Source organism: Rhopalosiphum padi, chromosome 3 (genome assembly GCF_020882245.1).
Source record: "Rhopalosiphum padi isolate XX-2018 chromosome 3, ASM2088224v1, whole genome shotgun sequence".
Taxonomy (NCBI): Eukaryota; Metazoa; Arthropoda; class Insecta; order Hemiptera; family Aphididae; genus Rhopalosiphum; species Rhopalosiphum padi.
In genome coordinates, this window is record NC_083599.1 from 55,033,002 (window position 1) to 55,104,091 (window position 71,090).

Sequence of the window (71,090 nt, forward strand, 5' to 3'; positions counted from 1 at the left end):
AATATAGATTAATTTGTAATGAATTTATCGACTGACAAGGATACATTCTCTCGAATACTATACGATATTCTCCCTATAATAATAGTCAATAAAGATATAAAGATATAAAGATTATATAAGTTATATAAAGATTTTATTTGAAGATTCATTTAAAAAATTGATAATCATTTGTAGTCTTAGAAAATATAAGTAATTTGTTAAAAAAAAATGTAACTGAATATTATTTTACCAATGGCAAGTTATGCATATAAACGTTTTTTGATTTAACTAAAGAAAAGTATCCAATAAGAACGAATATTTTAATTATTATCATTTTTGTTGATATCGTATTTGAACAAAGAACGAGTATTTTATACGTTTTGCATACTATTAATTATTAACAGTTAGAAATCATAAAATACATTGATAAATTTAGATCAGTCGACATGCTTGAGCTGTAGCCTCTGAATGTTTTCGGACAAATAAAAGTAATTTAGTACTATTAAATCTAGATAAATGATAAGGTTTGTCCGGAAATTATATTTTTATACTTCACATAATACAAATTACAATCCGTACTCCGTTTGTTTCAAATAAAATTCTGAATTTTTATTTTAATGTTATTTGTATAGAGATAATTTCTATTGTATTTTATTTTTATTATGGATAATTTTTTTTACATATATTTTACTATTGTATTTTCATAAATATTTATTTCAGATAAGTATTTTATGATCGTTCTTTCTATGTCCTTCTGTAAAATACACATCCTTATGATTATTTTACATTAAAACGAAATATTATACTTGCTTTGGATTAGAGTCTAATCTTAGTGGTCGGCAACCTTTTGAGATAGCAGACCTGAAAGTTACAATTCACATAATTTCAGTAAGAGCCACAAAATATTTTTGTTTCAATATTTTAGTTTTGGCTTATATAAAATTGATTTTCGATTGAAAATAAACGAATTTATACACAAAATAATATTTATTCATGTGAAAACTGTAACGGAACACCTTTATTCTCCATATGGCGGGTTATCGATCTACGATCTCGATTTTTTTTTTTTTTTTGGGACGTTGATCGCCGCGTTCGTATTTATTACCACCATTAGAACGCGTTAATGGTGACTATGTTATTAAAACCACCCTGGTCAGTCTGTGTTTAAGTGTTTTAATTATAAAAAAAGTGTTAATTATGCATCCAGACAACAGAGGACACGATCAGAAGGAACAAAAACACCACCAATTTACATATTATTAGCGGATTAATTTATAAAATCGACTAAAACATATCATTATCGAATGGAGTTCTACTGCGTTGCCATAATCCCGAATATCTGTAAATACGACCCGGTCGCAGCCAGATCTTCGAGTTTCAAACCGACGAGCCAAAGACGACGGGACGAGAATTTTCATCCATACAGTCGGTGTACGAGTTTAGTCGTACACACGCCAATGATTTAGTTTTTATCTTTCCTTATGGTGAATGACTTTATCGCATTACGCCACCAGCAACAGGAGCCGGTCGAGCCAGCAGCAGCTTACCCTTCGACATTTGCATGGTAGGAGTATGGTTTGCCAGTGCTAACACTGCTTCGCCGCTGTGTGGGCGTCGGCCTATACACTCCGGAGGTAAAACCGTGAGTTAAAGTACACACACAGTTATTATTAGTTGTTTTTTTTTTGTGAGCTCATAGAAGCTATATAAAACAGTATATGCCAAGAAAATATTGTGAAATTGATTGTTATTTATATGAAAATAAATGTATGAATTTGTAACCTACAAACATAAACTTAATTGTACATTCCATTACAAAACATATAAATATTTTCAGCAAAAAATATATTCCAGTATTTCAGCTATATAATAACAAATAATACAGTTATTGAATAATACATAGTTATGATTACATCCAGCTGATTTGTCATAATTTTTATACTAGCATTTTTTTTATATATTTATCAGTGAATGTGCCGAACTGAAAACTTATTATACTATATACATTTTTATTTGTTGGGCCAAAAAGGCCGTAAATTATTTATAATCTTATTATACCGTATTTATTATTACAATTTCACCATAAAATATACACACATACACACACCACCCACATACTAGCACTCACAGGATTTGCTCGGCGACCCTTTATATTTACATATATATGTTACGAGCAAAGTGGGATAATCGGGCATTGTGCACAGTGTCCATCAATTTCGGGCAAATTAATCAGTAAGTAATAATTGTTTACTATGACCGGTCATTCGATAACAATGTCTGGACAATTTGGATTGCCCGACATTATTTTGGTCAATGTAAAAATGTACTGTATAATGTATGTAGAATTGTTAATACTCATGATTACTCAAAGATGAAATACACACAACACCTGTTATACAGCTGTATGATATAGACCAGTAGACTGGCAGTGGTCTTCAACTAGAAGTAGTTGACCTTAGTGGGTCGAGATAGTTGAAATTGGGATTAAAACGATTTTTAAGGATTTTGGAATATTACCGACATTTACTCAAAAAATACTATAAATTCCTGAAAAACAGTGTAAAATAGATAATAGAAATAAAAATCCCTTGAATATAATGGTCAATAAGCTTAGTATTCTCGAAATTCCTTTAGAATTCTTTAACTTCCTTGAAATTCATAGTATAAAAACATTAAAATTACGATGTTCCTTCAAAATGTTAATATACGATATTATATTAATTGAAGAATCCCACAAAAAACATATAATCCTTGAATACTTGGTGTCGGAGCGATTAAAACTTGTTTATCATGGTGTAATGGACAATAATCCTTGAAAATCTCGGACTATGCAGCTTATAAATCCATAAAGCATTGAATAACTTGATGTTGATCATTAAATTCCATAAAAAGCCACAAAATGTACTTGAATGTCGTGGTAAAAAACCTAAATATTCCAAAATTAATCAAAATATCCTTAAAATTCTTTGAAAAGCATGGTCCAATAACTAAAAAAACCCAAATTTACCTCAATTTTCTATGTATTCATTGAAATCCATAGTCTAATAGATATAAAATCCCAAAAATCATTGAAAATAGTGGTCCAAAAACCTGAAAATCCAAGATTTACGCATAAAATCCTATAAACTTATGAAACAAAATAGTAAAATAAACAATAGAACCATAAATCCCTTGAAGATAATAGTGATTAGGCTTAGTAATCTCAAAATTCCTTTAAAATTCATTAAAATTTTCGAAATTCAAGGTATCAAAACATTAAAATTACTATGTTCCTTCAAAATATTGGTACGGAAGACTTTATAATTTAAAGAACCCCACAAAAAACATATAACCCTTGAATATCTTGGCGTAGGAGCGATTAATAAAGGTTTATCTTGGTGTCAGGGACAATAATCATTGATAATAGAGGACTATGTAGCTAATAAATCCATAAAGCATTGAATAAATTGGTGTTGATCAATAAATTCCTTAATAAGTCATAAAAAGTACTAGAATGTCGTGGTCAAAAAGCTTAATATATCAAAATTAATCAAAAAATCCTTAAAATTCTTTGAAAAGCATGGTCCACAAACTTAAAAATCCTAGATTTACCCATAACATCCTATAAACTACTGGAAAAAACTTGTTAAATTGATAATAGAATCAAAAATCCCATGAATATAATGGTCAATTAGCTTAGTATTATCAAAATTCCTTTAAAATTCATTAAAATTTTCGAAATTCATGATATCAAAACATTAAAATTACTATGTTCCTTCAAAATATAAGAATGATGGAAAGATTGGAACAAGGATTTTTGGGATTTTATATCTATTAGAATATGGTTTTCAATGAATACAAAGAAAATTCAGGTAAATTTGGGTTTTTTAAGTTATTGGACCATGCTTTTCAACAATTTTTAAGGATTTTTTGATTAATTTTGGTAAATTAAGCTTTTTGACCACGACATTCAAGTACTTTTTATGACTTTTTAAGGAATTTATTGATCAACATCAATTTATTCAATGCTTTATGGAGTTATTAGCTGCATAGTCCAGGATTTTCAAGGATTATTGTCTCTGACACCAAGATAAACAAGTATTAATCGCTCCGACTCCAAGTTATTCAAGGATTATATGTTTTTTGTGGGATTCTTCAATTATTATAATATCCCATTCCAATAATTTGAAGGAACATAGTAATTTTAATGTTTTGATACCATGAATTTCGAAAATTTTAATGAATTTTAAAGGAATTTTGAGAATACTAAGCTAATTGACCATTATATTCATGGGATTTTCGATTCTATTATCAATTTAACAACTATTTTCCTGGAATTTATAGGATTGTATGAGTAAATCTAGGATTTTTAGTTTTTGGACCATGCTTTTCAACAATTTTTAAGGATTTTTTGATTTATTTTAGTATATTAAGCTTTTTGACCACGACATTCAAGTACTTTTTATGGCTTTTCATGGAATTCAATAATCAACTTCAATATATTCAATGCTTTATGGAGTTATTAGCTGCATAGTCCAGGATTTTCAAGGATTATTGTCTCTGACACCAAGATAAACAAGTATTAATCGCTCCGACTCCAAGTTATTCAAGGATTATATGTTTTTTGTGGGAATCTTCAATTATTATAATATCCCATTCCAATAATTTGAAGGAACATAGTAATTTTAATGTTTTGATACCATGAATTTCGAAAATTTTAATGAATTTTAAAGGAATTTTGAGAATACTAAGCTAATTGACTATTATATTCATAGGATTTTTGATTCTATTATCTATTTTACTATGTTTTTCCAGGAATTTATAGGATTTCATAAGTAAATATAGGATTTATAGTTTTTTGACCATTATTTTCAAGGATTTTTGGGATTTTATACATATTAGATTATGGTTTTCAAGGAATACAAAGAAAATTCAAGTACATTTTGTGGCTTTTCATGGAATTTAATGATCAACTTCAATATATTCAATGCTCTATGGAGTTATTAGCTGCATAGTCCAGGATTTTCAAGGATTATTGTCTCTGACACCAAGTTATTTCATTATTAATCGCTCTTACACCAAGTAATTCAAGGAATATATATTTTTTGTGGGATTCTTCAAATTATAAAGTCACTTGTGCTCAAATTTTGAGGTAACATACTAATTTTAATGTTATGATACCATGAATTTTGAAAATTTTAATGAATTTTAAAGGAATTTTGAGAATACTAAGCTTATTGACCATTATATTCATAGGATTTTTGATTCTATTATCTATTTACTATGTTTTTCTAGGAATTTATAGGATATTTTGTGTAAATCTAGGATTTATAGTTTTTTGACCATTCTTTTCAAGGATTTTTGGGATTTTATACCTATTAGATTATGGTTTTCAAGGAATACAAAGAAAATTCAAGTACATTTTGTGGCTTTTCATGGAATTTAATGATCAACTTCAATATATTCAATGCTCTATGGAGTTATTAGCTGCATAGTCCAGGATTTTCAAGGATTATTGTCTCTGACACCAAGATAAACAAGTATTAATCGCTCCGACTCCAAGTTATTCAAGGATTATATGTTTTTTGTGGGAATCTTCAATTATTATAATATCCCATTCCAATAATTTGAAGGAACATAGTAATTTTAATGTTTTGATTCCATGAATTTCGAAAATTTTAATGAATTTTAAAGGAATTTTGAGAATACTAAGCTAATTGACCATTATATTCATGGGATTTTTGATTCTATAATCAATTTAACAACTATTTTCCTGGAATTTATAGGATTTTATGAGTAAATCTAGGATTTTTAGTTTTTGGACCATGCTTTTCAACAATTTTTAAGGATTTTTTGATTTATTTTGGTATATTAAGCTTTTTGACCACGACATTCAAGTACTTTTTATGGCTTTTCATGGAATTCAATGATCAACTTCAATATATTCAATGCTTTATGGAGTTATTAGCTGCATAGTCCAGGATTTTCAAGGATTATTGTCTCTGACACCAAGATAAACAAGTATTAATCGCTCCGACTCCAAGTTATTCAAGGATTATATTTTTTTTGTGGGAATCTTCAATTATTATAATATCCCATTCCAATAATTTGAAGGAACATAGTAATTTTAATGTTATGATACCATGAATTTTGAAAATTTTAATGAATTTTAAAGGAATTTTGAGAATACTAAGCTTATTGACCATTATATTCATAGGATTTTTGATTCTATTATCTATTTTACTATGTTTTTCCAGGAATTTATAGGATATTATGTGTAAATCTAGGATTTATAGTTTTTTGACCATTCTTTTCAAGGATTTTTGGGACTTTATACCTATTAGATTATGGTGTTCAAGGAATACAAAGAAAATTCAAGTACATTTTGTGGCTTTTCATGGAATTTAATGATCAACTTCAATATATTCAATGCTCTATGGAGTTATTAGCTGCATAGTCCAGGATTTTCAAGGATTATTGTCTCTGACACCAAGTTATTTCATTATTAATCGCCCTTACACCAAGTTATTCAAGGAATATATATTTTTTGTGGGATTCTTCAAATTATAAAGTCACTTGTGCTCAAATTTTGAGGTAACATACTAATTTTAATGTTATGATACCATGAATTTTGAAAATTTTAATGAATTTTAAAGGAATTTTGAGAATACTAAGCTTATTGACCATTATATTCATAGGATTTTTGATTCTATTATCTATTTTACTATGTTTTTCCAGGAATTTATAGGATATTATGTGTAAATCTAGGATTTATAGTTTTTTGACCATTCTTTTCAAGGGTTTTTGGGATTTTATACCTATTAGATTATGGTTTTCAAGGAATACAAAGAAAATTCAAGTACATTTTGTGGCTTTTCATGGAATTTAATGATCAACTTCAATATATTCAATGCTCTATGGAGTTATTAGCTGCATAGTCCAGGATTTTCAAGGATTATTGTCTCTGACACCAAGATAAACAAGTATTAATCGATCCGACTCCAAGTTATTCAAGGATTATATGTTTTTTGTGGGAATCTTCAATTATTATAATATCCCATTCCAATAATTTGAAGGAACATAGTAATTTTAATGTTATGATACCATGAATTTTGAAAATTTTAATGAATTTTAAAGGAATTTTGAGAATACTAAGCTTATTGACCATTATATTCATAGGATTTTTGATTCTATTATCTATTTTACTATGTTTTTCCAGGAATTTATAGGATATTATGTGTAAATCTAGGATTTATAGTTTTTTGACCATTCTTTTCAAGGATTTTTGGGACTTTATACCTATTAGATTATGGTGTTCAAGGAATACAAAGAAAATTCAAGTACATTTTGTGGCTTTTCATGGAATTTAATGATCAACTTCAATATATTCAATGCTCTATGGAGTTATTAGCTGCATAGTCCAGGATTTTCAAGGATTATTGTCTCTGACACCAAGTTATTTCATTATTAATCGCCCTTACACCAAGTTATTCAAGGAATATATATTTTTTGTGGGATTCTTCAAATTATAAAGTCACTTGTGCTCAAATTTTGAGGTAACATACTAATTTTAATGTTATGATACCATGAATTTTGAAAATTTTAATGAATTTTAAAGGAATTTTGAGAATACTAAGCTTATTGACCATTATATTCATAGGATTTTTGATTCTATTATCTATTAACTATGTTTTTCCAGGAATTTATAGGATATTTTGTGTAAATCTAGGATTTATAGTTTTTTGACCATTTTTTTCAAGGATTTTTGAGATTTTATAACTATTAGACTTTGGTTTTCAATGAATACAAAGAAAATTTAAGTACTTTTTATGGCTTTTCATGGAATTCAATGATCAAATTCAATATATTCATTGCTTTATGGAGTTATTACCTGCATAGTCCAGGATTTTCAAGGAATATTGTCTCTGACACCAAGATAAACAAGTATTAATCGCTCCGACTCCAAGTTATTCAAGGATTATATGTTTTTTGTGGGATTCTTCAATTAATATAATATCCCATTCCAATATTTTGAAGGAACATAGTAATTTTAATGTTTTTATACCATGAATTTCGAAAATTTTAATGAATTTAAAAGGAATTTTGTGAATACTAAGCTTATTGACCATTATATTCATAGGATTTTTGTTTCTATTATCTATTTTACTATGTTTTTTCCAGGAATTTATAGGATTTCATAAGTAAATATAGGATTTATAGTTTTTTGACCATTCTTTTCAAGGATTTTTGGGATTTTATATCTATTAGATTATGGTTTTCAAGGAATACAAAGAAAATTCAAGTAAATTTGAGTTTTTTAAGTTATTGGACCATGCTTTTCAAAGAATGTTAAGGATTATTTGATTAAATTTGGAATATTTAGCTTTTTTACCACGACATGCAAGTACTTTTTATGGCTTTTCATGGAATTCAATGATCAACTTCAATATATTCAATGCTTTATGGAGTTATTAGCTGCATAGTCCAGGATTTTCAAGGATTATTGTCTCTGACACCAAGATAAACAAGTATTAATCGCTCTGACTCCAAGTTATTCAAGGATTGTATGTTTTTTGTTGGATTCTTCAATTAATATAATATCCCATTCCAATAATTTGAAGGAACATAGTTATTTTAATGTTTTGATACCATGAATTTCGAAAATTTTAATAAATATTAAATGAATTTTGAGAATACTAAGGTAATTGATCATTAAATTCAAGGGATTTTTGATTCTATTATCTATTTTACTATGTTGAATCCCACAAAAAACATATAATCTTTGAATATCTTGGAGTCGGAGCGATTAATACTTGTTTATCTTGGTGTAATGGACAATAATCCTTGAAAATCGTGGACTATGCAGCTAATAACTCCATAAAGCATTTAATTTATTGAAGTTGATCATTAAATTCCATGAAAATCACTAAAATATACTAAAATTAATCAAAAAATCCTTAAAAATCCTTGAAAAGAGTGGTCAAAAAACTATAAATCCTAGATTTATACAAAATATCCTATAAATTCCTGGAAAAACATAGTAAAATAGATAATAGAATCAAAAATCCTATGAATATAATGGTCAATAAGCTTAGTATTCTCAAAATTCCTTTAAAATTCATTAAAATTTTCAAAATTCATGGTATCAAAACATTAAAATTAGTATGTTACCTCAAAATATTAGCACAAGTGACTTTATAATTTGAAGAATCCCACAAAAAATATATATTCCTTGAATAACTTGGTGTAAGAGCGATTAATAATGGAATAACTTGGTGTCAGAGACAATTATCATTGAAAATCGAGGACTATGTAGCTTATAAATCCATAAAGCATTGAATATATTGGTGTTGATCATTAAATTCCATGTAAAGCCACAAATTGTACTTGAATGTCTTGGTAAAAATGTTAAATACTCCAAAAAAAATCAAAAAATTCTTAAAAATCGTTAAAAGCATAGTTCAAAAACGTGAAAAACCCAAATTTACTTAAATTTTTTTTCTATTCCTTGAAAACCACATTTTAATAGATATAAAATCCCAAAAATCCTTGAAAATAGTGGTCCAAAAACTTAAAAATCCAGGTTTTACTCATAACATCCTATAAACTTATTGAAAAACATTGTAAAATAAACAATAGAACTATAAATCCCTTGAATATAATAGTTATTAAACTTAGTATTCTCAAAATTCCTTTAAAATTTCATGGTAAAAAAACATTAAAATTACTATGTTCCTTCAAAATATTGGTACGGAAGACTTTATAATTTGAAGACCCCCACAAAAATCCTATACTCCTTGAATATCTTGGCTTAGGAGCGATTAATAATGGTTTATCTTCGTGTCAGGGACAATAATCATTGAAAATCGAGGACTATGTAGCATCCACAATGGAGTTTCAACATAGTTAGTTTAAGTTTATAGTAGCCATTCATTGTACTTTTCACTGATAAAATCGGGAAGCCAAAAGGATGTTGAAACATTGGATTTGACTGCCGATTAAAAAATTAAAGACCGAAATTTAATATCTACTCTCTAGGTATGTTATCTGCACTCATAAATCCATCAATTAATAATTATAATTTGTTAGACTTAATTTATTTTATATAAATTATAATATTTAATTACTTCTGCTGTAGTGAATAAGAAAACAAAAATATTTATTGCATAAGACAATCAATTTTCGATAATAAATTAAAATACTTAAGTAAAAACATTATAACTATTAAAATATATTTTAATATTATGTAGAATTAATTAAAAATGGTTTTTCTCATGGCCGTATAAGAGTCAACTCCATTATGCTGCAAAAAATTACTTATTTTCTTCATTTCTTATCTTTAATGCCATTTTATATTTTCCATAAAAGTACATCTTGGGAAAATTATGTTTTTCTAATTTTTTCAAATCTAAACCTGATGTTATATATGAACCCAGAAAAATTAAAGATTAATTAATATTAATATATAATTATTTATGTTAAAAGGCATACACAGGTGTAAAATTTACTACTTTGATAACCATTGCATTCCAATAAAAAGAGTTAGTACTATAATTTAGTGCATTTTGAAGAACAAATGTTTCAAAAATAAAATTAAACAAAATACAAATTACCTACAATTTGTAGATGCCCTTTGTAAGGGCCCGTTATATTACAAAATAAAACTAATAAAAACAAGTAGTACGCCTTCACTATCTGAGCATAATTCTTTATAAAATTCAGGCAATTACACAGATATTATACTATAAATCGTTAAAAACATAAACATAAAAAATGGATAGGTAATATCAGTATTACTATGCTTTCAATCGTATAAATATATATAATAGCATACGATATTAAACAATCATTTAAGTAACTTTATCACAAATAATTGTACAGTGACAGTTTTATTGATGTGGTTCTCTCCAGGCCTACCATATTATACAGAAGGTTAGATATGCCTTTAATGAAATGGTTTTTTTTTTTAATTGTGTATAATAAGTTTTATAAGGATGATTTAAATTTTTAATACATTACCGAAGGAATTGGACAACTAGTTCTAGGAATGTTAAAAGCCTTTATTACTGAATACCACGCATTTCCTGCGAACATTTTCAAACTACTACAAGCTTTTTTTGATACATAAACAATCGAAATTGGTTTCCAACCACCAGTTAAACTCCAAGATGCAGCGTTTATATCAAACTTTAAGAAAAATAGTATATTAATTATTAAGTTTATACTAAAGATTAAAATTAATAATCAAGTTGGAATTATTATTTTTTTACACCTCAGTTATTAAATCAAATAATATTAATGACTACAACTATTTAATCATCGTGATAATTTAGTCAACTGTAATACTTAATATGTATTTTGCGGTAAAAGTAAATATCGTTTTACATTGTATTGTGTTGATGTTTTGCTGTAGTCGATTATTTTATGATTAATTACCATCAACGGTCAATTATATTAGATAAATAAAATATTTTAATAATTAGATAAATAATTGTTAAAATTATTTATACATATAATTACTTACTGTAAAACTATCGTCAAAAGGTATCGGTACTGAGAAATTTCCATATTTTTTTTTTTATTATTATAAAGTGTTCCTGACATAGTCATCCAACTTATTGATAATTATTAATTAACAAATTAGCTGTTTTATAATTGATAAAGCATAATTATTTACAAATTATTTACATCATGAGTATATAATATTTATATAATAAAAAAAAAATTGGATTGAGACATAACTATAAGAATAAAATAAATTATATAAGTAAAATTACTAGTGTTGAGATAGGGCATCATGAGGACGTCCACGCTTAAGTCGTCGAAGAGGGTAGGCTTATCACTGAGTTTAAAATATTTCGCGCTTTTTGAATTTTTAAGTTGACTAAAGAAGTTGATCATGAGATTTTGTATGTAGTCTTTAATTGTTGGGAGTCTGAAGTCAGTGTGGAGTGCTTCATTTCTGACAAACCAAGGTGCGTTGGATATTGTGCGTAATATTTTAGATTGGAATACTTGAATTTTATTTATGTGGTTTTTGGCACAGCTTCCCCAGGTAAGGGCAGCATATAGTACTAATGGTCTTAGAATTTGTTTGTAAAGAAGCAGAGAAAAGTTCCAACTTAAGGCGGTTTGACGGTTTATTAAGGGATAAAGAATTTTAAGTCGTTGGTAACCTTGTTGTAATTTCGAAGAAATGTGCGGGTTCCAAGTTAATTTTTTATCTATGGTAACGCCTAGATATTTTATTGTTGTAGACCAGGATATGTTGTCACCATTAAGTTCTAGAGTGGTTAGGGTTTTGGGGAAACAAAGTGCGAATAATACTGCTGTACTTTTTAAGGGGTTCAAGATAATTTTCCATTTTTTCGTCCATCACTTTATTTTGTTTAAGTAGATCTGTATATTTTCAGTAACAATGTTGACGTCACTGGAGCTTGAATAGAGAACACTATCGTCAGCGTAGAAATTTCCTTTTACTTCAGTTATATTTCTTTTATTAAAATAAACATTAAATTGAATTAAATTTGACGATTGACATGAATATACTTTCTCAAATACCGTACGGTATTCTCCCTGTAATAATAAGAATAAATTACAAAACATTTTTATTAGAAAATCATAAATAAACATTAATAATCATTATTGTAGTATTAAAAAATATAAGTTACCTAAATGTTAAAATTGTAATATGATTGTAATAGGATATTATTTTACCAAAGGCAAGTTATGCATATAAATGATTTTTGATTTAACCAAACTAGAAAATCCAATAAGAATGAATATTTTTACTATTATCATTTTTATTAATATTTTATTTTAACAATTTAGGCGAGTAATATATAAGATTACTACAATATGAATGATCGATAGCTTTGAATTATAAAATACATAGCAGCTTACATGCTAGAGCAGTAGAGCTGTAGTAGCCTCTAAAAGTTTCCGGATATATTAATATAATATAATAATTCAATTTTATCTAAAAAATGTGACAACATTTTTCCGGAAATTATATTTTATACTTCAAATAATACAATCCATACAACGATCATTCCGAATAAAATATCATATATTTTTCAACATTATTTTTAGGTATAGAAATAATTTCTATTATATTTTTTTTATTTAGGATAAATGGTTTTATATACATTTTTTAACTACTGTATGAAGTATATACATAAATTAATATTTAATTATAGATAAATGTTCATACTTTCAATTGTCCTTCTGTAAAATTCAAATTAAGTTTTTATGGAGATTTATTGTCACTAAATACACAATACTATAATATCATAATTACACAAACATCATCTATAATTCTATTTTCAGTATCTTATTAACTATATAATTCAGTTTGATGCTTTAAGTTTTGTATTTAACCAACTTGATATCATTTTGTGCTGTATTTAAATAATTTGAAATTTTTAAATGATTTGAATGGACTATAGACACTTAAGTACTTATAAAAATATAAAAACTATCATGACAATTTAACTTAACATAGGCATGGGCGTATTTGCATGTTTCCCGCGTGTAGGTCTGTGGAAAATTGCCGCCTTAAATAAATAAAATATTAAATAATAATATAATAGTAATATACTATATTATACTGCACTAACTGAATTATCATATTTTAATTAGCTATATAAATTAGGTAATTATGCATAGCAAATTTCATTTAAATACTAAAATATAATTTCTTAACAGTTAATCCATTTTATTAGTAATAAAAGACAAAATACATTCTTCAAGCTTTTAAATAATAATTAATGAATTTAAATAAAACAAAATAAAATATATTGGTTTAAGTCCATATTTGGTTGCAGAAAATGTGTCCATTAAATCTTCGCAATTAAATATTATTTTAACATGTCATTCTCTATCGAAAGTAATGCAAAATTGTTTAATTTTTCATCAGTTTGAGTGGACCTTAGATCATTTTTTACGCGCTTTACACATATAAACAATCACTGTAATACAATTAAACATTGGTATTATACTCGAAAATATTAAGATTTTTTCTCAAATACTTGCATAGTGCGATTGGAGTTAAATTATCTATGTTAATATCACTATTTAATAAATATGACTGAAAATGTACAAATGCTGACGAAAGGGTGTTTGCTAGATCATTTAAGTACACTTTTTGCAATATCAAAGCCAACTCAACTATTTGAAAGAAATTAAATATGTGATTTGGGTATTAAATTTATAAAATTTAGAAATTATGTATAAGTATAACCTTAAAAAATTTGCTACAGTAGGAACGTGCCTATAGTACAGTGCAACATAAATAAATACGCCACTAAGCATAGGTTTATTTATCGAGTTCACTGCACTCCAGTTCACTGGCATTTATTACGGCTTAACAATATAATATTACAATGTTTTAATTACATGGTGTATTGAAAATATTCTATATTTCTCTATGATATTGTATCTTGTTTAAACATTGTTGAATGTAGTTTGACAATATATTATATGTCCAACATACAAAACAATATGTCGAATATACAATCCTCGTGGGTATTTAAATTCAAAAGAAATTATATTTGTTCAAACTATTAAATTATATTATTTTAAAAAGGTAACATTTTGGTATCTCACTTTTTTTTCACACAATCATGATATTGTATTAAAATTGTTTTTCATTAGTTTATCTATAAACGAAACGTTTTCACTATAAAAAGTATCGATCACAATTTAATAAAATTTTGATTTTACAACGATAATGGTCCTTCCTATACATGAGCCTACGGATGTATCAATCTTATTTGGCCTGTCAAATAAATAATAATGTACCAACTTTTGAGTCATAGCATAACCCTTTTGGGAAAATTGGACGATAGATAGGATAACAATATTTATTTTAAAATCTATTCATAGTTAGGAAACATTATTTAATCAGATGCATTAACATATTATTAACTTTAAACTGTATAGAATTATATTTTGAAGTTTCGAAATTAAAAAAATAAATATATACATATTATACATAAATGATTTGAGAAATTGTATTATAAATGAACTGAATAATTTAAAGGTCATATTATTATGTATAAATAAATGAATTATCATAGCAAGTAAATGCTATTTGTAAGTTAGAAATTAGTTTAGGTAAGGAACACGGAAAAATAAATATTACTCGCATGATAGTGTCCCGTCAACTAAGCCCCTATTACATTACCTTCGAACCAATTTCCATTATTGTTTTCATTTTTTACTTTAAGTGTATGGGGAGTGACGCTATTAACGAGATTCTGATTTAACAGCTCTAGACGAAAATATAGGAACAGCGATTTCCAGTCGAAGTAATTTTTCTTCTACAACATTTTTTCCTATAGTATTTTGTTTAATTTATTTAGTTTCTGGTTTCAATTATTATAGAATTGAACGTAAATAAGCGAAATACTGATGGACATAACTACTAGTACTATAGTTATTGCTGATAAGTTATCAGTTTTAACTAATTGCATTGACTTATTTGATTGTCATTGTGTAGATGTGTAGTGTAACGTAACAATATCAAATAAAGATCGTTATCGCAATATATTTTGTTTTATCTATTGAATATAATATGTGTGCAACAATATAAAGAATTATTATAACTTTGATACGCTTATATATAACTATCTATTTATTTCATTACTTTTTTTTGTAACAGACAGAGGCTCAAAAATATGTATTAATAATGATTGAAACGGTCGTGTAAGAGTGACGGCACTGCTCGTCGCGTCTTACAAGGACCCTAACGATATCGGCCCGGGAATAGACTGGATGACTACTTTAATGGAGGACGAGCTTAAAATATATTGATATTTTAAAAATAGAGGTAGTAGAACGAGACAGAATTATTAGTAACGTTAGTAATGTAATTTTGAATGTGAAAACAACTATAGGTATTTAGATAATATTATAGTCCTACCTGGGTTAGGTCCTAATATTACTGTCCTACCTTCCTATTTTTTGATTCTTTCTTTCACACCGAATTTCAGCGTATGGTAATTTATTATTGTTATTTTATTTTTATACTTACATGGTTCTAATCAAATATATATTTTTTATTTTTATGTTTGCTTGATCACAATCTAAAACTTATATTATTATATTATTTATAATGTCTACTCTCTAAGCGTTATATGAGCTACATTGTATCGCATAATCATAAATTAGGTATTTAAACTGAAAACGGAATGCAATTTAAATAAAAATCCCTTTTTAAATTTTGAAAAACTAAATTAAAAATAGGTGATGAGAGGGTGGACTTTAAAAATGATCACCGGTCTCAAACATGTTCAAATACCCGCGGAATGGTGATTTTAATTATAAGTTATGATTACTGTTTTAACAAACACTTCCTACAAGGCTGCAATACATACAAAAATGCATGAAATAGTATCTGTATAGTAACTATAAACCTATATTTATAGTAAAAACTAAATTAAATTATCATGTACCTATGTACAATACATAAGTTTACTATATTATTAAAAAAGTGATATTAAAATTATACCGATACAGTATATGAGGTAAAAATAAGTTAGATAATATAGTAAGTACCATAAATGTTTGTAAAATTTAATGAGGGAATTTAGAATATTGACACAAATAGTGGGTAGTATATCAAAACCGAAGAATCTGCCTGCATTATATCAATAGTATTATAAGGCATACCTAATATTTCACAAACTAATATATTTTAGTATAACAACGTTGGTAAATAAATGTATGGCAATAAATAGTGTAAAATTACAATAAATTACATACTAATAACCTACTATACAAAATTAAATATCCAATAAATAATACTTTATTATATATTTATATATATATATAAAAAACATTGTAACTCTTATGTTTAAGGTAGGTTTAAAATGGTAGGCTTATTTAAAAGTTGAAATTAAATGTCTTCGTTTATTCGTTTAAAATGAAAATTGATATTAATAAGGTTATTTAGTAAATAAGATAATAACAATTTGTATTGTAAACACTTATTAATTAAAATACTAAACAACATTATGAAAATACATTATAAAATATTAATTTGTAAAATGTAATCAAATTGGTTTTTCCCATGGACGTATAAGAGTCAACTCAATTATAGCACAACAAAAAACTTCATTTTCTACATTTTTTATCTTAAAAGTCACTTTATATTTTCCATAAAAATACACCTTTGGAAAGTTATGACCTTCAAATTCCTTAAAATCCATCCCTGATGTTACGTATGTACCCTAAAAAATTAAATATTAATTGATACAAATACATAATTATTGATATTAAAATGTATACATATGTGCTAACTACAATTTTGATAACTATTATGATCCAATAACAATAGTTAGTTCTATTTTTGGTGTACAATTACAAGAAAAAATTGTTTCAAAAATATAATGAAATAACATACAAATTAAAAATTGCAGATGCCCTTCTATTACAAAATATAACTAATAAAAACAGCAGTACGCTTTCACTATCTGAGTATAATTATATATATAGTTCAGGAAATTACATAATTTTATAAAACAAATCGTTAAAAGCATATACATAATCAAAAGGATAGGTAAGATCAATTTAAAATAGCATACGACATAAAACAATCGTTTACTTTAATTTTATTACGTAAAATATTTTATCGTGACTTTCTTAATGGCGTGGTTTACTTGCTAAGTTAATTTAATCGATAATAAACGTACAATTAATTAATTTCCGTAATACATTACCGAAGGAATTGGACAGCTAGTTCTAGGAATGTTAAAGGCCTTAATTACTGAATACCAAGCGTTTCCTGTAACCTTTTTCAAATTACTACATGCATTTTTTGATACATAAACCATTGAATTTGGTTTCCAACCACCAGTTATACTCCAAGATGCAGCGTTTACATCAAGCTATTAAAAAAGTAGTATATTTTTTAAGGTTATATGAAACAAGAACAATTACAAACCAAGTACAAACAAAATTTTTTTCCTTCCCAATTATTAATTTAAATAGTATAAGAATAATATAAGTGACTAAATCTTCAATTATCAGAGTATATAGTAACTTTGATTAATTTCACGATAATTATTTTTGTATTGTTTAATGTATTTTGATAGAAAAAAGAGTATTGTTCTTTAAAATATAGTGTCAACGAAAATTTTTTCTATCCGATAGTTATATTTTTGATTAGAGACATTCATCAATTAAGTTTAAATACATTAAATACACCTATATTAATGACCAAATTGAATATGTATTTACTATTATTTTTAGATTTATTATTAAATATTTACTGACTATAAGACTATCGTTAAAAGGTGTCAATAATGTAATATTTCCTATTACATCTGTTACATTTGATGTTCTTTTACTGAGATATGCATTCCATTGAATTAAATTTGTCGATGGACAAGAATATAATCTCTCAAACACTGTACGATATTCTCCCTGTAACAAAAGGTAATTGAATAAATGTATTATTAGAAACTTAACTTCATAAATAAACATCAATAATCATTATTGTTGTATTAAAATATATAAATAATATGTTAATAATTACAATAGAATATAATCTTACCAAAGGCAAGTTATGCATAAAAACGTTTTTTGATTTAACTAAATAATAAAATCCAATAAAAACGAATATTTTTAATATTATCATTTTTATTAATACTTTATTTCAGCAATAGTCGATTAGTATAATATACGTTTTGATCAGTATCAATAATAAAACGTTAACATAACGTTATAGCAGTTGGAACGTTTGAATAGTAGCCTCTAAAATTTTCCGGTCATATTGATGCAATTTAGTAATTAAATCTAATCTAAAAAATAAAAGTAATAAAGCTTTTCCGGAAATTGTATTTTCGTATTTCTAATAATCCATACTACGATTGTTTCGAATAATAAAATATCGTATTTTTTTAAATATTATTTGTATTATTTTTGTTTTTATTTGGGATAAATAGTTTTAGATATATTTTACAACTACTATAAAATTTTAATTACACATAAATGTCCTTCTGCGTAAAATTCAAAATAGATTGATATTCAGATTTATTGTCACTGAGTACATAATACCATGATAATAACATAAATGTACAAACACCACAACATAGTATAGTATTTAACTACACTCTGTCCCAGCGAGAGAACCTAAATAAGTTTTTCTGTTCATTCCTAAGTGACACCCAGCCATATGTGAACCAATTTTGTAGCAGCTAGGTTAACGCGAGGAGTTGTGCAGAATCGGCGAGTTCTCTCATTGGATATAGAGTATGGTTAAATACTAATAATTTTTCTTATTTTGGCTACTTATTTCGAATATAATGTTTTTAAATTAAGACCATTATAAGACGTAATGAGTTAAGACGGCTGCTCGAACATGGCAGTTTAAATATTTATTAATACGTATTTTTAGGCTTCGGCGTGTAAAAAAAAAAAATATGAATTGCATAGTTATTAGATAGTTAAATATACAAATGCATCAGTTACAATAATTGTATGAGTTATAATAATTCATAATACTTTAAAAATGTGTATGTAAAATTAAACACATGTATATTTACTAAATAAAACAAATATTGGAATTCCTCTTTAAGTCAAATATGAAAACAATAATGAAAATTGGTTCTAAATTTGTCCGAGAGGGATTAATAGGACACTATACCATGCGAGTACCATTTGTTTCACCTTAAATAATTAACTTAATATTATTTACTTTTTATAATAATTCATTTATTCATACATATTAATAATACTTCTTAAATTATATACATATACAGGGTTCGGAAAAAAACCTCCCGTATTTACAGATAGCGCTGCATGAGTTGTAGTGGTGGTACAGCAGTGGAGAATTTATCGATGGACAGTGGTATACGTGCCATTTTTAGTATACAGGGTGATTCTTTTATCATGAACCACTCATTATTTAAAAAAGTATTCATGTTTTTGAAAACATTTTTTTACATAGTTTCAAGTTGTTAAAAAAAATACGTTTTTATTAAAAAATTATATTTTTAAATATTTTTTATCCTCATAGTTTTTTTAAGTTTTTTACTTTTTTGAATGACAACATAGAGTTAGTAAAGTTTAGACAAGCGGAGTAGTGGACAAACATTTTGCGGGGGAACCCCGTACCACTCCACTCCGCATGTCTAAACTTTAAATACGTAAAACTCATAAGCTACTCGCCCTAAATTCGATTTGTATGTATCAAAATACTCAGAAAATTATTCTGGTTTAGAATGTAAAATTAAAACTCTCTGTCTGTTGTCATTCAAAAAATAAAAAACTTAAATAAAATATAAGGTTAAAACGTACGTGAACTTGGAACTACAAAGTACTAACAACTTTTCGAAATCGTCCCAACAACTTCTACTCGGACTTGTTGGACATTTGTTGGAAAATTTATTTCTGATAATGGGTATGTAAGTATTTAAAATGCCTATAAAAAAATTTGCCCAGATGTACCTATTTTTAATAAAAAAAAATACTGAAACTCGCTTTGTTGTATAGTATAGGGGTTGAGTAAATAAAAAAATAATTGTTTTTTTTTTTTGGAAACTCTTTATTTGTAGTAGACTTTTACAATTATTTTTTTGGTATTTTTTTAATAGTATTGCATGGGGTTTTACTTTTATAGATTCTTTGCATCTTTTTAAATTTGTCCAGATGTACCTAATTTCGATAATATTTATTGACAACTGAAAACTTGTTAAGTTTTCAATTTGCGCTCTCACGTGTGGACGCCGGAACTACTACCATGTACCGTCTATTAGTATATGGTATATGACTTTTGTTAACTATACATGCCGGTCATTGAAGTAAAGATTTACAGGTGAGCAGACTGTATCATTCCATTCCGTTATCTAAATATTGATATAGTGCATAATATCGTCTCTCACATCATAATCACCGAGACTTAAACGCCTCTTGTCATTATTTACGAATACTCAATACTATTATAAAGTGAATGACTTCTCTGTATAACAAATTTATTGGGTTGCATACGACGCATCCTTGTTTTGCAATGTGCCATCCATAAACAACTCACCATCGATGATTACTGGATTACAGAAAAGTCTAAAGCAACTTCATGTATATCTAATGTTATTATTATGATGTACCAAAATCTCAATGTTTGTCAATACCTCAGAGAATAGCAGATAATAGATCTTCTTTATCTTCAATTTTTGAACATTTTTCTATATCAATTAATGATCAAAATAAGGTTATTCATCTTGGTAAAAGAGGAGAGTTAATCGCCCGTCCAATTAAGATTATCTATGGCAATAGAGATGCTGCTTCTAGTATAATCAAGGATTTTCATTCGAAAATAAAATCCTGTATAAAAACTAGGGCTAGGGTTCATGTAGTCAGAGACAAACCAATTACGGAGAGGGAACTTCTACGTGCTACACATAAAGCATTGGAACTAAGGACACAAGAAGTACATAGTAACTTAACTATTAGTTATTTTAAAGGCATCCCAAGAGTGGTGCACTTCAATTCAAAAAACTATGTTCACCATATCAACCAACAACAGGAATATAACCGAGTCGAATACACTAGGATACATAACTTAAAATCTAGGTTTGCATGTTTGTTATAATTTAAAATAAATTGTCAAAATTGCATGGTTGCCAAATCAACTTTTAATAATTTTTTATTTAATTTTAATAGTTTTAAAACAAATTTCTTAAATTATAATGAAAATAGTCTAAATAACATTATTTTGAACTGGAATCTTAAAATGTATTACATTAAAAATGTACGTGATCTTCGAACAAAGATCTTCAATTTTAAATAAAATCTTAGGACTTCAATATGATATTTATGTTATTACAGAAACTTGGATTTCTAATGATATATTAAGTTCTTAGAATCCCTAGTGATTACCTAGTTTTTAGATACGATAGAAACAGAAGTACAAGTACCAATTCACGAGAAGGCGGCATACTAGTTGCAGTAAAAAAGTCACTGAAACCTTTAAACGTTTATCCACTTAATAATAAAGTTGAACAAACTTTTGTAAAACTTATATTACCAGATAATTTTAGCGTACTGATAGCTGGGGTTTATATACCTCCATCTGTTAGTGTGGATGTATATGATAATCATGTTACCACAATTGACAGTGTATTGCAGGCTCATAAATATGATTTAGGGATTATGTGTGGTGATTTCAATTTGCCAGGTGTGACGTGGGGTTATTGATAAAAATGGAATAATTAGTGGAACATCAAATGAAATCACCAATACACTTTCTTAAATTTCACTCAAAATAATGAAATTAAAAACCAAAATGACGCTTTGCTTGATCTTGTGTTTGCCAGTTGTAGTTTAAATGTACAAACAGCCTCCGATTATCTCGTGCCGTGTGACAAATATCACCCAATTCTATCAATTACGTATCCTCTTCAAAATAGTTGTCCACTTGTCCATAGCTCAGTAATGATCATACGTCTATAAATTTTAAGAGAGCAAATTATGACGAAATCAAATCCCCCTTAAATCAAATTGACTGGAACACAGGTTGTAGGACACTTTGTACGGTCACCCGGAAAAAATGAAAACCACGGACAGTTTGTACTATTTCAGAAAGTAATAAAATGTACATGGCGGACAGTTTGTACTATTTCAGAAAGTAATAAAATGTATATGGCGGACAGTTTGTACTATTACAGGTAAAAAAAAATGTTGAGATATAAAATGTTAGACATAATTTGTTATTACAAATAACAGGTAGTTAACAATGTTAACATACATAAATAATAATAATAATAATCAGGCCAATCAGGGCTAGGATTTGTATGCAATATCAAATTGTAAAATATGCATTTTATTTACCAAAATATACAAATTGTTATAAGATAAACACAAAAATATAGTTACAAAAAAAAATTTTATTTATTGAAATACATCAGTGATTGGCTGTTTGTCTTAATATTATTAAGATTATTATTATAATTATAATTTAGAAATAAAATTTATAATTCACATTCAATAGTGGAAATATTTTTAATTTTATGTTTGAAAAATTTGAAAATTTATGTTTGACAAAAAAACCAAGTTTTATACTTTAATCAGCGGGGCTAGAATTAAATACGTAATATTAGTATTAAATTATAAATATTAATTACGAAATATACTAAACATGCGTTTTTTGCAATAATATTCATTTTATTCAATAAATGCAATAATAAGCATTTTATCCAAAATATGCAAAATAAAAACACCACCATTTACATACCGTACAAAACGCCTGCGATCGTATTATACCAATTTATTATCACCGTACAAAGTGTCCGCGATCGATTTCTATCAAATTTTTATCATCGTACAAAGTGTCAGCGATATGCAACTTAAACAACAGATAGTACAAACTGTCCGTTTACCGACTCTCTTTGGTCATCACCTTATCCTTATTTATTAATTATATTATATTGTTGATTTTATGTTTAGCCTAGACATCTAATTGATAATGCATAAAATTAAACTTGTTGTATTATTATTGTATTATTATAATTAGGTACAATATGCTTAAAAATGGATATACTAACTTTCTGTTATATTGTTACACAATTATTTTCTTAACTTAGTTTTAAAATACTAACATCTCTTATTATTACCTATATATCAATTAATATTTTATTCAATGCTAAATAAAATAATATAATATAAACGCATATAATTTACGATTTAGTTATTTAGCCTTCGTTTATGTTGTTGACACGTCTAATGCTTATAACTCTATCCATTGTATATGATCCAAGCATATGATTAATTATAATTTATGATATAAGGGATACCATAGTCCACGACAGACCATAGTCCGTACTCCGTATTCGTCTTGTAGGCAGTAGCAGCCAGAAAGTACAAAGAAATTAGTACCTTGGGTCGTACAATAACGATTTATTACTTGAAATACTGGTCTTTGCAAGTAATAACTGAGTTCACACAGCCGTAATAAATAGCCTGTAGGACGAACATCTGAAAACCTCAAACCACCCAACTTTGACCAGCTACAACTAGCTTACAGAAAAATGTAAAATAATCATTTTAACGTTAAAGTTCATAAAAAAAATAATCCTAATATTTTATGTCATTTTCATAGGTTACCATTTAAAAATCAAACGTTTATAGTGATTTCACTATTAAATATAAGAGTGAAAACAATTTAAATGTTAAATATTTATAAAAAAAAATATGAAACTAAAAATTTTGAAAAAAATCAAAACTTTTGAAATAACGAGTGTTGTTTGATAAAAAAAATCACCCTGTATTGGTATAGATATAAATAAAATTCAAGCCTGAGTATCATTAATGAATGAATGCTCTCACGACTTTATATTACATAAAAAAATATGTATTTAATTTAATACATATTCTAAAACATCAATTTATTCGACATTGTGCCTAGGTTGATGCTTAAGTGAATAATGAATATTTTTAAATTAAACTTCCATACATTTATTTCAATTTAGAAATTATCAGATTATAAATTAAAATACATAAGTAGAAACACTAAAAACATTATAATTATTAAAATAATGTAATATATTATTATTTTGTAGAATTAATTCAAATTGGTTTTTCCCATGGCCGTATAAGACTCAACTCCAATATGCAACAAAAAACTGCTTCATCTTTTACATTTTTTAGCTTAAATGTTACTTTATATTTTCCATAAAAATACACCTTGGGAAAGTTATGATCTTCTAAGTTCTTCAAATCGATCCCTGATGTAATGTATGTACCCTGAAAAATAAAAATACACAATTATTGATGTTAAAGTATCTAATCACAAGGATTTATGTATTATTGGAGTGCATTGGTAATTACACAAATATTAGATATAAATAGTTAAAAGCATAATCAATGCATAGTTAAGATCAACATTACTATTTAAAACCATATAGATGTGTACAATACTATACGGTAATAAACAAACATTTAATTCAAATTTATCACGTTTATTATACAATAACCTTCTGAATGACGTGGTTTTATTGGGCCTACGAAATACTGAAGTGCAAATTAAAAGCCATTGATATAAAATAGTTACAAAAAGTAATAAATACCATTGTCATAAGTTTTAAGAAGAAAGATTAATAATTTTGTGTTAGGTGGTTCTAAATATTATTTTAGTGATTTAATGTTTTTCAGGTTTATTTTATCGATGGTAAGCATAAAATGAATTAAATATTGTAATACTTTACCGGTGGAAGTGGACATGTAGTTTTAGCAAAGTTAAAAGCCTTCAATACTGAATACCACGCGTTTCCTGCAAACTTTTTAAAACTATTACATGCATTTTTTGATATATAAACCATTGAATTTGGTTTCCAACCACCAGTTAAACTCCAAGATGCAGCATTTATATCAATCTAATAAAAAAATAGTATATTATCTGTAAAGGTGATAGTAAATAATAACACTTTCAAATTGAGTGCGATATAAGTGATTTTTTATTTCAATAATAAAAATAAATAATATGATTGACTACAAATATTCAATTATCGTGATACTTTATTCAACTGTATTATAACAATTTTTGTATTTCGAAAGAAAAAATAGGTATTGTAATAAAATGTATAGCTTCGATAAAAATGTTTACTATTCAATAAATCCGTGATTAATTAGTGAAATCGATCAACGAAATTCAGAAAAATAAAATATCACCATTTTATACTTTTTAAGAACCTAGTCGAATAAGTATTAGAGGTATTTAGAATCATAATTATGTATTAACTTACTATAAAACTATCGTCTAAAGGCATCGATAATGAGAAATTTCCTTTTATTTCAGTTATATTTGATGTTCTTTTATTAAAATAAACATTAAATTGAACTAAATTTGTTGATTGACATGCATATACTTTCTCAAATACCGTACGGTATTCTCCCTGTAATAATATGAATAGATAACAAAACATTTTTATTAGAATCTTCATAAATAAACATTGATAATCGTTGTTATTGCATTAAAAAATATAAGTAATATGTTAAAAATAAAAGAAACACGATAATATTTTACCAAAGGCAAGTTATGCATATAAACGTTTTTTGATTGAACTAAATATGAATATCCAATAAGAAAGAATATTTTTACTATTATCATTTTGTTTAAACTTGATTGCAACAATAAAATCGATAATTTTATATGTCTACAACATTGAAAATGATGGGAAGTTTTGAATTTTATAATACATTCATAAATTTAGAGTAGTCGACATGCTTGAGCAGTGGCCTCTAAAAGTTTCCGGAAATATATAATGCAATTTAATAATTAAATTTTATCTGTAAAAAGTGACAAAACATATCAGAAAATTATATTTTGCATATCGAATGATAGGTACAATTAATAGTATTAGGTACTATTTTAAATAATAAATTATTTCTCTAATTTTTTTTTTATTCAGAGTAAATTGTTTTTCATATATTTTAGTTTTCATACTTTCGATATAAAATGTAAATTAAGTTTATAATTTATATTGATAATATTTTTTATATGCAAATAATATTTCAATTATATCAATTATTGTCATATTATTTGCATATAAAAAAGTTTGAAGTGGGTGCTTGAAAATGGGGAAAGAGCTCTGGAATTCAGATTTAACATAAAAAAAATAGAAAGTTTAATTAAAAGTAGTTTATGATTTTTGACAAATTTCACAAAAATGGGAGAGAGATGGTGATAAAAATCAATAGAATTTAAAAATATAACTCAAGTTATAAAAATTTGACAAATGACAATTACGGATTAGAGGTAAACAAACTAGTTTTTTGAAATAATTTTAGGTAATCCATTGGTGTAGCGTATGGAAATTTTGGTTTCACATATTGATTGGCTATAAATTATAATAAATTGGTTAATACTATAAAACATTATATGATTATGACTATTACATAATATAATATTATTATTATTATTTTGTAAAATGTAATTAAATTGTTTTTTCCTACGGTCATATAATATTCATCTCCATAACACCACAGTTAAGTACTTTATTTTCTGCATTTTTATCTTAAACGTCACTTTATACTTTCCGTAAAATACACCTTGGGATAATTCTTTCAAGTCAACACGGTGTTAGTGCGTCACAGATCAGCAGATGATACACGATCAAAAAATATTAAAAAAAACATAGAAAACCAAAGTATTTGGAATATTTTGTAATGTATTAATGTAATATTTTAACAATAAAATGTTGTTTATGTAATTTATTTACTTATACTACAATTAGTAGTTTTATAGACATAATTTACATATACCTATTAATTTTGTAATTTTATAAATTATAATGCAATTGTTAATTTGTGAAATAGTTAGAAAGATGTAACTTTGTGCGAGCGTAGCGAGCGGCTTTGTAAAGCATATTTTGTCAAAAGCGCCCATATGCAATTTCAGCCTCGGGACCCAATACTCAATAGGTTCTTAATCCGACCTTGAAAATATGGCGTATACTCAAATCATTATTTACCAATACATCCCTGTCAACACCTGTTATACTAACTAAAATGTTTTTCAATCCATACAAAAAAAATCTACCGGAAAGCCATTTCAATTTCTTATGAGCAAGTTTTGAAATTGCAAATTATTTTGTAGTTAAGACTTTGTAATAATTGTTTGATTTATATGTAATTTTTGATGATTTAATACAAGATTCTTCTTAAGTATTTCTTACTGTAACAATAAAATCTAAAAATTATGAACACAAATTATATTTTATAGAAATATTAAGTTCAAATTTGAACGAAATTATTTATGTAAAGGATACATAACGTCGTTAATAGGTAATTCTATATATTTTTGAATATATTTCAACTCCAAATAAATGTTTACACTTTTGCTTTCCATAAGTCAAATTAGGTTTATATTTTTAATATTATTTGTTTATATTAAAGTTTCGAAAGTTTGAAAAAAACTTAATATTGATAGGGGGTGCTTACCTCCGTGCCGTTACAAACATAAAAGACTAATATATTATTTTAAAATAAATATTTTTAATAATACTTATCTACATCTACATACAACACTGTTACTAAAACACACAGATTTCAAATAATAATAATAATAATAATAATAGTAATAAAAAAAATGTACAATGCAGTTACATTTAATAAAATAACAATGAAAATAAAATATTAATAAATTACTTAAATGTATAATAGGAATATAAATCATAGTAACAATAATTCGTATTAGGTTGTCGTATATGTTCAACATACAAAACATGTCCAAGACACAATCATCATAGTTATTTTACATTAAAACGGATTTGTATTTGCTTTGGACTAGACTTGTAATTTATTTTTTACAATTATATCAATTTGTACGTATTTACAAGTATTCTTTTTGTACAAATATTAACATGTTACTGAAAAAAAAATATTTGATACTGGTAATTATACTGCATTATACATATTTATTTATATCAACAATGTAGGTACAGCTAGAACAGTAAAAAATTCGTTATATTTTAAACTTTCAGGCTAAAAAACTTTAGACTAAGTGGAAATACCCGCACGCACATATGAAATATATGTCAGATATATTATTTACATTACATGTCATATTAATATGTAGTTATATCTACCATGTCTGGGTTAAAATTGAGATGATGATTTTTTTATTGTACTTCGCCTTACATGCTCTCCCCAATTTTGAATTAAAAAATTCATTAAATTTCTAATTTTTTGAATTTATTAATACTTAAATTTAAATAATAAATTATTTTAAAATTTTTAAGGAGTGTTCTATGGCGAAACAAAATTATGTTTTTCAAATCAGAACACACAATTTTTCCTGTAATTTATTAAGTTATTAATAACCATTATATATTTTAACAATCTAATTCAAGATTTGAACGAGTAGTTTCTTAGTTAATAAAATGTTTATAATAACAATATTAGAAATGGTTTTCGGATACATAAAATAGATGAAAATATATTACATATAATATTTATTATACTCAAACCATTTTTATAGATTATATAGGAGTTTGTATTTCCACAGGACACTCCACATATAGTACCATAAACCACAAGAATTAGAAAATATGGTAATTTTAAATATTTAATTATAACTAGAAAATTCCAATAATCAGATTTTGAATGATTGCGTTATCGAAGATGAAAAAGAGGGAGAGTATGCTTGACGATTCGTCTTGTAAATACATGTATATACACAAAGGTATTATTATACAATTGCCTACAGTGAAAACTCTGTAAAACGAATTTGAAGGGACCAAGAGATTTCTTACGTTATAGAGAGTTTTCGTAATAGAGGTAGGGTAGGTATCAGAATTATATGATAGATTATAGATCAAACCAACTATTATAATGTAATATATTTTATGTTATATAGAGTTTTTCGTTGTAACGAGTTTCGTTTTAAAGATTTTTTACTGTATATATAATAATATTATGTCGCTGGCGAGTTCTGACGTCGTTTTGAAAAATGAAAAGTATAGCAAACGTGTAATAACTGCCGGTATTATCTACATCCGCACTCCTCGACGGTCATGTCCGGGTAGTTTTTCAACACGATCTTTCCATCGTCGTCCGTATAGAGCAACGTCAGTGTACTCAACTTGGTCGGCACGCAACACGCCCGGGAAACTGTAGCCGGATTATACGAGTTTATCAGCGTCTGCATAACCGCGTGGTTGGACGCGTTGATGTGATTAGCCAACGGGAACGTACACTCCCCGTGACAGTAGAACGCGTCATATCCCGGCGGAGCTTGGATCCAATCGCTGAACCCGATCTCTTTAAAATCCACGTACATCGAATACCGTTGGCAGATCTTCTTCTTTTTCGCTTTCTTCTGCGGTCCCGCCACTTGGTCTGCCGACCGTTTGCTCCGCCGCAACATCCGTTCCATCGTGCGCTTGTCGCCTGCAAAACGATTCAATAACATAATATTATTATTAATTGTATAATTCATCACATATTTGAATAACAATCAACATTGTGAACGTAGAACTTTGGTAGTATTTCGAGTTTAACGGGATTTTATCCCGTCCACGTCATTTTAAAAAGTCATTTTAAAAATAAACCTATCTTATGGCTACTGTACAGATTTTCCTAGTAATCGGATAAAGCTTCCGAAAACAATGAAAACATATTTTAATTCGTCATGAAATTTAAATAAAAATGATTTTTTTATTTTATTTAGTATAAACTATTTAGAATTTAAAATATTAATAATATTATTAGAGAGAACAAATTAATTATTAAATATTTCGAGATGTATATTTAAATAAATTGAATTACAAATTAAATGATGTTACTCATAAATGTTATATCAAATAAATATGCTATAATAAATACGATTGAAAAATAACTACCTATTAATGTTGAATAAAAAAAAAAAAAATATTTTAATGAATTATAATGACGTTTTACGTACACGAGCGCTCCGCTAATTGTTTTACACATCTTCTACAATTCTATTTATACACATTTACACAACCCAAACGCACACGCATAGTAAATAAAACTACTTAAAAATAGTTGGTTTCGAATCCCTTTGATGTCTATAATATTGAATACAATTCGGTCGGAACAAACGTTAATGCTTATTATTATTAATATTATTCGCACCCTTGGTACAAGACCGTCACAACCTAAAAAACATAGTTTTGAGAAAATTCAATTTTAAAATGTTATCTGCTCCCAAATTAATACATTCAATAATGACACAAATATATGTTACGGATGCATTGATTGTGCTACGACGGACACATATTAGTTGCGGACGAATTTTTCAGATCAATATTATAATATAACAATATGTATTGTGGACACGAGTTTCGTTGTCATAATGCTAATTGTTTATAGAATTTTTTTTAAATAAAAACCACGTGAGTTGCGGACACAAATATTTCCTTTTGCCATTTTTTTAGGACTTAGGACAGGCCATTAAAAAAATTGGTAGTAAGGGTTAAAAATATTTGTATTTTACAAAAGAACAATCGTTATTTTTAAAATTGCCGTGAATATTTTTTTTTTTTTATAAAATATTTATATAGTATCGTCAATTTTTATTTATTTGTCAATATAGGTTTTATTTGCACACGCCCACCTTTAAATTTCAGTTTTCATTATGCAATGAAAACGGAACTTAAAACCGTAAATCACACCTAACTCTTTAAGTTTTTCACTCTACATTTTTATACAAAAAATAGACGAACAGAAAGACAACATATATTAAACAAGCACGAGTAAGGTTGTCGTTAAACTGATCAAACATATTTTTTGACAGCCGTCTCAATATCGTCATTATCAAACATTAATTTCCCAACGTCCACAATCGTTACATCGAATATATTTGAAATTTGTCCACAGTTAGTATGTTATATTTTTGTCCACAATTCGTATATTACCTTTTTAGTTTTCGTCCTTAACTCACATGGTTTTTTGTCACCGGAAACACTTGCTACGACTTGTGGCAGTATAGCATTTTCAATTTTGTAGAGAAAAACAAAAGCTATCAAATTGTAGCCATAACTTAAAAAATCAAAATTTTGATTGTACAAAATTTAGAGATTAATGGTGGATCAGTGAGGCACTAATATAAATTAGCTCTTTTCATAATCGTAACGTAATTCACTAATTAAATGAAAAAATGATAGTTGTTAAAAACAATGTATTTCTGGTGGTATAATATTATAATAAGTAAAAACAGAATAAATCGTAGATAAATTGGACCTTATAGTGTATATTCACAACCCCCAAAACTATGATTTTATGGTTGCGTCGTATTAGAAAATAATTTTGAATAAGTAATTGTGTTTAAAAGTATTAAAAAAACTCTCGCGTTCAGGAAAGCCGGACCATTTCAAATATTTAGTCTAGTTTACTTATTTACGCAACAAATATCGATATCTGGTTAATCTTATAGTGAGAACATAATTATACTTACTAATTGTCCCGTCGTCGGTATAAACCAAAAGCAATGTATTTTCAGGTGATACAAAATCAAATACGCTGAGCAAATGTGTGTGACTACCAGACTCTGTGACGCATTGTACTAACATACCATGGTTGTCTTTGAAATTGTTCTTCGTCAGTCTTTCTATAAAAGGTGTTACGTCAAAACTTTCGGTCTTTGAAATTGTTGACATATTAATTGATTTCGATTCGATAACTCTATAAATATACAAATATGACATAAATTTAATAATTATTCAATTAACAACCAAAAATGTATATACAGTACGTATTACATATTATTATATTAATTACACCTAACATAGTAATATTATTTGTTTAATTATTTATAATTACCTGAGAACAGGTTTTGATAGACCCTTCGTGCCAGGTTTGATTATATCATGTATAATCACATGAATAGATTCTTCGTTGCGTAGTACTTGATCGTACTTCATTGTAAAACGAACTTCAGCAGCTTTAACCTGGTCTCCTTCTGGTAGAGAATCTATATCGAACTGTAGCCTATATTTTTTAGACTTAGCATTAATTGGAGCTGATCCTGTATAAATATAACCGTTATAGTTAATTTCATCAAATATACGAGTGTCAAAGTGTTATACTAAAATATATTAGCTTAGGGTAATGTAATATTCAATATAAATTAGTATCATCATAAATTAGTAATCTATTTTATTTTGACAAAAATATTATAAGGGTAAGTATTAAACATAAATGTTAACTTTTTACATAATGCAGATGTTATATAGTTAATGTAAAAATAATAATATATAGATAATAGATATAGGCACTATATAATATGAAAAACTTTATTTTCACCTTTATTGGCGTAAGCTCTAGCAGTATTAGCAGACGTTGTGTGCAAACCAGGAAGAGAAAAATGTGTTGTCATATTTTGTTCTAACATCGATTTATACAGCTCCATAGTGGCAGGTGGTATCTTTACGTTGTCTTCTGCTGCAGGTCTTCGGTTTAAACCTTTATAAATAATAAAAAAATAATAATAACTAATAAATCGATAATTCAATACAATTATTTCCACTCAATTATGATTGAAATTATTATTGCAATAATAATAATTGTATCAAATAAATTTTACCTAATTTTGTAAGTAAGTTTTTTTCCGTTTCATCGTATTTGGTAATTTCCGCCAATCCGGTGTGTAGCATAGACAATAACACTAGTGAAAATATAATCATTGTATCTAAATTCAAAAAAATTATATTAATGTCAAACGGCGGTGCACAATATACACATGTAAAATATTATTTTAAATTTAAATATAAAATATATTATCTATTAGTTTTAAATAATGTATACATCATATTTAAGTAAAATAAAAAACTACGTACATTGCGTAGTTCAATGTGTGTCACAGTGCGCGTGGTTCTAATATTATTTGTTAATTTTTGCTTGTACCCCTCAAACGTAGTATCGTTATTTAAAATAAGGTTCGAAACAATTCTATCATATTTAAATTGTTTACTATATCATCAGTTATCGGTGTCATCGATTGTTGTTTTCGAAATTGATTTTACGTAATATAACGTGGAAATAAAACGAATTCCACTTTTAAATTTAGTGATTTTTGGTTTATACACATACCCTTCAAGTTTTATCTTTTAAGCTGTTCTGTACCTATGTAACTTACTAGTTTATTAAAAAGTTTTGTTAATTTATTATTATAAGGACAATACATTTACTGTTGAAATTATTTGATGTTATACCTAAATAATTAAATGTACGTTTTGAACCCAAAGATGTTGTTAGTTCCTAATGTCCCTATCGTACTAAAGATCAAACAGAAATATAATTGTATGCTTTAAAAATAAAAACATAAAAAATGAAATTGTTAATGTGATGAAAAAACGTTCGAAAATTTAAAAAAAAATCATTTATTATAATTTATAGCTAATGGTTTATCTTCTAAATTCAGTAATCAAAGAGTGTACAATAATGATCTCAACTTCTTTCAAAAATAAGAAACTTCACCACTTCGGTGGTTGACAAAAATTGTTGGAACGTAATATGGTTTCAAATATACTTCGGCCAATTCGAGTGGTATTTTGGTGAGGAAGAATGATGGTCAAATGGGAAATAAAATTATTACTTTTTGTCAATTAAAAGATATAAATACTGATAATAAAACACGTAAGTTATAGGTGTAATTAACGATACTTGAACCTACCTTATTTTAAATATCTTTTCTTATTTTTGTTTTACCGTTTATGTTAAACGGTATAAATAATGTACAAACTGTAAATATTTATTTTTAGAAAATAAGTGTTTTAATAAAGATAGTCTTTCCATTTTTTGCCTCAATATTAGAAGCTTAAAAGATAATATTAATGCACTTTTATTATTGTTAAGGTCTATTGATCATATGTTTGAATTATTTTATGTTATAGTGAGAATTAGCTAAAGGATGATATTAATTTTATAATAAATGGTTATGAAGCAATACATGCTCTTTGCATGCTAAACAAATCAGATGATTAAATAATAATTGTAAAATAAAAACCGTCCGGAGAATAATGTTATCAAATTGTAATTCTATTTAAATAGCTATTGTTAAAATTCATTCACTGTTTTTTCTAACTGGATTATATAGATTACCTAGTTATAATTTGGATAATTTTTTTATTATGTTTAAATGAATACTTATCATATTTTAATTAAAATTATAATCATATCTTGTGTGGTGATATTAATATTGATATTTTAACAAATAATAGGTATGGAAACAGTTGAATACTTGAATATCTTATATAGCAATACTTTTTAATCTACTTGTAATAATTCTACAAGAACTTCTAGTCATTCTAATACATGTATTGATCCCCTTTTATAAAAAATGTTAGTTCCAAAGATATATCATCTTATATGTTACGCAATAATATTACTGATCATTTTAGCTTAGTCTTAAATATTAATATTGATGATGTAAAAATTCGTAATACCAAGGCTAATAATTAATTAAAAGTTAAGTTCAGAAATATTGATTTGAAGCATCTAAATATGTTAATTAGAATTGGAGATTGGGATACTCTACTATAAAATAAAAACGTTGATAATGCGATAGATATTTTTTAATAATAAAATTAATGATTTAATTGTTATCATCTTCTAATAATTACGAAGAAAACAAAAATAAGAGCAATACAAATGAGTGCAAACTTAAATCTTGGATTTCTTTGGGTCTTATTATAATATTAGAGAAAAAATGTATAATACAACAATACATCAACCTTTTAACTTAGGTACATCATAAAAAGTATTGTATTAATAACAGAAATATACTAAATAACTTAATTAAAACTGCTAGAAAAACATCTAATAAAAAACAAATTGAATTAGCTGGTAATAATTCAAAAAAGTAGGGGAACTTATAAAAATAGCTTCTAATACCAAATTTAATACACAAACTAACATTAATTAAATAAAGGATGAGACGGGTAAAATTACCAATAATACGAAAGAAATCACTAATATTTTTAGTTATTTTTTGTTAATGTCTGAGTTAATATAGCCTCTAATATTAATGTTGAAGGTTAATTACTCTAACATCAAGTATAGCTAATATACTTGAAAAATATATAAAAAGTAAACTTGTTTATTTTTGAAATGAACATACATTTTTAATTAAAACCAATTTGGTTTTTTTGGAATAAATTATCCGCGAATAATGGTATATATAGTGTTACTACATTTAATTATGACAATCTTGATCTAAAAAGCATGCTATTGGTATATTTTTAGACTTAAACAAAGCCTTTGATTCTGTGGGTCATATTATACTGTTGAAAAAAATTTGAATACTGTGGAATAAGATATCATACACTATTAGTAATAGAAGTCAAAATTAAAAATATTTATAGTGATGATCAATTAATTAATTATTTAGTACCTCAAGGAACTGTACTAGGACCATTACTTTTTATAATATATATTAATGGATTATTTAACCAAAATTTTGGAGGTAAAATATTGTGTTTTGCTGATGCTAATACAGGAATTAACTTAATTAAAAATTTGTTCGGTAATAATTTTTTACAATTTAATCTCTCTAAATCTAACTTTATACATTTTAGAAGTAACAATAATTTGGATAAATTAATATTTCACACGGTCTCATATCTAAATTATGGAAATAATTGTGTCTATCCTGTTATTAATAAAACTCGCACTGTAAAATATTTAGGAATACGTTTTGATGAATTTTTAAAATGGAATATCCACATTGATAAATTAATAATGTCGGTTCGAACATATTTTATGTATTTAAATGCTTAAAAAATATCTTAACTGTTAATGTTAAAACGACAGTATCTATATAAATCTCTAGTACAATCAATAGTGTCCTATGGTAATGCATTCTGGGGTAACGCTTTTAATTCACATATTAAAAACTGCATACAACATTAAATTATCTTGAAAAATATATATTCAATAATATCTTAAAAATAAATTTAAAATGAAATATATCTTCATATATTGCATGTTTTTGATGTTTTTTTTAAATAATATTTATATAAATCATTAATATATTATGTTAATACAATAATACTCTTTGTAAATATTTTTGCTGGAAATTAATAAATTATTATTATTAAATGATATATTATTTTATTACATTTTAACATCAAATCTCGTAAACCATTAATTTTGTTAAACTATTGAAAATAACATAAAAAGTATTTTTTTTGTATACGAGTGGTTTTAAAAATACTATACCTATTACCCAAAAATTATTATTTAATACGAAACAGAAACCAACAAATATCGAGTCAGCAAAATTTCAATAGCTACCTTTATAAGGCGATGATAACGACAAGAGCAGGTCTGTCAAGCATTTCGCGAGGTGTGTCGTCTAACAGCCAGTCATTTAAAAATTAATTGTTTTGTGTGATTGAATTTATTATATTTCAGTTTATTTTAATGAAGAGTTTATTATTTTTTTTTTTTTTTTTTTAAAACAACTTTTACTCTTTTTTTGAGTGTGTGTATTGAGGCGTTTGTAAGAAAACACTTTTGTAAAAGGTAGAAAGACACTGCTATAATTAATTTATCTTCCTGTACTCGTTATGATGGTCACTTATTCTGGAGTAAAGTGACCTTAGGATTATAAAGTGTAAATCCCGTGGGATCTTGTTAAATTATCCATTTGTACAGCACACATTAACGTGATCACTCAAAGGAGAATTAAATAAGCTTTTACCGCAGATGTCAATATATTTATTCATTTGAAAATTTGGAAACCGATAAATGTATGTCATGTACGTCTAGTTTTTGCGTAGCGTATACAACAGCATAAATATTTACTATACGATCGATGGTAAAATGTTTTACTTATTTAATCATTTATTAAGAAATTGATTTTTATGAAAATGAGCTGTTACTGATATTTATCAATATCAATGCAGCGCCCCAAATAAACAGTAAAATATAACGATATCTATTATAATGATTTAGATGCCAAAAAATATCTTTAGGTATTGAACACAATTGTAATTAAAAACTTGTATTCATTGTTATTTTGATGAAATAAATTTAGCACCAACTAAAGTATAAAATTAATAATATTAACACATTTATCACATTAATATCATGCTTTACAGTTTATACAACAATAGTCTATGAACAATGGATAAATATAAACTCATTATACAAGTAGGCTTTATAGTCACTAACCATTAGACACTAATATAGACACAAGTTATTGAATTATTAAAAAAGTGTTACTGAATAATATTGATATGTATGTAAAAAAACACTTCATTATAACTCCGTGTAAAAAAAATCTAAATTAAAAAAATTCTATAGAGACATTGCATTTAGTAGGTAATGATTAAATCTTTAAAATATGTTATATAATATGGAAATTAAGTGAAATACCATTTTTTTAATATTACTAACACCTATGACGACAAATATAATCAATTGTAAAGTTAAACACTTGGTCAATTATTATTTTATTTACGAAATTTACAATGGTTGAATGGTGGTTACTTATTTGTAATTATTTGAGTATACTTACACGTCCTGCCAAATAAGTAAACAATATATTGACTAAGTGTTTAACTTTACAATTGATCCGAAAAGCTCAAAATTATTAAAATATACAAACAATTAAAATAACATTTTTGTATTCTATCACTATTATTATCATTCACATTGATTGTTTTATTTTCTTATTCAGTAAATATATGTTGTTGAAATTGTAGTTTGTATTGTTTTCATTTTCTGTTAAAATAAATACTTATTGTTTAATTATATTTCAACTAGTTTTAAAATAACATTTTATATTTTTTCACCCAAATAAAATATTTATTGATTATTATGTTACTTAGTTATGATTTTATAAAAATATTGTTCTCTGTCATAACAAATCACATAATAAATATCTATTTGATTTCACTTCTTCGATTTTTTATGAATTTTAAGTTAAAAATTGTATTATATAATTTATACATATTTGTATACATAATGTAATATAACATACTAATTATAGAGATAGACTAGGATTCTGTGATTTTCACTCTTTTTAGCGTCATTACTTATATGTATCTCCGAATATCTATTGTAACCATAGATAATTAGAATATTATATTATATTATCTATGATCGTGACCTACAATCCATATTATTAATTTTGCATTAATGACGTATGAGCAATATAGGTTGTTTGAACAAATATGATTACATAATAGTATATGTATACTTATAATACGTACAATAGCTTACACTGATTTAATTTAATTATTGTTTATAGAATTTTAATATGTATGTATAAAAATGTTGGTACAAGGAACTATGAAGTAGTATTAGAAAATATAGGGAAAGGAATTAAGTAAAAGTACAGGAAAGATATATAAATCGAGTTAGAAACATAAAGAAGTTAAAAGAAATATAAAGAAGAACGCAGACATTAATTTGTACTTGGAATTTTAAGGAAGTATATGAAAATACTGAAAGTATATGGAAGTACATGGAAGTACTTGAAAGTACTTGGAAGTAATTGGAAGTATATGGAAGTACACATAGTTCTGGTAAAAATTATGGTGAATTTAAGACATAATACAATTTACAATTTAAATAATGAATACAAACAACACACACAGTATATATAAGATAATAATTGCAATAATAATATAACTATATACTTATAAAATAATTGTCGTAAAAAACTTATGAAAAAAATATTTAAATTTGTCATCGGGAGTTTAATTGAAAACAACTTCTCCACTTTTATGAAATCGCTCCTTAACCTTAAAAATTGTTAATCCTAAGAATTTTAAAATATTCATAATAATTAATTTGAAAAATGAGATGAAGTATTTTTCAAATAAATTTCATGACGAATTAAATATTATATACCTATGTATTTTTTAAATTTAATCCGATAACTAGCTTAGTAGGTAATACGGTATTTATATGTATTAATACGACTGGCAAAATATTGATACTGTCGAGAAAATAAAAAATAAAATAGTTAATATTCGTATAATATTATAGTGCGTTATTGACATGTGTGTGCACGTACGGGAGCGTTCCGCGATTTATTTTACACACAGTCACACGCACTACAACGATCACTTACTATACGAACGCGTACACACAAGCCGCGCGCAAACACATAGACTGTATAAACTCCTTAAAAACGGTCAGTTTCGAATCGCCTTAACACAGTGGTGGCATACTTATTCGCGAAGACGGTTTGATATGATTTTCGTTTTGATCACTATAATATACATATGACTGATATTAAAACGCATTAAAACGTCCAATTGGTAATAAACTAATAATATTGATAATGACTGACAGCGACAACCCCGTGCAACGTGATATTATAATAATAATATTATATGGGTTGGTTCGGTGTTATTTCGAAAATAATAAAATATACGCTGTTGTATTACCTGGTGTGTGTGTGTGTGTGACGACGACGCTGCTGCCGGCCCGATGCTCCGTTGTTTCGGAGAAGAAAAAAACCGCGCGCGTTCAGTGGTCGTCGACGGTACGACGATGGCTGCGTTACGACTTGAAACGCAGTGATGGATATATCATAATATTATAATTATTACTCGGACGTGCCGCGCACTTTGCCGTTCCGCCGAACCTACCGGCCAGCCGTATTTCTACGCCACGAAAAAACGTCCGGACGGCCGATGGCGGCGTGTGTAATGAACGATATTGTCGACAAAATAATGTTTATGTTTTCAAGACGCGCACTGCGACGACGTTGCTGCACCGCACAAATGCACGACCAAACCGAAAACGAGTTGACAGCGAAATGATGACCGCTGCAGGGCCTCGGAGGGTATTGCCGGTCCATTGTGTGTACGTATATAAACATAATAAAACGCGCGTATACATATACCCGGTCCCGGGTACACCACACGTGTGACCGACCGTCCTCCGGCGGACCGACCGCGCCACCGCCGCCGCCGGAAATCGGCAGACAAACGGGCGCCCGGCCGGGCTGTACGCGTCGTGCGGGGGAGATAGTCGGGGATTTTGTGAGTGCGTATGTGCGCGGCAGCGTGTGGCGGCGTTGGGGAGTCGATGGTCAAAGGGCGTGGTTTTCGTATTTCTGGAAACCAGATTTCTGGGCGGCTGCAACACAACACGCGGTCCTACAACGCACATCGCCGCCGTATACATTATTATTATTATTATATACGTATATAATAATATTGTGGTGCTCGAGATGGGAAAAGAAAAATAGTATGGGCACGGACGAGGGACGCGGGAATGCGACAGACGCGTATTGCTTTATGCCTGCTGTACGCGTTCCCACGGAGACTCGATGACCAAAAACGTCACTCCCTCCTTCGATGAAATCGTTTTTATTTTTAACCCTCTCAGCGGCTACACCGTCGCATTACGGCGGCGACCCGCTGTGCACGGTAAAATAGTAATATTGTTGTTAAACTGTGCAAGTTTTTATAACAATAAATATACGTGTGTGTGTATATATATATATAATATATAAATTCGAGAAGTAATAATATTATCGTTTTGAATTTTGATACAAACAGATGAAAAATATATTTTGGCATTTGCCGTATAGGTACTTCACTAGCTTTAGATTTGGTTACCGTCGGAATGAATCTCTGAAAGTGTATATAATACTATATATTGTTATGATACCGTGGAAGTGAAATTAAATTATACTATTATGATTTAATATTCCCTGGACGATTGCCTATGCCAAAATAGTAATAATAATACTATGAGGAAACGTTGTGCATCATTAATGGAATATTCGTACAAAACATTATGTTTTGTTAAAACGTTAAAACGTTTAACCGTTTTGTTTAGTTGTTTGGACACGAGACGGCTCGACGCCGATGTCCAGCTGCTTCCTATAAGTGTGTAAAAGCAGATGTGAATAAGCACTATAGGCCAGCGGGTGGTAACGGTGATCTTTTTTTTTGTTCCTTTTTATTAATAATACAATATTACGAATGGCGATGGTGACTAAAGTCAATTCTTTAGGCCGCTGGTAAACGTTGGTGCCACGCGGCACGTAGTCTATATAGCTATAGTTGATAATAATATGGTAGATTCGTATTTAATTTATGATTCTTAAGAGGACGCCATACCCGCATGTGTTGTCTCTGTCTTACTAACGTACATCATAAGTCATAACAAATTTTCGTTCAGTGGAATACATTAAATTTTGTGATGTTAGCTTTAATATTAGAGTAAATTTACCGATTATCAAATTTAAAATTAAGAATATTATCTAGACAATGACATATGATTTTATTGATATTATCATTTTAAAGTGAGTTATGGACATTTTAAAGTTGTAATATTTTGCAAAGCTGTAACATATTTTAAAATAATAATATCATTAAAAGCATATGTCATTGCCCAGATAATATTGTTACCTTTAAATTTGATAATAGGTCAATTTACTCTAATATTAAAGCTAACATCACAAAATGTATTCTGCTAAACGAAAATTTGTTATGATGTACGTTAGTAAGACAGAGACAACAAATGCGGGTATGGCGTCCTCTTAAACATTCATTGTGTAATGCACGATACGTAGCTCTGAAATACATTATAATATGGGTGGTATTAATGGACGAAAAAAAATAATATAACAGTAAACTATAGTTACTAAATTGTGATAACTTTATGTATACGATTTCAAAAATATTAAAAATGTTGTTATTCAAATGTATGCTGCTATTGCAATAATAATACCATAATGAAAGTCCAACATAAATAATCTTATATTATTTATGAATTTATTATAACAACATAATGATTATAAATTACAATATTATATGGGCCGTTGACACTACGCAATTAATCCTAAAACATTCAAATTAACGAAGATGTTAATTATTAACATGCGTTGAATCAAACAATATTTCAATAAATATTAATTATCAACTTAAATAATAAATAATCAATATAATTCAAAGAAAGCTTATATTATTATGTTTTTAATATTGACGTATATCGCTATAACCAACAATTTACAGGAAAACATTAAATTGTTGTGTAAGGTAAAATAATCGATTTACTTTACGGTGAAATATCTGAACGACTGGCTGACTCGTAGTTCGTAGATCAAATATTGGACGAATGAGGTCTTTCCTGATATCTGAAATTTTGAAATTCTACAAAGTTATTTATTTATTAAATATTTATAGCAAATTTATTATTTTATTTAATATGAAATCTTAAATTACCCACTAAATACATGCGTTTAATTGATATTCTTTTGAAAGAAAAGGCTTTTTATAATGCATAGGTACCACTTTAAATTCAAATTTACTCGAAATCGAGTTTTAAAGAAATCTATTCATAAATGCATATAAAGCAATTTAACGTTTTAATAAGACTAGCAATTTGGCAAGGTATTAGGTTCGGGTATCATTTAAATCAATTTAAAGTGTCAATTTTATACCGTTTTGTTTGATATACAAGCCCACCGATAGAGATGTTTTCTTATTCGTGGCGAATACAATACTTGAATGCCGGCAGGTGGTATCAATATTGAAATAAAAAATAAAATATAAAATGTACAGTTTTTTTTTTTTTATAGACATTTGAAATCCAAATGTGGACGAAATAAGATACTCAAATGGTTAATAACGATTTAACAATAAGCTGAAGTTATATTATTAATATTATTGATATTATAAACAATTTTAAAATTTTGCTTAAATTCTGAGCTAACCACCTCTGCCCAAATTCAAGCAAGTCATAAACATTTTCGCATTTTTATTTTTAGAGTAGGGATTTTATAGTAGGTACTATCTTTAAGTAGCTAGCGATATTGTTTAGCAAGAATGAACTTAGCAGGACTTAAATTTAAAAAAATATATAGTTTTCGTTTATTTTAACATCATTATAACAATTTAATGTTAACGTTATTGTACATTCAAACGTTATTTGATTTTTTCTGTTAAACGTCATTTATGTTTTTAAACGTTTATTTTAATTCTTAATGTTATTTAACGTTACAACTTATAACTTATAAATTATATTATCATTTGTAGTAGAATTAATCACACCGTAATGTAAGAACTAAATAATTTGTAGAATTTGTTGGCCATGTTATTAGATTAATTCCCCGAAAAATTCCGATAACGTTATTAAATTGTTTTTGTTATAAATAAATTTTTTATTTATTGTTAATCTTTAATCATAATTAATGATATAATATGTGTAATGACTAATGGTATTCATTTTTTTTTCGTTTACTGATTTCGTTTATTATTTTTATTTTGTTTTTCGTTATAACGTTATGAAGCTCTGTTAGTAAGTATTATCATTATTTATACTTGAATAGTAAACCAACAAAATATCACAACTAAAATATCTCGGAACCTATACATGACTATTGCATGAATTAAATATCGCCAATATAAAACAAAGCAGAAATTGAATTATAATATTATATCATACATAAAACTCAAATAAACAATAATATTGTATGTATTTCAAATGATATTATAGTATTGGTAAAAATGATAAAAATGTGTATAATATATTGAAATTTATGTAATAAATATGTATACTAATTATTGTAAGTAGATATTTAATGTAATGCCTTGAAGATATAATCGTCAAACTCTCAAATTGGATAATCTTCAACTAGGTACTTTTTTCACTCTTTCAGCCAGACTCACTGCCTTGTTCTTTTTATTTCTTGGCATATTTTGATTTCCTACTTTACTTTGACAGTTTGACTTATTTCAATTTTAGTTGAGTTTAATTTACGTCTCAAAACATTTATAAATGTATAGATCGGAGGATGTTGAACGGAAAGTAAATTAGCAAATCCACCGTTAAATCTTACACATATATGGTTTTTTATCCCACACGCCATAGTTAGGTACTTTGTATTTTCTCATATACATTCGATCAAGGTATTACATTTAATATCTACTTGCATTAATTAATATATATATTATTTTTACTACTTTCATCAATTGTATTATGTATATTATACATATTTTTATTGTTTTAAATGTTTTAATCATACTCTTGTAATAAGTTCATCTTTATTCTCTATCTATTGATGATAAAATTTTGTTGTATAAAATGTAAAGCATTATAATGTGGTAAGCTGTAAATATGCTTAGTTATGCTCACGTTTTTAATATATTTATATAAAATAACCATTAATAAAGGTTTCAATGAAGTACAATTATGTTAAATACCCATAGATAGTATTTGACATCTAGATTCATTGCAAATTATAATTTATAGTGGATATTGTTGTCTTTTAAAATGTTTATTATTTACCTATGTTTTTCTATAATCACTAATCACCAACTGCTCAACTTGATAAAAAAACGATTCTGTGATAATAATATTGATTCAATTAATATCATATTTTACATTCGGTACACTAAATGTATAATATAATAGGTCATAGGTGCCTATGTACTTTTCGTATTACTTTCTATATTTTAAAAATATTTAATTATTCGTATTTTATAAGATTTAAAAAATAAATAATACATTTGTAATAGAATACATATTGTATTATTTATAAATTCAATAATGTAAAATTTAAAAATAAATTATTCAATGTAATATTAATTAATTAAAAAAATAATAATAAATAAGTAACTGCACTTTTTGAAAATTTGAATGACTGTACATTGTTATTTTTATCAAAATTAAATACTCTTATTTTGTTGTAATTTAAAAACGATTAAGAATAACTTAAAATATATAGATAGGTAACTACTTCAAATATTCACCGAATATTTATGTTATCATTTTCTAGATATGGTATAATTTTCGTTCGACTATTTCTACCTTTTTTTAACTATTCATAGACATATGATATTTATCGTTTTTTTCTGTTTATAAGTATTTAAAAGATATTTTTCGTTTCGTCAAAAAGTTTGAACATTTAATACAAAGTCCCTCATTAACTTTGTTTATACTGAAATTAAAATGTTTTTTAAAATATATGATAATTATTTAGTTTAATATATTGAAATTATCATAATAAATCACAGCTTAGTAATTTATTTGATCTAAGAAAAGTATTTTTTAATTCAATTACAATTATCTTACTTAATTAAACCATCATCATTATTAACACGATTTTATAAACGTTCTGGATTTTTTTTTTTGTAACAAACAGCTATTTATATAATTTAGAATGTTTTTATAAAGTTTTTGCAGTTGCTTTAAAAAATAATTTTAAATACATGTTTATTAAAAGGTATTCATTTCAATAATATAGTATCATATTCAGTATAATTTGAAAATAAGCGATAAGCTGGAAAATAAAAATACACATATTTACTTTACCTAATTATATAGGAAATATTTACATAGAAATAATTTATATATTCTTATTGTATCAAAAAAATATATAAACATTAATATTTTATTTTAATTAAGTGAAACACACCCAACTAATTTAGTTTCGATCAGTTAAAATTTACAAAGGAACTATTTCCGTAGCCATTTTGTTACTTTTTACTATTTTAATATTTTATATATAAATATAATATTATACATTTCCGGTATAATGTTTAGAGGTTACAGTTGAAGCATGTCAACCCTTCATAAATATTCCTATCAATATTTATGAAATTCATGATTGTTAATCATTCTAATTTTTTGGAAACTTATAAAGTACTATTTTATTGTTGAAAAATAGTAGTAATCATAAAACAATGGTATTAATGAAAGTGTTTGTTCTTACTACATTATTTTTATTATCCAATTCAATAACCAGCTTTATGCCAAACTTAACTTAGGTAAATTAATAATCTTCATGATTAATTAAATGTATTAGGTAGGTATTTTTTATGAACACAATTTATAATTGTAATTTATATTTTAGTATATAATTATTATAGAATCATATAAAGTTGTATTTTACAGAATAAAATGGTTTTTAAAGTTATGAACATACATTGTGTATTATAAAATAAAATGTTTTTAAAATATTTTGCATTCATATATGTTAATAATAAAACAGCTTACTGTATTAAATTACATGGATTTAATTAGCAGGCTTTTTTCAAAATGGTTCCGTTTCAAATTTTACAAAATAATAATGAATTATATTATTGTTATAATTATAATGTATATTAGCATTTGTATTCATAACTTGATATCGTACCACGTAAACAATACAAGTTATTATTAATAAATAATAAGCAACTACAAACATTAAGATAATATTATGCGAATAACAAAAGTGAATTCAAGACACTTGTAAAAAAAAAAGAATATGTTAACTCCTTCCTTTTTTTTATTCTTAATTTTTAAAATCAAAACTAAGAATCAAAAAAAGTTGTTTTGAATTTAAAACTAATTCAAAATTTGAAAAACTTGATTCATTTTAATTGGATTAAAAAAAAGACAAAGATTTGTCATAAAAATATTTTTATCTATTTGATTATTGTAATCTAACAAACCAACATAAAAGTATGTTTAAACCCAATAGTTTACTGTCTTTTATGTGTGATAGATTAAATTTAGATTAATCAATAAATAATGTCACACTTTTACTAAATACTAATTAATACAATACTACGTAGGTATTACACATTATTATAATAAAACCAATTTATTTAATTTCGTTCTATTCAGTTGAAATTTTCAAATATAACATTAACGGAAACACTTTGTTATTTATTTTCGATTAAATATAATCATATAATTATATGATTATGTATGTATGGATATATTATATTTGTGTATTTCCGGTTAATTTTAGAGGCTACAGATCAAGCATGTCGAAAAAACCCTCAATAAATATATTGTAAATGAATTTATATTTTTTAATCTCAATTCATTTTTGATGCTGAAAATTTATTAAATAATCTATCGTTGTTGAAATAAACTATCAATAACATGTCAATAATTATAGTGTTTGTTCTTATTGCATTTATCTCGTTATCCAATTCGAAAACTAGCTTTATGCACAACTTACCTTTGGTAAATTAATATTATGCTCGATTTATTCAACATATTTTTACGTATTTTCTATGAATACGATTGATATAACCATAATTTATATTTATTTTTATTTTTATATTACTAATAAGATATATGTATTGTTACTCTTATTGCAGGGAGAATATCGTTTGGTATATGAGAAACTATATCCCTGCCAATCGTCAAATATAATGCAGTGTAATATGTATCTAAATAAAAAGACATTAAGTATAAATGAGGTATTAGGAAATGTAACATTGTTATTACCGTTGGACGATACTCTTATAGTAAGTAAATGTTGAGATAATTAAAAAAAACATATATTCTTTTGAGTTAACAAATATAATTCAATTGAATGTTTATATTAATAAAAAGACATTAAGAATAACTGAGTTGAAAGAAAATTTCACATTCTTATTACCTTTTGGTGATGCTATTATAGTAAGAATATATTGAATAAAATTAGTGACATAATAGTTAATACCTACCTAGGTACTCGGTTAGTACTTAGTTAAAGTTCCGAAATAAAAAAATGCTTATAGAATTTTTAAATAAAAATTATTATCTTACATTTTTTTTAATTTTAATTTTAATAAAATTTTTTTTCATTAAATACAATACATTTACATAATATATTAAGTGAGTTAAAAGAAAATTTAACAATTTAGTTGAATGTCGACAATACTCTTACAGTCAGTTAATATATGTATAGTAACATAAAACGGAAACCAAATTTTGTTTTTGTAAATTTTAATGGAACATACAATGATTCAATAGAAATAACTAGGGCACGGATTTATATTTAAATACATATTTTTAATGTGACTTGATAAATTAATTTAAATGAGTGATAAATTCGTTGCAAGGGATTTCCAATGAAATTAACTATATTTTATTTTACATATTTTTACATATTTTGCATTAAGTACTTGATTTTATATATTTCTCAATAATTCCATTTTTTCCAACATATTTTGACAATTTGTTCATTTTTGATTTTTTTAATAATTATTAATTATGTACAATTGTATTTTTCAATACAAACAATTTCCCAAATTTCCAAAAGTACAAAATAGTAACAAAATAACACCAATTATTAAACTTAATCTACGGTAGATATAACTTACTGCTTCAAACATAGTCAAAATGCAATACTGTCCAATAACATCAGTGGAAGCCGAAAGATCATTTAGTCAGTAAAAGGCAATTTTACGACAAAATCGAAGATCTTTTGAATATAAAAATTTAAAAATGGTTGTCATAAATTGTAATCAAGATAATTAAAATTTTTATTTTTTTTTATTTCTGTTTTATAATATTTGTAACACCTTTTTTTAAATAATTCTACTATTTAAAATATTATTTTTTTAATTAGAAAGTCATATGGATATTGGATATATTATATAATTAAATATTAATAAATAAATCATATTAGTAAAATACATATTTTGATTTTATTAGCAAATATTTATGTACATATTTTGCTAATGTAAACACATATTTTGGTTTCATAAATACATATAAATCCGAGCCCTAGAAATAACTATCAATTTTTAAGATTTTAAAAACATTTTTTGGTCATTTAATACAGCAGTTAATACGAGCCATTATCATTGATTTGTAAATTAAGTTACTATGCTTTGGTGAACGCCAAAATAATTGTGGTTTCGTATATATTCTTTGGTAATTTTTAATGTTAAGAATTAAGTAAAAAAAAATAGTTATTGCTCTGCTGTATAATAGTAGACATGGAGATGAGTAGATCACTATAATGGATGTGTTAAATTTGAATGCAATGACAGGTATCATTGTATACGAAAAACGATTCTGAACGAAGGTGATTTGTCAGTCTATGATAATTAGTAGGATATATTATATTATTAGCTAATAATATGTAATATGTATCATTATTTTACGCGTTTTCGTAAAAAATTTAATTTCATACGCTATTATAAAATGTTTTCTATATTGACGATGGAGTTTTTTTTTTACTGTTAGTTATGGAGAATCTTGTGTTCAGTTTTTTAACCTAAGATATAAAACACAAACATTTTAAGTATTTTCAACTTAAAAATTCCTTGCAAAATTTCGTGATTTTGACATATTTTGTAAACATTTGAACTTTAAATGTTTATAAACAAAAAATGCGACTAACGATTTTTGATTTTTTTACTATAATAAGAACAACTTAAAATAAACCTTGTATTAAATTTTAATGATTTTTTGGAAAGCCAAATTTTTGTTATCGGCATTTCAAAAAAAAAAAATTAGAAAAATCAAAAATTTCAATGACCTATAAATAGTTTAAAAAATTCTAAATACTTTTAAAATTTAATCGTAAATATATAACACTAATATAAATATTTTGTGAAAATTTCAAGTATTTACAATGATTCATTTTTGAGTTACAGCAAAATAAAAAAAATTATTTTGTCCATAACGCGTTAAGCATACAAAGTCCCGTTTTTCCGTTATTTTTTAGGGATTTTCCTGACGCTTTTGAAAACTACTGGACATTTTTTACTTTTGGCCCCCCAAATACCAAGTACCAACTAGATTCATTTTACTTTTCAAAGTGGGGCTGAAATCAAAAATCAAAGCATTATTACTACTCCAAAACGTGATGACAGACATACAAAAAAAAAAAAACACATCATTGTTAAATCAATACATTCATCACTCCGTTCAGAATCTAAAACTCAGTTTATACTTGTAAAATATTTGAACGTTCTTATTTTATAATACCTGAAAATAATCTACAATTTTTTTTATAGCTCGATGCAAATATGGCTTCTTGGGATACAATTGGGGGTTGGAAACCAAATTCAATGGTTTACACCACAAAGAATGCATGTAGTAATTGGAAAAATGTACTAGGGAACGTATGGACTACAATGACTAAGGCTTTAAACCTTCCCAATTCTAGCTGTCCAATACCAGCGGTAATGCTAATATTAATTAATTAATTAATTAAATATACTAACTATGGATTTAACAAATGCAATCATTTGAAAATCGTCGAATTAATATTAATAGGACATAATATTATCCCCAAAAAATGTTTTAAAATTATTATTTTACTTGATTGATTATTAATAAAGATGACAGATGATAAAATTGAACAGTAAGTAATTTTTTACTGTTGACGTATAGTAGATATCGCTGTCCCGCAATAGGTATAACAACATAATGTATACGCTTATTAATAATTAAATAGTTAATAACAAATTGTTCCTAAAAAAATCATATCCTTTTTTTAATTTGTATCTACATTTATACGATTTATTAATTAGTAGATCAACCCTAAACTATCCAATTCCAAGAAGTTTTAGAGCAGAAAGACTTTTCTAATTCTAAAATATATAGTGTATAAACTATGTTGTGACCATATTATTTTGGGTTTATTTTAATAATCATTTAATTTTCAACGGTAAACGCGTATAATTCAAACATTCAGTATACATTGCATTAATTATTATTATTATAATGTTTTAATATGTCCAGAGAGATACCACACTTTCAATTTGCAAGATATTACATTTTATTTTTAAATTAAACTTTTTTTCAAACTCTATTTCATTAATATAACAAATTCATATAAGTGCATTGCAATAGTTATTAAAATTGTACTTGAGACGTTTGTGTGATTCCATCATTACTTTATGTACTTATAACAATTGATCTTTGAATGTTGCAGGGAACATATTATATATCAAGAGGAGTTGACGTGAAAGAATTAGAAGATCTTAATTTTCCCAAGGTGTATTTTTACGGAAAATATAAATTAACGGTTAAGTTAAAAAATTCAGAAAATAAAGTACTTGGCTGTAGTGTTATAGAGATGAGTTGTATAAGGCCGTGGGAAAAACAAATTTAATTAAATTTTACTAAATAATAATAAAATTTATTCTTATATAGCCATAATTAAAATATCTTTTAGTATTATTATTATCATAATCAAAATCTGGTATCATACATAAGTTACTAGTATTACTACATAGTATCATATCAAATTATATTTTACAGTATAAAATGTCTTTAAAAGTCTCAAACATAAATTATTGTGTTATGTGTAATTTAAAAATGTCCAATATTTGCTTAAAAATTAAAATACTTACCGTAAAAAGCCATCATTCAAACACAGCAAAATGTATTAACCTTAAGAATTATAACAATTTGTCGAATCGCACCAACATTAATGAAGGTAGTCAAGTGTAGTACACCGCTTTACTGAATAAGTATAGTAGGTTAGGTTCGACTTATAAAAGTTAGTTGGGTTACAAATTACAATTTTTTAGTTTATAAATTTCAATTTATTCAAAACAACCCATAACATGCAATTTTGTAATACCATATTATGATAAACTTAAAAAAATTATTTAAAAATTACAAAAAAAATAAATAAAAAATTATTATTTTCAAAATGTTTTCTAAACATAATAAAAACTGTTTAAGTGTACTGCCTCGGTATTGCACAATATATGCTTGGATTTCCAAAGAAATGACTATACAAATTATAATTATACTATTAAAAAAAAAAAAAACATTAATGATTCAATTCATAATGTGGATCCATATAGATATATCCTTGTATGGCTTGTGCCAAAGACCTTGCTATATTATTATTTTGTTATGTTAATCATTTTTGTTTCATTTAAATTAGTTAATTTATAATTAAAAGTATTATATTTGTCTAGTTTAATAATAATTATAACTATACTATTGTAACAGTACATCACTCACTAAAACAGTCCTTATCAGGACTACACAATGTCAGCCAATCAGAACACGCCCTACAGGAAATTACAGTAGTCAGAGCCGTTTTACAAAATATAAGTTCTTCCAACTACATTAACAACCTGACAAATACAGCCGTGGATAGGGGAGGTCAGGACAAATATAATGAGACCCGTCCCATGGCTGTAACCAAAAAATCCAGCAAACAGCACGCAGATCCGTACCGACGGGAAACACAAACATCACGGCGGCACACACTATAGTTTACTAGTCAGTACGGCGCACCGGTTATATACCGGTCGATTTCTGACCACACATACATTCTTCAGTCAACACAATTTCTTCTACTAGAACATATTTTCAATCAGTACGAAGAAAAGAAGGGAACGCCGAAGCGACACGACGACCAGCCGCAGTCCGAAAGTAACATCGACAAGTACATGGAACAAACATTCCTCGTACGGACCGTGAGCAACCCATACGGGCATCGCCACACTCTTTCTGTGCGGGACGACACCGCAATCGGCGATCCAGACGACAAGAAAACCAGAGAGCCCGCGTTCTTCACACGGACCACAAACAACGTAGTATACGGGTAGTACCCCCCCCCCCCCCAATTCACCCACGGCCGATTTTGACAGCTTGCCTTCCAGAGTCAGATTCACGATAGCAGTCGCATCATAGCTAGACACTACCCGTGGTCGGCTCCGCACCCTTGTCTGTATATCTTCTATGCATATAACCCTAAAGTGCCGATAGGGCGAAGCTTCCAGCTCGTCGTGACAATACGCCGTATCCGGCAGTCCGCTTTCAAGCCTGGCTGCCGTGTTAGCGTATCAACCCCATACGTCTGTAAATACTTGTATAAATTTATATGAAAATAAATAGAGAAAGTGATACCAGTAACCAGAGCGTTGTCATTCACTTTTAACGAAACAAGCCACAAGGCTATTGTTTCACTATTAAAATATTATCCACCAAATGTCGAATCACAAGTTAGTTTGTCCAATAGATGTGCAAAATACACAATATAATAAATATAAAATTAAACAATTTTATATTAAAGAAATTACTATACTGTGGGGATTAAATCATACAAATATTCAAATACAACCAGTTGAAGAAGTATGAATCAATTTTTAAAAATAAAATAAATTTAATTGCAGAATATCTTTATTTAATTAATTCACAACGTGCTACCTATGTTTTATTTATTAATTTAAATTATTTCATTTCGGTAATTTTTTTTTTTTACCTTTTTTCTGATAAAAACTTAAAAATAATTTAGCCATTTGAGTTTAAATAATATTATAAAATCTTAGTTAACATGTTTATATCCAACTTATGGTAGATATATGTTTAATCATGATAGATACCTGGATAGTATAAAATGTCTTTATTAACTTTTTGGAGGGCATTCGCATCGGAGGTGGATATCTCAGAGCTCATTAGAAGCTGTGTTTGCTATAGACCTCTCGGGCTGTGGCATAAGCTCAAATCTGGCCTTTGGAACTAAACACCAATAAGTTTTACAACAAGAATTCGTTAGTACAGAGATATACAGATCACAAAAAATTATTAATATATAAAGAATATGATATCATTTTGCAAATATTTAGGTATAACAGCAAAGTATTTAAAGCATGTCTGCGCCTTGATAAACTTGTACAATAAGTTAGTTTTAAAATATGTTGTATGGAGTCAAACATCTGATACTGGCAGATCCATGAGGATTTTCTAAACATAATAAAAACGGTTTAAGTAAACTACCTTGGTATTAAAAAACGTATGCTTGGATTTCTAAAGTATAATGTCTATATAGTGTCCCGATTAAGAATTGCTGGTGGTGATTGAATCATAAGAATATTCAAATACAACATGTTGAAAAAATATGAACCAATTCTGAAAAACGAAACAAGTTTAATTGCAGAATATCTTTGTTTAATTAATTTCGAATGTCCAACATTCATATGTTTTATTTATTATTTCAAATTATTGAATGATTGATTTATTTTATTTATTATTAACAATAATTTAGCCATTGCATTTTAAACAATATTATAAAATTTTAGTTAACATTTTTTAGTTAAAAAAAAAAAATAATTATGTTTTAGGGGAGACGATGCTTTCAAGGCTTTGTCAAATTGTGCGAAAACCCCAATGATTAATAATATTAACGATTTATTCGGAGTCCTTATTACATTTATTCTTGGTGGAAAGAGTTGAATTTTTTAATATTTAAATTCTTCAAAAAATAAAATAATTTTGTCGATATCAAGGTTATATATTTTAACTATTAATAAATAATATAAATCATTATATAATGTATAAGTAGGGATGAGCAGTTAGAGAAGGAAAAATTTTCTAAATATACACAAAAAAAAAACAAAAACATGCACAAAAAAAACGAAAATATTACAAAAACATCAAAATTATGCATACAATTTTTAATTATAAATAAAAATAAAAAAAAATAATAATATAATATGATACAATTTATAAACAACGTCAAAATTTCAGAATCTAATCGAAGACTTCTTGGTTCAACATCTGTATATCTAAAAAAAATTATAAATTTTTGTAAATATTGTGACTCACATTTAATTTTTATTTATTTTTCATACCTGTAAATTTTTTGCATTGTACCAGTTTAAGTAGAGCTTTTTTAAGATTGTCAACGTGTAGTCGACGACAATTGTCCGAGAGGATATTTTTATATATTTTTTTAAGTAGAATATTTGATTAAAATATTTAATTTAAGTATAATCTTTGATAATATTAATTAAATTTGCATTTTTATGCACGAAAAAACGTTTAATATGCAAGGTATTATTAAAAAATGTACCCAAATATGCAAAAAAAATGCAAAAAAAAAACTACAAAAATGAACTCGCTAGGTTATGAAACGGATTTATAGCTCACCTAGCCATAATTAATAGAAGAAATAGACAAAAATATGCAAGTCCTATAACTTTTCATCCCTATTTATAAGGAATAATTAATATTGTTGTTTCATATTATAGATCATTAGTGAACAATTTTTTAAAAAAAAAATGTGTTTTTTGTGCCTTCATGACTTTAGTAACTTGATAGGTTGTGCAAAAAACCCAATGTTTAAATGAATTAAAAATTTATTTGGAAGATTTCTTATTTTATTTATTTTTGGACAAAATAATAATTGAATATATTATAATTATTGTACTGTTCAAAAAATGTTATCCAAAACATTTAATTATACTTTCAAAGCATTAAATTCACCGTAGCCAGTAAGAATTACGTATGTTTATTTTTTATTTCAAATTATTTCATTTCGTAATAGTCATTTTTTATATTACTTAACCTAATATAATATAATAACCCTAATCAATGATATAATTAATAATATTAGCAGTAGGTATAATAACAAATAATTATTTAATTTTAATTTTAGATAACTAGGGAATAACTACTAATTTGAATATACTATAATGATTAAATTATTAATTTTATTAGTTTTTATTTAGGTGTATTTGAGTGAACAAATTATAAATATAATTATATAATTATGTATGTATGGATTTATTTTATACTTCCGGTAACTTCTAGAGGTCACAGATCAAGCATATAAAAAAACTCTCCACAGTATACAAATTTATTTATAATTTATAACTCTAATCAGTCTTGCTGTTGAAAATTTATAAAATAATACTCCGGTGCTTAAATACAGTATCAATAAAAATGATAATGATGAAGGTGTTTGTTCTTATTTCATTTCTCTCTTTATCATATTCAAAAACCAGCTTTATGCCCAACTTACCTTTGGTAAATTAATAATTCGCTTAATTTATTAAAAACATTACGTATTTTCTATAGTCATTATATTTTATAATACCTAATATTATTTTTTGTTTTTTGAGATTTCTATCACACAATTTATATTTATTACTTTTACTGAAGGGAGAATATCGTATAGTATTTGAAAAAATATATTCTTGTGAGTCAACACATTTAATTCAAATTAATGTTTTTATTAATAAAAAGACATTAAGTATCACTGAGCTGAAAGGAAATTTTACATTTTTATTACCTTTGGACGATACTCTTACAGTAAGTATATATTTAATAACAAGGAGACATAATATTTACAAATCCGCCTACTTATTTGGTAACCTATTTTAAGTTAAAAGGCCAAATTTATTTCTCCGAAATAAGTAAATGGTTATAGAACAATTAAGTAGAAACAACTACTTAACATTGATTTGTCACTGACGTTACTATGCCCTGGTGAACGAATAGTTGTAGTCTAACATATTTGCTATGGTAGATTTAATTTTAAAATTTAAGTAAAACAACTTTGAATTTATATTTGTTATATTTTAATGTTCTTATTTCATAACACTAAAAGTATTACTTAATGTATTATTTTTTTTATAGCTAGATATAAATGTTGCGTCTTGGAGTTCTATTGGCGGTTGGAAACCAAATTCAATGGTTTTTGTCACAAAGAGAGCATGCAGTTTTGGGAAAAAAGTCTTAGGAAACGTATCGAATACAATAGCTAAAGCTTTTAACTTTTTTAATACTAGCTGTCCAATAGTAGCGGTAATGTATAACACAATTAAATAATATTTAATTAAAAACACACTAGCGCTCACAGGTTTTGCTCGGCAATCTTGTCCATTTCCTGTTGAGTGCTATAATATCCAAAATAATATACACACATGATACACAAGTTGATCAGTGTGTTATGTAATAGCGCACGAAGTTAGTTAGGGGTAATCGGGCGCACGGTCTATTGTTATCCGTTCCCGGCCCACACACAGATGTATAGTAGATATCGAGTGTATTATCGTCATTCAGTAGGAATTACATAATATTTATGTTTAAATATAATTAAATTATTTGCAACATGTTTTTTCCTAAAAAAAAAATAATACCGTATTAGATTCTAACCTTCTAACCGGAGTAATAAATGTACTGATTTTAAAACGATGTCCTTTTTTTTTTGTGAATGATAAGTACTCGATAAGTAATCAGTACCTATAATGTTTCGGTGTTCATGTATGGGATGGTTTTTTATAAAAAGATGGATGTAGTTTGTACTTTAAATAGGAAAAACTTAAAAATGCTGTGTACTTATTTTTATAATCGGGAAAAACAAACAAAGCCATAAAGAAAAACAGGATTTTTACAAAAATCGAATTTGTTTTATTGATGTTATTCAAAACGAATAATAGTAAATTATTGATATTTTCACTGAATTATTTTATTATCATTTTTTATTGTAATATATCGTTATTTTACTCGATTTCGTAAAAAAATAAATTTCATACGATCATACATTTTTTTCTATCTATATTGACGCTTGATTTTTTTTTTACAGTTATTTGAAGAAAAAGTTCTGGAAAACCTTGTGTTAAGTTTTTTAACCTTAGATATAAATTACAAACATTTTATGAATTTTCAACTTCTAAATTCCTTGCAAATTTTCATGATTAAGACATATTTTGTAAATATTTAAACTTTTAATGCTTATAAACAAAAATCGTTAGTCACGATTTTTGATTTTTTTTACTACGATAAGTACAACTTATAATAAATCTTGTATTAAATTTTAAAGATTTTGTGGATATCCAATTATTTTATAGGCATTACCAAAATAAAAATTTAGAAAAATTGAAAATTTAATTTGTCTATAAAAAGCTTAAAAAAGTAAAAATATGTTGAAAATTTAATCTTAAATAGATAACGCTTATATAAACATTTGGTGAAATTTTCAAGTATTTACAATGATTCGTTTTTGAGTTAATATATTAACAAAAATTGTGACTAACGATTTTTGATTTTTTTTTACTACAATAAAAACAACTTATAATAAAATAAACCTTGTATTAAATTTTAAAGATTTTTTCACACTCAAAGAAAAATTTCATTTAATATAATGAAAAATCAAAAACGCATATTAAATCAATGAAAAACGGGTATAAAATTGATTCAATAGTGCACTATTACAACTCCAAAACGTGATGACAGTAAAAAAAAAAAATTGACAAAAAACACTCATCATTGTAAAATCAATACATCACTCCATTCATAATCTAAAATTTAGAAAAATCGAAAATTTCAATTTTCTGCAAATAGCTTAAAAAAAGTCAAAATAATTTGAAAATTTAATCGTAAATAGATAACACTAATTTAAATATTTTTAGAAAATTTCAAGTATTTGCATTGATTCATTTTTGAGTTATAGCAAAATAAAACAATTATTTTGTCAAAAATTGATTAGCAAAAAATTCCCGTTTTTCCGTTATTATTTTAGGGTTTTACCTGACGCTTTTGAAAATTACTGGAAATTTTTTACTTTTGACCCACCAAAGTACCAACTAAATTCAATTTCCTTTTCAAAGAGAGGCTGAAGTTAAAAATCAAAGCACAATAGTACTACTCCAATTTATAATTTCCAAATACTTAATTTATCATGTTTTAGTAAAATTAACCCCCCCTCCCACCCCCAAAAAACATACATTATTGTAAATTCAATACATTCATCACTTCGTTCAGAATCTAAAATCTTTTATAACTATATAAGATTTAAAACACAAGATTCTTTATTATTTTTCAACAATTTTTTTTATGAATATAAAAATCTACCGAAAAGCTAAATTAATTTTTTATGAGAATTTCCAAGTTATCGAATATTATTGTTAATATTCACACGAGTGACTAGATAGGTAATAATTCTTAAAATGATAATATAAGATACTACAAAAGTTATTCTTATATTTTAGATTCTGAACGACATGCAAAAGGGATTGATTTTACAATGATGTATATATTTTTTTTATTTTTGTGTCTGAAATTACGTTTTAGAGTAGAAATAATACATTTATTTTTGTTTTCAGCCAATCAATGAATCTAGTTGGTACTTGGGAGGGGGGGGGTCAAAAGTAAATAATTCCAATAGTTACGAAAAACCCTAAAAAAGTAACGGAAAAACTGGAATTTTTACGCATACCTAATCAGTTTTCGACAAAATCGATTTACTTGAAATTTTTACCAAATGGTTATATTAGCATTATCTATACTTACAATTGAATTTTCAAAACATTTTAATTTTTCTAATTTTTTTTTCTTGAAATGCCGATAAAAAAATTTGGCTTTCTTAAAAATTTTAACATTAAGTTTATTATGAGTACAACTCAAGTAATTGTAGTAAAAAAAAAAATAAAAATCGTTGGTCACAATTTTTGTTTATAAGCATTTAAAGTTCAAATGTTTACAAAATATGTCAAAATCGCAAAAATTTGCAAAGATTTTTGAAGTTCAAAATTCGTAAAATTTTTGTGATTTATACTTAAGGTTATAAAACTCAGTTCAACGTTAATCAAAAGTTTTCCTTAAATTAACTGTAAAAAAAAATTCTAACGTCAAAATAGAAAATATTTTATGAGCATATGAAATTTGATTTTTTACGAAAACGCGTAAAATAATGATACATTACAATTTAAATATAGCTAATAATATAATATATCCTACTAATTATCCTAGATTGACAAATTATCTACGTTCAGAATCGTTTTTTGAATATAATGATACATGCCATTGCATTCAAATTTAACACATCCATTATAGTGACCTACTATCCATCTCTACTATACAGTAGAGCAATACCCACTTAACCACCCTTTTTTTTTATATATATTTGAAGATAAATGAATTACGTGAATACCGCAAAAATTGCTAACTATTATTAAATAGATAATAACTAAAAAAAAAATGTATTTTTGTATATAAGTATTGAAAATTTAATATAAGATTCTCCATAATTCATTTATACTAAAATTAATAAAATTAAAAACGAAGATATACAATTTTTTTATGTATATATATATATATATCTTAAGTAGTTAAGTTCCAGTGTATGCAATTACTGATTAAAACGATAAATAACGATAATTGAATTAATTTGTTACGATATAAAAATATTATTTGTAAGTACTTAAACGTTTTTGTATTTTATATTACAAATTTAATTATACGTCATAACATTTTTTTTATTAAAAAGAGTAACACTCATTACTTCATATACACTTCTAAAATGTGTACTATATAAACAATGTTGTGACCATATTATTTTGGTTTGATTGTAATAATAACTTAAATTTCGACAGTAAGCCCAATTCAAAAATTGAGTATACATTTATGAATTTTAATGTTTTAATATTTCAATGAGTAACTACATAACAGTACTGTATGACGTTGAGTTATATATATTTTAAAGCAAGTTTTCTTTCAAATGTAAGTAATAATATAAACAATTCTCGTAACTAAAATTGTTTTAACTTGTTTTTGCTTCAATCAACTAGGTATTTAGTTATAATAATTTATCTTTGAATGTTCCAGGGAACATATATAACAACAGGTGTTCACTTGGAGGAATTAGCAGATCATAACTTGCCCAAGGTGTATTTTTACGGAAAATATAAATCAACGTTAAAGATAAAAAATGAAAAAAATAAAGTATTGGGTTGCATCGTAATAGAGTGTAGTCTTATACGACCATGGGAAAAACCAATTTGATTAATTTTTACTTCATAATAATATACGAGTATATATTGTTACTGTCATAATTATAATGGTTTTTTTTAATTTTTATTCTTACCTTTTTTATACTGTAGTAATTACATTTATATGTCTTATTAAATATTATAACTACCCTATCATGTCAACTTTGGTTGCCTATAATGTTAAATTGTTAACAATGATAACATTTAGCGTAAGGATAAAAACTATTTTTGATTTTCTGATTTGGTGTATTGATGATATCTCTGCCATATCAATTTTACATAACTGTCCCGTCTAGAGTTGCATTTTTTCAATCGATTAACCGATTATTTATCATTTGTTAAAAATAATCTATTATTCGAATAATCGTATAAATAACCGCACAGCTTTTAAACCTAATAAAGAGGTAATATAATTGTGCTAGTCGGTGTCTTATTTTTCAGAATAATTCATATCTACACGCCGATAAAATACACACATAAAAATAATATTCTAGTAGTCATGGCAACGAGTGATTATTATTATTATAATTATTATTTTTTCTGCTTTCAACCCTTTGTGGTGGTAAGCCACCCTTTATACCTAGGAGTATAAGACCTAATAATTATACACACAAAATTTCATGAAAATCGGTCCAGCCGTTTCGAAGGAGTTTGGTAACAAACATTTTCAATATTGTGACACGAGACTTATTATATTACATTAAAATAATTTATTATAATTTTAATAAGAATGCTGTACGCTTGTACCGTAATCATAGGACATCTACAACCAGTTCGCAATACATATGTATGTCACGGAACAACAATTGAGAACCACAATTCAACATCATGATTTTAAATAGTTACTAATAATTTACATCATAATACTATGTAATAACTTGTAACAAAATATAAAAACAATTTAATATGATACTAACATAGATGAATTATGGAGGAAATCGTGTGTTATTTTTTTTTATATAAATTTCACGATTAATGATCTCTCGGATTGTCTAATACTCTAATGTATAATATTGATACGGCGCATTACATAGGCGATTTAGGTACACCATCACTGTGTGTGGTGGTTTTTTTACTTACTAAAAGAATAAATCCGCTTAATACGCTTAGTCGTTTTAATAAACGTAATATTTTATAATTAACTTTCTAATCATACATTACGTTGGCAATAACAAAATAATAACGGACATGTTTTTACTCCATCTTTAAGCTACTCTGTTAAAAGTATACTATGCAGATTTTTATACAGTCATTTAAATGGCTTGAACCAAATATAATATACAAGTCTAACATTTTAATCAATCATAATCACTATTATATTTTCCATTACCAATTTAAATAATTACATAAACAAAAAATATTCATTATTTGATATTTGTAAGTTCTAGCAAAATCCTCTTTAGTGTATGGATTTTTAAGAGCCCTTTCTTTTTTCACCCTAATCATCCACTCTTCAATAACTTGTTTTGTTTTATAATTTAGTTTATATTTATTTTTGACATAATTATAGACTTAGTATAAATATACCGATGATTATTTTATCGAACAATGCTTAATATTTTTTTTTTTTTTTTAAATAACGTTTATTTAAATATTTACAATCTATATTAAAATATATACAATAAGTAAATAGGAGGGGGGAATGACGGTGATGAGGCGGTAAAAAGAGTAGCTCATAGTAAGCACCTCTTTATATGAATATGAGTTTAGTAATTATAAATTATTTAGAAGGTCTCTGGACCATTTTCGGCATTTCTGGTTTAAGCATCTATACGTGGAAGTGTTTAAATTCGCAATTGGGATATGAGTTGGTTTGAGTGGTATTGCATTTTGGAGTGGAGTCTTTGGTTGTAGGTGATCGCAGTCTTGTTAATGGAACTTTAAGGTCTTCATGTAAGGCTACGTATGTGCGAATCATAGGGCTTTGGTGACCATACGGAGGCAGATGGATTGGAACACTTGAATTGTTCTGAAATTTGAAGGTTTAGCAGTGCCCCAGAGAGCGATGCTGTAGGACCAGATCAGTCGGAGGAAACTTTTGTAAAGAAGTAAACGGTTGAAAATGCTCATATTGAATTCGAGGAGTGGCCGAATCAGGTGTAGACGAGAGTAAGTTTTCTTCATTTCGATGGAGGTCGCAATTAGATCAACTACTCGATATAGTTGGTGAAAATGGCGTGTTTAGGGGGAAAGCCAAATTAGAATTCAGGTAACGTGGTTTTTCCTGATCAATAGTTTCTTGAGAAGACGTTTTTCAGGATTTTTCCAAGCTCTGGTAAAAGGCTGATTAATCTATATGAGTCCGTTTTGTCTGGAAGTTTGTTAGGGTTGAGTATTGGGAGTTTTAGCCGGAATATTTTTGACAATTTTGTTGCTTAATTGGTCATAGCCTGGTGGTTTGTTGGTCTTAAGTGTCTTAATTGATGAAATCTCACCAGGAGTAGTATGTTTGGTAGGTAGGGTCATGGAGATTGGTGAATAAATAAATTTGTTCACATGGTTCAATATGAAAAGTGTTAGGGAGAATCTCGTGTGATTTGAATACGTTGGTGAAATTTTAAGCTAGCAGTTCGGCCTTTTCTTGAGACTTTTGGCCAGTTTACGTGGTTTAAGGTGGGCTTGCTTGGGACTTGAGTATTGATTTTCAATAAAATTGGAGTATGGTCCGAGGCTGGATCGTTTAAGTTGGTTATTGGAGTTTTAAGATGGTTTGGCAAGTTCGACAAGAAATAGTCGAGAATCTCATGGTGTCTATTTGCGTGTCTTGGCCAGTACGTAGGAGTATCTGGGGACAATGTTTTGGCATATGAGGATGATATGATCTTGAGAAGGGAACGGCCTTTTGTGTTGATATATCTAGAGGCCCAGGATTGGTGCTTGGCATTGAAGTCAGCTACAATGATGTATGTTTGGTTGAGGAAGAGTAAGAAAGTTGATAATTCATTATCAGGATATTGGTATCTAGGGAGGAAGTAAGTAGAAGCAAATGACATTGGAATTCAGTTTATAATTATGAAGGAAGCAATGATTTAAAGCTTGTTTGAGGTGTTGGGGGCGGGAGGGAGAATTTGGTATTTTATTGGAGATAAGTAGAGCAGTTCCTTCATGAGCGGAACCATCTGGGTGATCAGCTTTGAATGCTTCGTATCCGTGGATTTTAAGGAAGTTTTTATTGGTGAAATGTGTTTCTGATAGTATGGCCATGTCAATTTGTTTTTCATTTAGAATGTATTGCAGTTCATTGATATTGTTGAGAATTCTGTTAGCATTCCACATTAGGATTGTGAGTGGGCAACTAGACTTGTTAGCGGCGGCCATCATTGAGTATGAGTTTTTCAATGAAGGTCGTAAGCAACGAGATTAGTGAGTTATAACTTATAAGTAATTTAAGGTCATTAATAAATAAGGAGAGGTGGTTGGAGAGGTTATTCGCAGATGGTTAGTCCAATTTCGCCCAACTAGACGGGTTAGTTGCTGCAAGAGGTTGAGAAGAATTTGAATTTGGAAGGGGAGGGTAATGTTGAGACGATGACGTGAACTTTTTGGTTTGATTTATACTGGTATTGTCAATATGTGTGTGATTGGCTCTGGAGTTAAAATTTGAATTTAGAAGTATTGCCACTGTAGTTAGCAGGGTGAGAGCCTCCACAAAGAGCACATTTAGCTGGTTCGCTTCGGGATTTTTGACACTTGGAGAAGTTGTGGCTGTCTCCAAAGCGAACGCATCTTGGGGTATGACCTATAACTGAGAACGTTGACATTGGGGGATTTCCTTATTTGTGTGGAGTGCTTCCACTTTGACCTTGGAGTAACACAGTAAATCAAAAATTTCCTGATTTTACCGAAACTACAGGAGGTCAATGAAAAAAAAGGGAGTGGGGTTTTTGTAGATTTATGAAGAACGTTTGTAATGTTTTTTACTTGGTAGCATTGTTCGGATAGTTCTTTGGATATATTGTAGTCTATGTCGGTAGATGGATGTAGGTTCCTGATTACAACTCTAAATGGTTTGCTATCTTTTGACAGGTAAGAATGGAAGGAAACGTTTTCAGTTTTTAGAAATTTAACAACAGATCTGTATTAGTCAGAACTGTAGGTTTGCAAGTTAACACTTAACACCTTTGGTCGTAGTTTTGCATGAAAAACTAATTGAGTCAGTATTTTTTTTTTAATTTGAGACAGAATGTGTTACGTGAAAAAAATTACGTGTTTAATGTACTTCGATTTACCTACTTCAAATTCATATGTATACTCGTGATCAAATTTTGCGTTGCAATATATGATCAATTTTGTGTAATGTATCATAATGTTCCATACTTCTTTTTTATCATTAAACTTCCATAAATCTATTTTTGTATTACCAGCTATTTGTGTGTTCAGTAATGTTGATATACATCGTTTCACAAAATCAATCATTTTGTATGGTATCTGATGAAGAAAACGTTATTTTTTTTATATTAAAGTACAATTAATTTGAAACTTACATTGCCATTTTCAGTGAAAATTCTTTTATTATTTTCAATAACTTTTACAATAATCTTTAGTGTGTCTATTAACGCTGTTATCATGTAATCATCCACAAATGCATTCTTGTCTTCTTCAGATCGAATATAATGACATCTTGGTAACATCAAATTTGATTTAACATTTTTGTAACATTCCAAAGACTGTGCCAAACCATTCAGTATTTCAAAATATATAAATTAATTTTATGCCTAATTAATCAGCATAGTAATTTATAAAATGTATTTATTATAAGCGTTGTATATTCAAGTGTATTACAGTTATCTGTATGTACCTAGTATAATTCAATTCATCGTAAAAAATAATTACTTGTAATAACACTCTTTGTGCTGAAACATTTTATGATTATAATAAATAAAATAAAAACACTTATCTGTATCATATACTTATAATGGTTTTGTGTATAATTTGTGTTATAAAAGAAACTTAAGAGGATGTGTTGTCTCCATCTTTAGACGTACAACATAGAACATTTTTGTTTAGGTTATGATATTTTTGAAACTGCACATTTTAAAATGATCATAATTTACTTAAAAATAATATTATCAATAAAAGACTGCGGGGGGTCCTGAATAATAATCTTACCTTTAAATTATATAATAGGAAAGTTCACTTTAATATCAAAACTAACAGCACAACATTGAAACTGGTGAACGAAAACTTTTTATGTTGTACGTGTGTAACTGTGTAAGGAGGACACAACATATACGGTACTACGTCCTCTTAAGAATTTTAATTGAACAACATTATACTCAGGTAAACGGTAATTTTATTTTTAGATTATAATATATTTTCATCTAATTTTAAAATTGTCCTATTCACTAGGTACGCTAAATAAAGTTTAGTTTAGTATTTTTTTTCATGTCTTAAATTTAATTATTTAATCACTTGTAATAACTAATTGATCACATCGAACATAGTGAAAGTAATTTAATTATCAATATTAACTAGGTATCCACTTTCTGGGCCATTATCATTAGGCCTAATCGTTTGTACTTGGAATAAAACAATAATTTAAACGAATATTGAGTGAAAACTTATTTATTCCAAAATTATAATAGGTACCAATAAGGTACTTGTTAAAAAGAAGTAAAAAGTTTGATTTAAATATGAACATATTAAGTAATTTTGAGTATCAATATTTTTAGTTAGGTATGTAAAGTTTTAACTTTTACTGTCTTGATACTTAAAATAAAATATAAATTCAATTCGCGATATAGATATAATAAATATATATAATCCAATAATTGTTAAGATATTATAATATACTATATAAAACCTCTTTAAAAATATATATTATATACCTACCAATAATGTACATTGTACAAGGTATTAAATTATCTGCTGTGTCCTTACTTATATACTTTAAATATTAAGAGAATGGATTGTAAATTCATAACAAAAGAATTTCAAAAAGTGTTTATTTTTAGAAATAATATTTAATAAAATCTATTTAAATAATTTCTATTCATATCTATATAGCCGTATATATAATAACTTAAAATAATGTTGTGAAAAATATGTTGTTCTATATAGCAAAAATGTGCAAATATTTAATTTCTGAAATAATTTTGTTATCTTTTTTCCATTAAACATAATTATATAATAATATATGTATGGATTTATTTTATACTTCCGGCAACTTTTAGAGGTTACAGATCAAGCATGTCATAAAACGGTCATCAATATATACATTTATTAATAATTTATAATTATTAATCAGTCTTTCTGTTACCAATTTATAAAATTCAATGTTGAAATAAAGTAACTATAATGATAATAATGAAAGTGTTTGTTCTCATTGTATTTTTCTCTTTATCTTATGCGAAAACCAATTTTATGCCCAACTTACCTTTGGTAAATAAATAATCTACTTGGTTTATTAAATATAATATAACATAATTTTTATGTTTACGATTTATTATTACATTTTATTTTTTTCCGAAGTTTCTAATGGAATATGTGTATTTATTAATTTTCCTACAGGGAGAATATTGTTTGGTAGTTGAGAAAATATACCCTTGTGAGTCAAAACGTTTAATTCAATATAATGTTTATTTGAGTAAAAAGACATTAAATGTATCTGAGTTAAAAGGAAATATAACATACTTAGTACCTTTTGACGATACTCTTACAGTAAGTATATATTTAATATAATTAATAATATATTATTTAAATATATAACTAGATACTTGCAGGTTGGTACTTAGTTCAAGTTAAAGGGAAATATTCAGTTCTAAGGAATTAAAAGATTGATCATGATTCATGAATTATTAAGTAGAATTTTTACTACCTAACACATTATTCAATTTGAACTCAATTTTGTTTTCGTGAAATTTACAATAATATATTATAGAAATTTACATTATTTACTGCTTGAGGAATACCGTTTTGTATACAATAGGATATGTCCTTGCCAATCGACATATATATGTTATATTTTATATAGGATATGAATCATCGAGTACGACTGAATTAAAAGGAAAATTACTATTTTTTTTTTTAATTTGGAAGATACTATTTCATATATTGTATTCATAAAGTTAATAATTGAACATAGAACGATTGAGTAGAAATTACCATCAACTTTTAAGATATTAAAACAACATTTTTATTCATTTATACAATAATTGCATACGTCATTATCATTGAGTTGTGACTAAAATCACTATGCTTGATTAACAATAATTTCTGTTCTTGCACATTAGTTGTAGTAGTTTTTAATTTTAAGATTTTATAACTATACTTTATTTATATTTGTACAATTGTAATGTTCTTATTTCAGAATATCTAAAACAATGTACAATTTTCTTTATAGCTTGATTTAAATGCTGCTTCCTGGGGTTCGATTGGGGGTTGGAAACCAAATTCAATGGTTTACACTACAAAGAATGCATGTAGTAATACGATAAAGGTCCTAGGGAAAGCATGGAATAAAATAAATAATGTCTTTAACTCTTTCAATGCTAGCTGTCCAGTAAGAGTGGTAATGTATAATACAATTAATTAACTATATATACATTTTCGATTTTTTTTTATGAATGTCATCGAATTTTTATATTATCGTTTATCAAGACATTTTTATTAATTTTAGTTTTATTTATTATTAATTTAAATTTCAATTAATTTGTTAGGTAAAATATCTCGAAAATTTAATACAGATCTTACCATAAATTGTTGTTTTCTGGATCAAAAATATTAAAAATCAAAAGATTCAATATTTTTTTAAACATTAGAATTCTGACAAAATGTTTAAGAATCACGAATATTAATAAAGTCCTTTTTGTTGAAAATTCATTAATAATTTTATTTTTGTATCTAAGTTTTGAAAACCATTTTTCATTGACATTTTAGGTTCCAATTGTCATGAAATAACTGATTAAAATGATAATTATCAATAATTTAATTAATATATAACAATTTAAAAACATTTTTAATTTGAACTTAAACTTTTTTGTATAATAATAACATATTTCATTTATTTTAAAAATAGAGTGACACTCACAACACCTTAAGTACACTTCTAAAATTTGTAGTATATAAACTATGTTATTACCATTTTTTTTTTTGTTTTTTTTTTTCTTTAATCAATTAAGTTTTCACATTAAGCGCATACAATTTAAAAATTGAATATCTCTATACATTTATGAACTCTAATGTTTTAATATTACAACAGAGTAGCTACATTTTAAATAAGTATGAAGTTTTTCTATATTTATCTTAAAGCAATTTTTCATCAAGATAATATAAAAATTCTCGTACTTACAATTCTTTAGATAATAATATTGTATATAACTAACTTGGTGTGTTTGTATCAATTTATTTTTTAATTTTTCAGGGAACATATACAACAACAGGTTTTAACTTGAAGGAATTATTGTCAGACAATAATTTTCCCAAAGTGTATTTTTACGGAAAATATAAAACGACGATTAAGATGAAAAATGTGAGAAATGAAGTAATCGGTTGTTTCGTAATGGAGTATAGTCTTTTACGACCTTGGGAAATTCCAATTTGATTAAATTTGACAAAACAATAATAGAATATGTTATTGTCGTAATTATAATGTCTTTTGTTTTATTTTTTTCATTATTTGGTAATATCAATAAAATAAACTATACTAGTTATTGCAGAATATTATATCACGTTATATTTTACAGAATAAAATAAAACTGGAGTCTTAAACATAAATTATGTTAGTATTTTTAACACTTTTTTTTTAAGATTATCGTAGTACATCAAATGAGACCGTCATTTGTAATGAGTTTGTACTTTCTTAGAAGTTTATGTACAATAATTCATCAATACAATTACGTATATAGCTCAATGTAATAATTGATGCTTTAGATTGAATTAATTATTGTTATTATTTATTATTATTATTATTATTATTATTATTATTATTATTATTTAGACACTATTATACGAAGGAAATGTTCTTAAATTATATTCAATTTTATATATTAGTTCTAGTTTACCAGAATTCTGAACCACTGATTTAATTTTAACCCAGAACGAACCATAGTATAAAACAGTGAAACTTCTATATTATGGAAATTGTTGAGACCTAATATTTTTTCCATTTTAGATAAGTTTTCATTTAATAAGTGCAATTTAATACATGTAATACATATTTATTATTTTATTTCGCCTAAATATGATTATACATAATTGACTCAGACAGAGGTTTTCAACATAAGCTTCATGGCTCCCTAGGCCGTTGTTAATGGTTAGGAATGTATTATCAAGGGAGCCAAGTCAGCAGTAGAATCTAAAAATAAAATTGTAATACATTTTATCACCATACAATTGTGATTTGAGAAATTTATAATAAAATATTTTGTTGTTTTAATATAGATTTATTATTTAAATAATTAACAAAAATTGGCAATAGTTGTGACTCAGAGTCAGAATTTCATATCAAATTTTTCTAAAATCTTACTTTTAATGCTGAACAATAATTAAATTTAATATATATTAACCCGACGATAATAATTGAAAAGTTATAAGCATAGTTCAGCCAGTTCAGGGGAATATCTATTAGGGTAATCAGCTACTAAAACATAAAATATTATAATTTTTACTTTATATAATAGGAGTGCAGTAAAAAGAATATCTAAAACTTCACATTTGACGTGTATAACGGGACACCGTTATACTCCATAGGCCCGCAATGTTTTTTTCGATACGTCGGTCGCCGTGATCGGCCACAATGTTATTAAAACCACTGTAGCTAGCCGATGTTAAATTGTTTTAATTATAAAAAAGGTGTTAATTATGCAACTAGAAAACAAAGAAAACGACCAGAAGGAACAACTAAACCACCAATTTACATATTATTAGCGGATCAATAAATAAAATCGACTAAAACACACTATAAATACGAGGATTGATCTCCATACAGTTGGAGTACGAGTTTAATCGTACTAACGCCGCTATATTTTATCTATTTCGTTTCTATGACCGACGCTATTTTGCAGTTCGCCACCAATTAGAGGAGCCGTTCCAGCAGCAGAGTCATTCCAGCCAGAAGAGCAGTTCCAGATATTCTAGCCAGAGGAACTGTTCCAACATATAGAGCTTGTTCCAGCCCGTGCAGCCAGTAGTAGCCTATCCTTCGGTTTTGCACGATGGGAGTACATTTCGCCTGCTAACACCACTGTGTGAGCGTCAGTCCATATACGCTCCGGAGGTAAAACTGTGAGTTAACATACACGCACAATTATTATATGTCGTTTGCATTTTTTATTGCAAGCTCAAAGAAGCTATTTAAAACAGTGTATGTGAAAAGAAAATATTGTGAAATTGATTTTTACTTATATGAAAATAAATGTATGAATTTGTCACCCGCAAATAAAACGGAATTGTAAATTCCGTTACATGTGCTTGTCACAAAAATGTTGTTAATTTTTCAATTTGATATTTTTA

The 71,090-nt window shown here is 26.5% G+C and overlaps 8 protein-coding genes across 8 annotated transcripts in view; 3 read left to right on the top strand and 5 right to left on the bottom strand.

Moving 5' to 3' along the window:
- LOC132927426 (uncharacterized) overlaps positions 1 to 334 on the bottom strand; it is a 1,856-nt gene extending 1,522 nt beyond the window's left edge. Inside the window, exons 1-2 of the mRNA XM_060991949.1 lie at positions 230 to 334; positions 1 to 73 (exon numbers count right to left, since the gene is read on the bottom strand). The exon at positions 1 to 73 is cut by the window's left edge and continues 77 nt beyond it. Of these exons, the coding sequence (XP_060847932.1) occupies positions 1 to 73; positions 230 to 313 (157 nt within the window). The 5' untranslated portion in view covers positions 314 to 334. The remainder of the gene's footprint in view (positions 74 to 229) is intronic.
- Positions 335 to 10,271: 9,937 nt separating this feature from the next.
- LOC132925199 (uncharacterized) lies at positions 10,272 to 12,759 on the bottom strand. Its single transcript, XM_060989612.1, has 4 exons — positions 12,676 to 12,759; positions 12,376 to 12,534; positions 10,982 to 11,145; positions 10,272 to 10,395 (listed from the first exon to the last, which is right to left on the bottom strand). Exons 1-4 carry the CDS (start codon positions 12,757 to 12,759, stop codon positions 10,272 to 10,274), a joined length of 531 nt encoding a protein of 176 aa, XP_060845595.1.
- A 4,256-nt stretch (positions 12,760 to 17,015) lies between these two features.
- On the bottom strand, positions 17,016 to 18,604 carry LOC132923935 (uncharacterized). The gene is made up of 4 exons (XM_060987948.1): positions 18,518 to 18,604; positions 18,238 to 18,387; positions 17,682 to 17,849; positions 17,016 to 17,192 (listed from the first exon to the last, which is right to left on the bottom strand). The coding sequence occupies exons 1-4, from the start codon at positions 18,599 to 18,601 to the stop codon at positions 17,016 to 17,018; spliced, it is 579 nt and encodes a 192-aa protein (XP_060843931.1). The 5' UTR covers positions 18,602 to 18,604.
- A 5,921-nt stretch (positions 18,605 to 24,525) lies between these two features.
- On the bottom strand, positions 24,526 to 26,065 carry LOC132927461 (uncharacterized). Its single transcript, XM_060992001.1, has 4 exons — positions 25,982 to 26,065; positions 25,701 to 25,850; positions 25,164 to 25,331; positions 24,526 to 24,702 (listed from the first exon to the last, which is right to left on the bottom strand). The coding sequence occupies exons 1-4, from the start codon at positions 26,063 to 26,065 to the stop codon at positions 24,526 to 24,528; spliced, it is 579 nt and encodes a 192-aa protein (XP_060847984.1).
- Positions 26,066 to 27,931: 1,866 nt separating this feature from the next.
- Positions 27,932 to 40,354, bottom strand: LOC132927412 (protein decapentaplegic-like). The gene is made up of 6 exons (XM_060991932.1): positions 39,825 to 40,354; positions 33,005 to 33,109; positions 32,725 to 32,883; positions 32,242 to 32,446; positions 31,877 to 32,103; positions 27,932 to 29,847 (listed from the first exon to the last, which is right to left on the bottom strand). The coding sequence occupies exons 2-6, from the start codon at positions 33,102 to 33,104 to the stop codon at positions 29,444 to 29,446; spliced, it is 1,095 nt and encodes a 364-aa protein (XP_060847915.1). The 5' UTR covers positions 33,105 to 33,109; positions 39,825 to 40,354; the 3' UTR covers positions 27,932 to 29,443.
- A 6,872-nt stretch (positions 40,355 to 47,226) lies between these two features.
- Positions 47,227 to 51,687, top strand: LOC132927017 (uncharacterized). The gene is made up of 4 exons (XM_060991468.1): positions 47,227 to 47,355; positions 47,493 to 47,642; positions 50,130 to 50,297; positions 51,053 to 51,687. Exons 1-4 carry the CDS (start codon positions 47,272 to 47,274, stop codon positions 51,230 to 51,232), a joined length of 582 nt encoding a protein of 193 aa, XP_060847451.1. The 5' UTR covers positions 47,227 to 47,271; the 3' UTR covers positions 51,233 to 51,687.
- Positions 51,688 to 55,809: 4,122 nt separating this feature from the next.
- LOC132928005 (uncharacterized) lies at positions 55,810 to 60,651 on the top strand. Its single transcript, XM_060992566.1, has 4 exons — positions 55,810 to 55,893; positions 56,029 to 56,178; positions 56,506 to 56,673; positions 60,475 to 60,651. The coding sequence occupies exons 1-4, from the start codon at positions 55,810 to 55,812 to the stop codon at positions 60,649 to 60,651; spliced, it is 579 nt and encodes a 192-aa protein (XP_060848549.1).
- Positions 60,652 to 66,896: 6,245 nt separating this feature from the next.
- Positions 66,897 to 69,215, top strand: LOC132927563 (uncharacterized). The gene is made up of 4 exons (XM_060992115.1): positions 66,897 to 67,019; positions 67,149 to 67,298; positions 67,981 to 68,148; positions 69,001 to 69,215. Exons 1-4 carry the CDS (start codon positions 66,936 to 66,938, stop codon positions 69,178 to 69,180), a joined length of 582 nt encoding a protein of 193 aa, XP_060848098.1. The 5' UTR covers positions 66,897 to 66,935; the 3' UTR covers positions 69,181 to 69,215.
- Positions 69,216 to 71,090: the final 1,875 nt, after the last annotated feature.

What these genes read in the sequence shown, in the direction of transcription:
- LOC132925199 (XM_060989612.1), bottom strand. Translation starts at nt 12,759, where the DNA reads ATGATAATAGTAAAAATATTCATTCTTATTGGATTTTCTAGTTTGGTT. An exon ending in ATATGCATAACTTGCCTTTG is followed by an intron (nt 12,535 to 12,675) that starts GTAAAATAATAT and finishes TTATTATTACAG; the next exon opens with GGAGAATACCGTACGGTATT. An exon ending in AGAACTAGTTGTCCAATTCC is followed by an intron (nt 10,396 to 10,981) that starts TTCGGTAATGTA and finishes ATCTTTAATTTT; the next exon opens with TCTGGGTTCATATATAACAT.
- LOC132928005 (XM_060992566.1), top strand. Translation starts at nt 55,810, where the DNA reads ATGATAATGATGAAGGTGTTTGTTCTTATTTCATTTCTCTCTTTATCA. An exon ending in TTATGCCCAACTTACCTTTG is followed by an intron (nt 55,894 to 56,028) that starts GTAAATTAATAA and finishes CTTTTACTGAAG; the next exon opens with GGAGAATATCGTATAGTATT. An exon ending in CTAGCTGTCCAATAGTAGCG is followed by an intron (nt 56,674 to 60,474) that starts GTAATGTATAAC and finishes TGAATGTTCCAG; the next exon opens with GGAACATATATAACAACAGG.
- LOC132927461 (XM_060992001.1), bottom strand. Translation starts at nt 26,065, where the DNA reads ATGATAATAGTAAAAATATTCTTTCTTATTGGATATTCATATTTAGTT. An exon ending in CTTTAGACGATAGTTTTATA is followed by an intron (nt 25,332 to 25,700) that starts GTAAGTTAATAC and finishes TTTTTTTATTAG; the next exon opens with ATTGATATAAATGCTGCATC. An exon ending in CTACATGTCCACTTCCACCG is followed by an intron (nt 24,703 to 25,163) that starts GTAAAGTATTAC and finishes TTTATTTTTCAG; the next exon opens with GGTACATACATTACATCAGG.
- LOC132923935 (XM_060987948.1), bottom strand. Translation starts at nt 18,601, where the DNA reads ATGATAATATTAAAAATATTCGTTTTTATTGGATTTTATTATTTAGTT. An exon ending in TTATGCATAACTTGCCTTTG is followed by an intron (nt 18,388 to 18,517) that starts GTAAGATTATAT and finishes CTTTTGTTACAG; the next exon opens with GGAGAATATCGTACAGTGTT. An exon ending in CTTTTAACGATAGTCTTATA is followed by an intron (nt 17,850 to 18,237) that starts GTCAGTAAATAT and finishes CTTTTTTAATAG; the next exon opens with CTTGATGTAAACGCTGCATC.
- LOC132927412 (XM_060991932.1), bottom strand. Translation starts at nt 33,104, where the DNA reads ATGATTATATTTTCACTAGTGTTATTGTCTATGCTACACACCGGATTG. An exon ending in CTATCAAAACCTGTTCTCAG is followed by an intron (nt 32,104 to 32,241) that starts GTAATTATAAAT and finishes GTATATTTATAG; the next exon opens with AGTTATCGAATCGAAATCAA. An exon ending in TACCGACGACGGGACAATTA is followed by an intron (nt 29,848 to 31,876) that starts GTAAGTATAATT and finishes ATCGTTTTGCAG; the next exon opens with GCGACAAGCGCACGATGGAA.
- LOC132927563 (XM_060992115.1), top strand. Translation starts at nt 66,936, where the DNA reads ATGATAATAATGAAAGTGTTTGTTCTCATTGTATTTTTCTCTTTATCT. An exon ending in TTATGCCCAACTTACCTTTG is followed by an intron (nt 67,020 to 67,148) that starts GTAAATAAATAA and finishes ATTTTCCTACAG; the next exon opens with GGAGAATATTGTTTGGTAGT. An exon ending in CTTTTGACGATACTCTTACA is followed by an intron (nt 67,299 to 67,980) that starts GTAAGTATATAT and finishes TTTTCTTTATAG; the next exon opens with CTTGATTTAAATGCTGCTTC.
- LOC132927017 (XM_060991468.1), top strand. Translation starts at nt 47,272, where the DNA reads ATGTCAATAATTATAGTGTTTGTTCTTATTGCATTTATCTCGTTATCC. An exon ending in CGTTGGACGATACTCTTATA is followed by an intron (nt 47,643 to 50,129) that starts GTAAGTAAATGT and finishes TTTTTTTTATAG; the next exon opens with CTCGATGCAAATATGGCTTC. An exon ending in CTAGCTGTCCAATACCAGCG is followed by an intron (nt 50,298 to 51,052) that starts GTAATGCTAATA and finishes TGAATGTTGCAG; the next exon opens with GGAACATATTATATATCAAG.